The sequence below is a fragment of the Haliotis cracherodii genome, unplaced genomic scaffold (genome assembly GCF_022045235.1).
Source record: "Haliotis cracherodii isolate W230 unplaced genomic scaffold, xgHalCrac1.p SCAF_3, whole genome shotgun sequence".
Taxonomy (NCBI): Eukaryota; Metazoa; Mollusca; class Gastropoda; order Lepetellida; family Haliotidae; genus Haliotis; species Haliotis cracherodii.
The window spans coordinates 46,432,125-46,504,213 of record NW_027266286.1 but is presented as its reverse complement, the minus strand read 5'-3'; the positions used below and the strand labels follow the sequence as shown (position 1 = coordinate 46,504,213).

The following is a 72,089-nucleotide window of genomic DNA, read 5'->3' as shown; positions in this document are numbered from 1 at the left end:
TGCTAAACGTTGGCGCATGTAGTCTGACCTTGGAGTTGAATCGCATGACTTCACCTGGTACCATCACTAAATGATAGTGATTCATAAACATGTGCATAAAAATTATGATTTGGTCCTGGAATAAGTCAGCTGGACGCTGCTTTTAGCAGAGATTTCTTACGGTCACTAAATGTTGTGTCGCTTTTGTAAACATGCGTTTTATGTGTGGTGTAAACAGGTTAGTCTCTCCAATTTCAGCATCCACCCCGTTCAACAACACGTGTGAACAAGTGCAAACTAAAGGTAAGGTGTAATTCCAAGAAGTGAATATGTTGTTCTCTTTGCTGTATGATTCATTTTCAACTTGCATATGAAATTCTTCTTAAGCCTAATGCATCGTGAACAATTTCTGGCCACAAGCTGGTGTGGACAATTGTCTTACATATATATTTCAGAAACATAATTCCTTAATAAACGAATCTAAGATAAACATATTTTTTTAATGCAAACACGAGTGGATTAACAACGATAACAAGAAACAATATCAGTTCATCATGGATCACAGACGAAAGCACAACTACAGCAGCAGGTACATGTATATGAGGTGTTGTTAGCACTCCACAGAACAAACATTTGTAACGAAATAACTGGAAATAAATAGACGGTATATATTTATTTATGTATGTCAGTTAAATAAAATGTTTTGAAACATCATGCAATAAAACTATGAAATAGAATAAGTAGTTTCACTCTTTGACGGAAAATATGTATTACGTAAGAGAAATCAGAGTAGGTCGTAGTGAGGAATGTGTGTGTCGATTTAAAAATGAACCTGCCTTGCTGTTATCGGAATGTGGACTATACATGTTTGCATTACTAATGGTACACATGCGGTAGTTTCGGTTTTATAGAGAAATACCAGGGCCCACTTGCACAAAACGATCTTAGCGCTAAGACTATTGTAAGCCTATGCTAAAGTATGGGAGTTATGATCATCTTAGCGCTAAGATTGCTTTGTGCAAGTGGGCCCAGGGCTATAAAACAAAACCCCGATGTCAGGTCTCAAACATGTCCGGCGACATTGCTACACAATGGCAGTGTTACCTCGACTTGCCATTGTTATAACATTTTACAATAGGACTATTCACTGGTTCTAAATGGGGAGCTCTTTGTGTCCCCGTTCGGTTTTGTGCATAGGCTCCAACTGGTTGGGACTGAGCTTGTCGTAAGAGGCGACTCACGGGATCGGGTGGTCAGGCTCGCTGACTTGGTTGATGCATGAAATCGTATCCCAATTGCGTGGAGCGATGCTCATGATGTCAATCCCTGGATTGTCTGGTCACGTCGAAGCCCCGGGTTCTATTCCCCACATGGATACAAAGCCCATTTCTGGTGTTTTCCGTCGTGATATTGCTGGAATATTGCTAAAAGCGGAGTAAAACAATACTCTAGAATGAAACCCGGGTCTTTAATCACTAGACTAGTCAACAGCTACTTAGTTGAATGAACAATCAGTCGCCTCATCCAAACATCCAGGAAGCTTTTGGGGGGGCTTTTCTTCAACATTTTGCGTGTTTCGACAGGTTTTATGCAAGCATCTTCATGTACAGTGTACATTAAAGTTGATGTTTGACTTGACACATTCTTCCATTACAAATATGAGCTATTAACTACTTTATTTATACTTAAATCAAGTGATTTTAATATTCAGTTTATTCTTCACCTTGTCCCAGGACAAATTGAAACTACAACAAATACTGGTGCAATTATTGGTGGAGTTGTGGTCTCAGTCCTCGCAGCATCAGTGGCAACGTTTGTGTTGGTGAGGCTTATTCGGAAAAGGTAATTATCACATTTCTGCATTGCACATAAAAGTAAATGTGTTCATGTAATGTTTGTGATATGGTTCGGTCAAGTACACATATACATACTGATGTGGCACTTCATCCATACACTCAGTCCTAAGAATAGGAAACATCTTAAACGAAAAGTATAGAATAATAATTGATTATGATATAGGAAATGTCAAGCAAAGCACACTTCAAAATGAAACTCTCAAATTATATCGAGACATACATGATTCGCTTGACTCTTTTGTTTGTTTAACGCCACACAAAGCAGTATTCCAGGTACATGTATATTTAAATAATCTAAGCTGGACCAAGCAATCTAGTGATTGATATTGTGAGCAAACGCTCCACGCCTACGGTACGATCAACCGAATCTCCGAACCTGACTACATCGATACATGTGGTCGCCACATACAATCAGCATAGAATACTGGGGACCTATTCTAACTGGGAATACGCACGGGGACACTAAACATGTAGTGCACTTGATACTGGGGAGAAGACGGTCTGTAAAAGCTGCGTTCTCAAAAAAGAAACTTACATTACACAGAAACCCAGTGCACAATATGCAGGTGTGTACAGGATACGGAGAATTAGTTCGTGAAACGCTGACATGTTTATTTGATTTGAATGAGCTAATGCTAATGAAATCAACATTCTGCTTTAGTATTAATAATTACGTATGTATTTCAAACTCATTTACATCATTTTTCTAAAGCTGGTTGCCTTGAAATGTTGAAGAACACAAGTGTTCAGACAAGCTATGTGTATAATAAAAAATATGTTGATTCCTAGAATGTGCATATTTTTCGAAGTACATGTGTATTACATATAATTTATTTTAGAACCATACGCCTAAACATTTATTATGCCATCGTATTTTCAGGAGACAACGTATGCAAGATACTGAGAAGAAAACACACAATCCCCGTGTTGTAAAGACTGACAATACATATTGTTTGGCCAGTAATATCCCACAGAGTAATGACAATGACAGAGGAAATCTGAAGGCACAAAACACTCCAAGTGATTATGATTATGCTACTGTCGATGGTATGGCACCTCTACCAGACACTTATTCCACCAGTGAACCAGCTGGAAGAAACAATGCTAGCGACTCAGCAGCATTTGTTACTGATTGCGATTATGATCAAATTGGGGACAAACCAGCCCCACTGACCAGTACCTATGATACAACAGCCTCAGTTACTCAACCCACAAACACAGAAGGTCGTATTGGAGAAGATGAGTATGGTTACAATCTTTTTCAAAAGACGACAACCGAAACATTCCAGAATGACTACGACACTGCTGCTTCTGCTACAAAAGCAGTAACACAGCTGAGTAGAATCGTCCAAAACCCTGACGAAGACAACTATGATCACTTCTCTAGGGGAACCACGGGGTTGAACACGCTTGGTTCACCTTACGACACTGCAGGGAATATGTGAGATTGTTCTTGTGACTATACCTTTGCTAGACCAATACAATAGGTAAATCCATCAAAGTGAAATCCTTTATATTTGAACACTTGTGGTATAAGATCAAAGTTATGCTGTCAACAAGCGTAGATATACATGATTGACAATAAATCGTCATAAGTAGTAACTCAATGACAAAACTAGATAACGCAAATTATATTGATACTTAATGCTTCAGAAAGAGATACGAATTACAGTAATATGTTCCTACAGCCTACATATTTGTAACGAAACCTTGAATTTTATATATCATGAATTGCGAAGATTGGAAGAGAAATATGTTTAGCATTATGTAATTATCTTACTACTAGGCCAGAATAATGTACATGTGCATCACAAATCGTTTACTACCATGGTTTGTCGACAAGAAACCAATGTGGTGTGTGGAATAGGATTATGTTATATTTCATAAGGATGTATATATTAACATATTTCTCGGTGAATAAAACTTTTCAGACAGGGTTTCTCTTTGCGTTGTCAAATTCACATGATAAGTGACTTGCCTGATCTCATGCTCGACGTGAGAGCCGATTCTAGTGAGGATCGAATGTCCGTGTGAAAAGGTTGATTATTTATCGCTTGGGACGTTTATAATGTCATACTGGTTTGCTCGGTACAGATATTATTTACAGGCCGCCGAGATAGAGCTTAAATATTGCTGACTGTGGGAAAGTATGTTTAAAATAATAAAATACTATATTGTGTTTTGTCTTGAATATGTGTTGTGCCAATCTTAAGCGCATTTAAGCACTGAATAGTACAAATAGGAAATTGAAAAGAACTAAAGGTATCGATCCAGTATCGTCTTAACGAATGAAAACATTATCCAAAGTAAATCGAAACAAGTCTACTTGAGGAAACAAAGAATAGAACTTTACAAACAAATCAATGTTTCTACAAAATTACCATGAACATTCTTTTGCATGGGTAACGCAATTTTGGTCACTCATCAAAGTAAATGCATAACAAAAGGAAAGCTATTCTGCAAGCATAGAGTACATTGGTTTTAGTTCAGGCATTCTCAAAGGGACAATGACGTAAGTGTGGGAGCTTAATGTCGCCTTGATCATTACTTCAGTTTAATCATGGCGTATCACCTTTACGAAGTCATGGATGTCTTTAATGTGTACTCGGGTCATGGACATCATTGACAAATATTCTGTTCCTGTCCATACCGCTAGGACATCGTGCATAAAAAAGTTAACGCGACTTGGCACACACATGGCAACATTTTTGTAGTTCCTTGTCATCAAGTGTAGTTCCGAAGTACATCCTCTGTTACCAAGCTTCTATAGCTTTTAACGAAGGTATCTGTATTAAAAACACAATAAATATAGCTGGGCAGTCAATGCGGAGTAGTTGGAAAAAAGGTTTGTGTCCCAGTGCCAAGAGTAATATTACGATTCAGGTAGGTGCTTTATCAGCGAAGGAAGGTGTAGTTTCTCAAAATATTACGTTATACGGGGACTGGACAAAAGGTTCTAAGCCTGACTAATAAAACAAACATAATTTTGTGAAAGTGTTTTTAATTATATTTTTCAACATAATCTCCCTGCTTTTCAGTACACTTCTCATATCGATAGTGAAGAGGTTTTCTGAAGCCACCCAGAAAAACCCATTCGCGGCACCTTCGAGGTCATCCTTGTCGTCAACGCGCTTTCCACGAAGCAGTCAGCACTACTCGCCGCTTATCGTTGATAGAATCTCTCAGGCGATGAAGCATATCAACATAGTAGGTACCGGTAACCGTCTTTTGAATTTCTAAGTAATCAAAAAGGATCACACCCTTTGCATACCAGAATACAGTAGCCATGACTTTCTTCACTAATCTTGAAGACTTGAATTTCTTTGGTGCTGGAGTAGTGGAATGGTGCCATTCCATGGATTGACGTTTTGACTCGGGATGATAGTGGTAGAACCATGTTTCATCATCCGTTACTGATCTCTTCTTGAATTTGACGCAATCCTCCTCATTTAGCTCTAAATCTTCTCTGGCTATGTCAGTTCCTTTTTCCCTTAAGATCAGAATTTAGAAACTTTTGCACCCAACGAGCAGATATCTTATATACATGTATCTGTAAATGTTCAAGATAGTTTCAATGGATCCATGGCTAAGACCTGTGCACGTGTCTTCCTCAAGTTCAGCAATGGTAATACGTCTATCTGACAGTATACGTTTTTTCTGTCTCCTTCATTGAATATTAATTGATGGAGGCTTGTTCGCGGCTTGTTCTCCGAGCCCTAAACATAGCTGCTCAGCGTTTAACAGTGGAATAAATAGGGCACCTATCCCTATACACTTGCTGTCACGTTCAACTGGCTGTAACTAATATACAAACGGCCTCAACAGACCAAATACACGTGCAATGAACTACTTTAGCAATGTACAACATGTATGTTGACTAGTTCACATTGTTATTGTCCATACTTGAAAGTTAGTCAGGCTCAGAACTTTTTTACCCTCAAACTTTTATCAGGCACACACAACATTATTACGTTGAACCAGATACGGTTGTCAAAGGATATAAAAGAATTGGGACACTCTGTTATTCGGGCTGTTTGATACAAACATACTGAAAAATAATATATTCTATCTCAACCACAACGAGGTAAATGTATGACAATACAATTAGAAGGATCGTAGTATAGAGTGTGTAACGCTACTATTTCTAAACTGTGAAACTGAAAGTTTCCCAATATTGCCTTCATCCAAACATTGTTATTAATGCATCAATTGTGTGACTCGAGGTTGAGGTTGAGTATTCTTTACCACAAAGACACTCTCCGTGGCGTAGTGGATAGATCGTTTGTTCAGAGAGCGGAATGCTGGTGTGTCAATCCGCTACCAACAGACGTTAAAAACTGGGCATTAATGGGATATGCCATGGAATGGCCGACTCGGAGTCAGTATAATGTGTCTGAACGGGGTATTGTATGTCAGTGGACTATAAAGTTGAACCCCACTTCACCAAACCTCGCCACATTACCATCTTTTCTCAGCATATTCGAAACTCTGACATGATACTGTTTGAAATAACTTGAATTGCAAATGTTAAAGCTGTATGCACACCACATCAGCATAATCGTGTTTCTCTGTAACAAAACGAACAGTAAGTTTGTACTAATAAAAGATGTTAATTATCAGAAGTCTCATTACCAATTATCCACACAATCGAAAGTCGATTGTAATTGGGGGCGGTCGGGTAGCCTAGTGGTTAAACCGTTCGCTCGTCACGCCGAGGACCCGGGTTCGATTCCCAACATGGGTACAATGTGTGAAGCCCATTTCTGGTGTCCCCCGCCGTGATATTGCTTGAATATTGCTAAGTGCGGCGTAAAACCATACTCACCCGATTGTAATTGTTCCATTTCTATCGGGTTATGGACACCAGCTATGTATTATGTGGTGACATTAATTAATTGTTATATTAGAATGCTCAGCTGTATCAGCCGCAAGTTGCATTAGAGAGCGTGCTTGGTTAAACGCCGCTGTAAACATTATTTCAGATATATCACGCTAGCTGGATTAGGGAGTAAAGCTCGAAGGGATTCATGTATGAGACGTTTACCGCTTTGGTGATACCACGAGCACAGGTCTGGTGCTGTCAAAGAGAAACATAATCAGGGCGAATCATAGACTCGAACATACGATCACAGTTAACTATTGCGATACCCATAAGGCACGCAACTCTACACGAGGTCGACGCGGCAACAGCTCTAACTGATAGGTATACATATGACACCGAACTGCCTGTGATATCAGTTTCACTACTAAAGGAGTAATTATATATATACGAACACGCTCCTAAACGTTGTGTGTCTATCCGCAACAAAGAAGACTTAGTTGACATCTATAACTCTTTGTGTTTATTTATAGTGCCTGTGATCATACATGTATGTATAGCAGATGTATTTGAAGGGCATGTTTGTGATGTCCCTTGTAAGACCATCAGACCCGAACTATACATGTCAATTATGTCAGTGATACCTGTATCTTAGGGTTGAATTATGTATACGGGTGTTGTCTCGATATCTAAAGGTTTAAGCTGAATAACTGACGTAAGATTTCATATGTGACAGCCGTGTTACTCAAGTAGTAATAAGTACAGTAGTGACAATTACCAACACATAATGTGGTTGTGTACAGATGTAGTAAGAAAGCATCACACCTAGGTCGGTTATGTGCAGTTAAACGGACTGATCAGTCAGGTGAGTTACACAAGGAGTTCAAGCTGACCTAAACCTAACGTCCCAGTTTTACTTCCTTGTTGACAACCTTGTATAGCCGCCGTCACATGTGCTTTAGACTAGTAATTCAATACAGTTTGTACGTCTATGTGGTAGAATGTGATCCCATGTACAGAACACAGGTCAGAAATCAGGTCAAATAAAGCAACGATGGTCGCATTGATACATGTAGGTTGAAATGTGACAGTGTTCGGCAAACTTGACTGCTTATGGTTTCTAAAGCTTCGATGATATCCACACTGAGATATATGTAACGTGTGGTGTCTTCTTAGGCAAATTACTGTAACCATCCAGGTCTTATGGGCAGACGTCATTTAACAAGGAAGTAAGTTAGTTGTGATAATGCACCCCTCACACATTTTGTATATTTACAAATGAGCTGATCATAGAGAGTTGAGCTGTCAACATTATGGCAAAATTTGTGATCGTTTGGCAATGTGTCACCTTTATTTACTACATTATTCTGCCAGTTTCTACAGGTAAGATATACATCAAAATGAAGATGGTGAATATCAGGTGAGCACCTGACATAAAGTACAGTGATTCGATGTATACATAATGGTGGAAACCAAAGGATATGTTGACTTATGATAAGCTGTTTACGCATTTTTGTCTCAGACATGCTCTATACGTGTAAAGACACATGTCGCGGAAGGGTTTATTTCAAGTTTCAAATCAAAACGTTTACAGGTAACTTTGCATTGCCGATGTCAAGAGGAAGTTCTCTACCAATAGCGTACTAAATATCGGTTTCCATTGTCTGAAGCTATGCAGTATCCAGTTTCATAATAAGGAAAGGACAGTCAATACAACCAGATCAAAATGTAATGTCTGTTACATCAAAATCACAGTGCCCAGATGTCTATTCAAATACGTCCACTGTAGTCGGCCAGTTGCATACAGTGCCATTCGTGACCAACTCGTGTTATTCCGGGAGCCAAATAGCGACTTGTGCCCCGCTCATGGCCATTTTTGCGACCGGGTTCCGTCTTAGCGCAAACGGGCATACCTAAAACAATTTTCAAATCGTTGCGTTATGGTTCACATATATTTCCCCCATGTATTATATATATTTCAGATGCAATTTAAAGCACATCGGGACGTGCGGAATTATACAGTATAATTGAACACATTTTACTTTGTCTTGGGTATAGATGCAAGACATATGCAAAATCAAAAATAATTTTCAGAGGGATTCTTTGACGAAAAACTTGAAATCATACGCGCATTCTGATTAGTTTGTCGTATTTTCGCACACAGCATTCATCGATAGGGGGACGAGTCTTCTTGCAGGTCACGGAAAGAGGCGAGTGGTGACGAATGATACAGTGTATGTATTCTAGGGGACACAAGCACATGGAACAATAATTTCAGTTTCCAGTGGCGTTATCTGTAGCTATCATGTTGGATCGTGTTCATTTTGATTGATCATGATGATGCAGGTGATGTTCATTCTTCAAACCCGTGTTTGCTAAGGTACACACAGTAGATCTAATTTATAATTCAGATTAGAAGAAATTGTATTCATTATATTGATAGGTCTGTAATGGTAGTATAGTCAACTTCGGATATAACGAACCCGTATAAAGAATATAATCTGGTAATCATCTTAACACATTATTTCCTTTATCTATTCTAATCCTCTAGATGGACGTTGTTGTTCTAGTGAATATGAACCATCGAGTATGATGAACGTGATGACCTCTACCTTGTAGTTCATGAAGTCCAAAGTTAACTGTGTGTTCATTTTAGAACATGCAATACTCTTCAATATAGCATATATCCTGCTATACATTAACAGTAACGATCAAGAACTAACGTTTACAATTATCACTTATCATACAGAATCGAGTGCTTTGACTTACCAATATGTTTAGATTTGTATTCATTGCTGTTCGGCCAGTTGACAAGACATGACCTTGCTCTGTAGTGATACTCACTCCTCCTCCTCGTTTCCTGGAAATGTTGACTTGCTCCACCCCTTCCTTTTCCTCACATGGATGAGGGAAACGAGGTGTTGCCTTCTTTATTGTGTGACATCTTGCCCGACGATATGCTCATACTATCAATAACCAAGCTCGGTTACACAGTGTCAATCATGCATATGTACATTTATATGGTATCCACATACTATGCCCGACCCTTACATTTTCCCAAAATTTGCTTAAACAATTATGAAATGTCTGATTGTATATTATCGAAACCAATGCGTTATGGACAAAAGAGACAGTGTTATTATAATAATACATTATACATTCAAACTAATTTCATCGTACGTTAAATGTTCAAACATTTAGGTTGTGACGTGTTTATCATGTAAGCACAAGACATACAAGTAAGGCATGCTATGGTACACCGTTCCTGTCCTGTACTATGCATGCCATTAGCTGCAACAGCAGCCAGAAGATCGCCATCTATGACGCCTACTTCACTAACAATACAGAGTGTGGAGCAGCTATCTCTAGTTGCACAGTGAACCCGGACAGTGTGACAGAACATGGACATCACAGGTTCAACAACACGGAGCTGGTCTCCCTCTACAACCACTGCTCAACAGAGACTCGGTGTGTGTATCGTGCCACACGGCATAGTGCAGCTTTTACATTCTCTGTTGTCAGATATCAGTGTATTGAAAGTAAGTGTTTATTGTTAGTATTGGAGGAATAACTGGACTTGTTGTTACTGTTGTTATCGGGAAAAGATGTACTGTAATTATACGTAAACGTGATCGGAAGGTTGTGGTACCTAAATCCATCTTGTGAAATCATCTAGAAGCTATATTGTCCTCGACAATTTACAAACGACATATGGTATAATTGTTTCCTTTCTTTGCAACAACTTATATTTACTGCTCGTGCACTGAAAAATGGATGTTCCACTCCTTTCGGTAACCACGTGACAAAGCACAGACTAAATGACATATGGAAAGCTCTTCTTCGAGTATATCCCAGTGATATCTGGATAGGTTTGTGAAATCAACATCCCCTGATTACGAGCTTGTCACTGAGTGGAGCAGAGTGCAGATTGGTTGCGATGTCTCTATCTGAGAGTTACCGTCTTTGGCACAGAACGGAGGACATTTTGTAAAGATAGCGTGTCCGGTATCATGCGGTTATCATCAGTTTCAGAATCAAATGAGGATATTGTACATAATTACAACGAAAAGATCATCCACTTGTATGTTATTGATACGCAACTGATACCTAAACAGACATGACATTGGTCAAGTGAACGACAGACCCATTTTTCTCCAGGAATGGAGAGTTAGGAGCATATTCCCCTACTTACATTTTCAGCTGACATTTCGTCACACCATATAGCTGGAATATTGCTGAGTGCAACAGACAGTCACTTGGTATGATGTGGCTGGATGGTGGTTTCCCTGTGGCTTTAATTGTGTTCTGAATGGTATGACTTCTCTTGAAAACTAAGCTTGTGACTACAGTATCAAGAATGTGTAAAACAAGAAAGTGCCTGGCCATAGCTCATGCATGTGTGCAATGTCTCACACAATGTCTCTAAAGAATAGTAAAATAGAGCTTTGAGCACCGACATCCAAGGAACAGACAACTCGCCATATATAGGAGCCTACTGTCGTAACTGCTTTCGGACGTCCTTAGCGACCCTAATACGGTTACTAAATGTATTGCCGTTCCTGGTCCTCGTGGTCAATTAGGCCAAGACATTGCCACTCGCCTTGTCCGCCGCGACTCGGCTCCGTCAAGGCGGATTGGTCTAACAACCCTTACTCCAAGTTGTCTCTATCAGCATTCACACGCGCATAATAAAGAAACGCAACACCAGTTTTATACTTACATAGTTGTACTTACTCTCAGCCCATCTATCAATACAGGACAGGATCAGACCGGCCAGACTCGTCACTAACTGGGGAAACTTAGAACGATCGGGATTCGACTCGATCGATTGCAAACCGCGCTCTCCTCTCCTAATGTTGAAGGTATCATTTTATAGTGTTCGAGCCTGGCCTGTCCTTGTCACATGTCACAATACCTCATTTTGATTCGTTAAAAGTTAGATCTGACCATGAACTCATGTGTGTCGTAATAGGAAAAATACATAAGCCTACGTGCCAGATTGCTCATCTGTCTATTGATTTTGTGACACGTTTCCGGAAGTTCCAAATGAATTATACCTTAAAACTCTCTATTTGTTTCATTAACTAACCTTATAACACTACCAATTAGGTTTGTCTCTGGGCAAAGAAAAGCTGAATGCTGCGATCATTGTCAAGCTGGATTGACCTAAAATGTATTCAGCCTGGGTGTACTGAACGACGCTGTCCTTCATTATCATTAAATTTGTTAATGCCAGTTTTCTTTGTATTCGTTTTCCTTTCTACTGTAGGCGTCCTCATTTCTGCTTAACAATAGAGGGCATGTCTCACAGGTTTAACCATAATTGGTATTTGCTGGCTTCCCTCCAACTCGAATTTCAGCCAGAATGGTCCTTGTTATACTTCAGCTCACGTTAAACAATCAACAAGCTCTTTGTTTCTTGGAAGCCTTTCAAATCCTTTAAATAGTATTGTGTCCAAAGAATAGCATGATGTCAAAACGTAGTTAAGCTGAGGTACAAGTGTTCTTAAGTAAAGTGTTTTGTGGGCATAAGGCATAGGACATAGAGTCATACTAGTCGTATTAGAAAGGTTTTAAAATTTCATCTGACAGTCATGAATTGTTCTTAACTGTGTGAGTCCTCTCTGGGCATGATAACGAAGATGATAAGGATATGGTACCTTCAAGACACTCACGTTTATCTTAATTGTTTTAATGATTGAAACTATGTTGCAGAAGGTGATTTATTGAACATCAGTGGAGGTGTTGCAGAGGGATTGTCTCAAGTCTCACTCACCCACGGAGACCAAAGGATGTCTAATTCTTCAATACAAACTGACAATTATACCTGTAGCTTCAAGTCTAATGTCGCTGCTACAAGCATATCAGTGTATGCTTTTGACGCGCGATTGGAAAGAGGAACTAAAGGGGAATGCTTTTCACAGTTGTCTGTCCTACCTGGGGATGTCATCACAACAAATAATTGTTCATCTGTCTTCCAACCGTTTGAGAGACTCAACGTAACAGCGGAACTCCCGACATTTCTAAACTTCATTGATATTCCCAGATCATCAACCTTAATTTGGCTTCTGTTTAATGGTAAGAATGAGAAGTGCAGTGTTAGTATGTATGCTATTGTGCATAAATGCAGCTCATAGTATCTATATAATTTCAATAAGCGTCTTGTAGGAGGTTACACACAGAATCAGATATTGTATTTACAGAAATGTACATTTATAGCTCCAAAAGTAGAATATGAAATTCTCAGTCGTACTTCAACAGTTCCTATGCAATCACATCAAAAGTCAGTGTGTATTTCGATTGACCATACTTATTTGTCACTGTGACAGTGTTGTTTTACTGTCCAGCTATTATTTCACAATTTACATCTATTAAACAAATACACGACGCTTGTAAAAAAGCCTGACTAACTTTCAACTATGTGCCATAAGAAACTGAAGTAGGCAATTTAGGACATTTCTTTAGTAGTTCATTGCAAGTGTATTAATTTGGTCTGTTCAGGCCGTTTGTATATCAGTGACAGCCACCTGTACGTGATAGGAGTCTACCAGGCAGTCAGCAAGTTTTCTCCCCAAGAAATTCATGACCGCATGTCACAAGTGAATGGGGATACGTACCCTAGCTATTCCACTGTTAAACGTTGGGCAGCTATGTTTAAGGCTGGGGGAACAAGCCTGGATGGTGATCAATGAAGGTTTAATGAAAGAGATATAATAACGTATACTGTCAGACAGATAACAACCATTGCTGAACTTGAGGAAGACACAGGTCAAAGCCATGTCCACATAATTCTCAGGGTTTTTAGAAACTTCATTATATATTTTATTTGTTACACTTGTCACAAGCAAAAGCGAAGTAAACCTTTTTTAGTTGAGTTTGCTTTTCCTTTTACGTGAGCATTAAAACAACCAATCTTCATTCCCAAATACCACAGTTAGCATTTTGTGGATGGTCACGTGGTCGCTCTCTGTTCGGTGACCTCCCACTGTTTGAACTTAGATCGACACTGCAACTTATGCGATATATGGCGCACACAAACTTTCCCTCGTCATGATCACCAACTATACTGTATATATATGATACTGACCAACTCGAATTGTTTGGGATGATAGGACGCTACATTTTGCAAGCCATCAGTCTGACGACATATTGTTCGGCTTCGGTCCTGAAGTTAGAGTTGGCTTTTCTGAATGAACAATGATTATTTCTTCTCGGGTACTATTTGGAAAATAATCTTGAACATTATAAGAACACATTAATTAAACACTTACCGTTATATTCGAGGAAAACAGTACTCCAATGGCCGAGCTTGTGCCGCGACATCTGCGGGCGAAACACAGCGCCCTCTTGGGAATGCTTTCAATTAAGAGTTGTTTCCCTTGAATATAATTTCCGAAATGTTACCCAACGGTGTAACACCGTTAGGCCAACGTTAAAAAATCCGACCGTGTCAGTTGGGCCAACGCCTGAATGCTAACAGGGACGTGTGTGTCATATTGCAGCATCCAACTCTTTGGATGTGAAGTGTGAACAAGCAGCAAGCGCAGGTAGGCACATGTAAAATTCAGAATTTGATTGTACTTATTGTATGTGTACATAATGTGTAATGTGCTAATGTCAGGTTCAACATTTGTGTCTGAATATCCAAAGTGTGTTTGTGATCAAACAGGTACAAGTACAGGAACAAGAGACAATCATGTTTCCCAAACAAAAGACAGCGGTCGTGTGTCAACAAGTGATACATGTGTTTGGATGAGGCAATTAATGGTTTCATTTGGGTAGTTCATTGCAGTTCTTAAGATCATAAAATATAACTACAATAAACTTAAAGCAAATAGCAGCCTCGCATTGAAACCATAAGGCTACACACGCCTGTTTTAGTATGACTAAAATCGGATGCACCATACATCTTCAGCCCAGTCTCTTGAAATGATAAATTCCGCAATGGCTAATTGACAATTAGTATTCTATTATCAAGAACTTCCTCGAAAGGTAAACTTACACCTGTTACCTGTCGGCTTTGGTATTCCCTAGGGCTTGTAATTGATATTTATTTGTTTTTCAAAACCGATACATTCTATCTGAAAGAGCAGCATTTATGTGCAGATTGTGTTGCATTTCAAATACTCGCTCCTCCATGGTATGTCTCACCATGTAATGTAGAGCTTGTAGTATCATATTATGAATGCACCCTTCAGAAGTAATGGGTAAAACATGCAAAGCATAGCAAGGCTGAATTAAACATATTAGGTTCCTTTTCATTAATGGGTGACTCATATGTGTATATCCGTAGAGTTGAAAAGTCATGAAAAATCGTAAATATGTTTCTCCCAATCTATGGAAAACGTTTGAATTCAAACGAATGTTATAGGTTTCTTCTGAATTACATTTACCAAAATGCTTTTCGTTCTCTTGTCACGCAGTACATTTTGTGCGTAAAGGACAGGAAATATCTATAACCCCAAGTTGACAGCGTTTATTAAAGTTCTTGCTACTGTGAAGTTTTAAAATTATACAAAAACCTGACCCAGAGTCCATTTCGATCTCATCATATCGTCGAGGAAAGTTTGCTGGCGATTGTGTTCCAGACAGGTTCCTCGCCAGATTGGAAATGTTTACAATTTCACCATGTACATATTCTGAATCAGGGGATATTCCACTGGGACCATTGTTACCATTCCCACGCATAGCTTTAATCATTGTCAATGAGATATGACAACATGTGTTTGAGATTGTATGAATAGTGTATTATATACATTGCATAACATAGTTCCTAATTTAAGAGTCCATATCCAAGATAATATACTTCTTGGTTCGTTTTATCGTTCGCTTATACTCATTTTAGATCATGAATAACACATGCACGTTTATCCACTTTCTAACAGGGAGATTTACCACCGAGTCAACTAATAGCAGATCTCCCATGTCCACCTCCCGACAAGTCCCAGGTATGCATTATTCATTGTAGAATTTCTTATGTAATTGTTCAAAAGACAAATAAGTTCCTTCCTCCACAGGAATCTCGTCATAAACTCCGGTTTGAATGCTTCACTGTCGCTTACCATGTTGTTAAATCCGTATGGTACATCTAAGTTGTTATGGTGATACAATAGCATATACAGCATGAATCATTATCAATGCGATGTGACAAAATGAGTCTTAAATAGTATGAATTTGTGATTAACTATTTGCTATGAGTTTTCCAAATTTACGATAATATGTCGAAATCTATATATTTGTGTGTTGATTTTACTGTTTGAATAGAAGAAAACGTTTGTCAACTTTTTTGACAGGGGATTTCACCACTGCGCCAGATAAGGACAGATATCCGATATCCATCTCCTCACAATTCCCAGGTATGGATTATTCATTTCATTATTCACCATTTCATGTACAATTGTTCAAAATAGTACAAACGGTTACCTTCTGGTGTTAATGGGTGGCAATAATGGAGCTTACTAACACATATTAAGATATGCACATTCAGTATTTTTCACAACGTTTGGACAAGTTTTGTTGGTATTTGTACTTGTTAAGCAGAAATATGTAACTGCTGGTCGTTTGCTTGCATTCATTAATAATCAAGTATTGTCCATGGTTAATGGAAGTTTGTCAAATGTACTTTTTTGTTCTCAAATGTTAGTTTAATTGAATATCAATTAAGAATTTTTTAGTTCTTGTTTGAGTACACACTGGTTATTTCTGTTCCAGGTGGTGCGTTTGTGGGAGGCGTGGCTGTCGGAGTGGTTATCGTCATCCTGGTCTGTCTTGCAGTGTACGTCGTCGTTGTCAGGTATATTTAAAAGCACATTCACTATCTACCTTTTCGGGCTCATTTGGTGAAGGAGTATACTTTGAAAAGACAGTAATAACGTCCATCTCAGTTGTGATATGAGTGAGAGAGTGTGTGACTTTACTATTTAGAAATCCTTCCTGCCACAGTAGAGGACACCATGCATGGGATTTACCTATTTATTCATGTGGGGAATCGCAATGGGAAACTGACGTCCTTTTGTGATTGTCTGAAAGATTGATTCAAATGTCAGATCCCGTGTCCTTGCAGACGCCGGTATGATCTTACCCAGAAGAAACAAGGAGACACCCCAGCTTCTATTGAACACCCCAACTACTCCGGTATGTCAGCTGGGGGTGATGTCAACAACTATGATATTATTGAACAGACTTCCGGGTTTCAAGGGGAAACTGCACATGATGTGGCGGCTACTCCAGATTACCAGAACCTTTGATTTAAAACTTGTGTACCTATTTTATCAGAGGTAAATTTAACACAGACATGATCAAATTATATGATAACCATGTCATATCATAATTATCCGTGTTATTTTGAAAGTAGTATCTGTCCCAGGCGTGATACCGAGAGAAACGTAGTTCTGTGCGTCCTTTCTATTTCACACACACACACACACACACACACACACACACACACACACACACACACACACACACACACACACACACACACACACACAACCTGCAGGAGGTTTGTTTTTCTTTTAACTTTTACCTTTAACGCATTGACGCGCCTTTGACTACTAAGCCCACCCTTTTTGCAACTACTTGCTTAAAACATCCCTGCGGTCACAATTTATACGTGTACTCTATATATGGTGTAGGCTTTTCGCATTTCCTACAATTCGTCTTTTTTCCATTTATTTTTCTGAACAGTTTGTATCCTATTAATGCTTGAAATAGATACCGACATTACGCTTCAGCATTACACCTTTGTCAAGGACGATTATCTGTAACATGACCTACTCGTAACGTTCGTCATACACATGTTTGCAAATCACACGTCTCTCACATACGTTATCAGTGAAGCAGGAAGGGAAATGGTAATTGTGATTCACAGTTACAGCCATGTACACGTGACAATAACACTGACACAGTTAGTTACAACATATGAGGAAATTAGAAACATTGGCTTGTCAGATATGTTTGTAGTTGTACAGTGTACATAGTGTAAAACGAACTCCGATATCTCAGCCGGAAAAATGGTAATGCGGTAGTTCAACTGAATTGTACAAGCAACCAAGGAATAAATATGATTATAACACTAGTTTGTTATATATGTTGTGGTAGGATATTTAATAATAGTTCATCATCTACGGTCATACTATTGCCATGTTTTCTGTTGCATTTTTTGTTAGTTGATTTCAACCAATTTTATGATGTATGACAATCACAAAATGTGGTACATAGAAATATTTAATATATAATTATCTAAGTTTGCCAATGGGTCTCTAATAAATAACTTTAGGGCATTGTGTCACATTTAGTTGCATATGATGACATGCATCAACCATGACAGCGAGCCTGACCACCCGATCACGTTAGTCGTATCCAAGTGAAGCAGAGTAGCCTTTTACGTCAAGCATGGGTTGCTGCATGAAGATCAATTCTAACCCGGATCTTCACGGGTTATTTGATATCAGTTACGGGATTAATCGATTGGTATCGCTGTTAAATTGCAATTAAAACGATAGTTTCTTCACATACATAGTATATTAGTATTCTTTTTAATGTCAGTTACTAATATGCTGTGTGTTTGAAGATAATATCGTTTTAATTGCAACTTAACACCGATATCAATGGATTCACGGGTACAAGAGTAAAATGGATGTCTCACTGTGTAATTCTGACGTCACTGTAAAATTAACAATTAACCATAGGAAGTAGTTCTGTTAGCTATTTTGCAAAGTTATATCCTGCCGGAAGGCACGAGCTTTTTGTCATGCCTTATCATATAATAAATTAACATTTCTGTATCTAGTTGTTGGGTTATTATCATTTTCGCATTATACTAAAGTTTACCTAGGCTACTTTTTCTATAGCGTTATGAATCTACAGTAGACGCTATGATCCTAAAGATTTTCGTTCATAGAGGTTTTAATTCAACAATTTCTCAATATATACGTGTTTGATGGTGTTCAAATAAGGTGATAAACAGAATACACAGTTATGGCAATTAAGCAAGCACTATTATACTAGGGCGGTCGGGTTGCCTAGTTGTTAAAGCGTTCGCTCGTCAAGCCGAAGAACCGGGTTCGATTCCCGACATGAGTACAATGTGTGAAGCCCATTTCTGGTGTCCCCCACCGTGGAATATTGCTAAAAGCGGCGTAAAACCATTACTCTGTCACCTAAGTCATACTTATGTCGCCATCACGTTACCAACACTCATGGCAGATTTGTCACGATCTGTGCAAAGACCCCATACAACTGACATATCACAAAACAATTCCCATAACCTATCTTAATCATTTAATCCTTTCATAAATAAGACATATAATATTGTAAATCAAATATTTAGTTTATACCATTTGTGTTACCTCACAGACACAATAAATGAATAAATATTGCGAGTCAATAATTCAAAAGCATAAAGTAACTTGAAGAGCAAATTAACTTGATTAATTGAATTGATACTTGAGTGTTTTTGTGTTGCTACACATGAGCAACAAACGTCTGAAATAGAAATGAAGACAAGACTATCAGCTTAATACCAATGGAACTGACCTAGCATACTTTCAATCTGAGTAAAGATAGCTGGGCTTTTGTGCAGGTTTGCAGCGCGAAACCTTGTTTATACATGTGATCAATCCTTTGATAATTAATGGCCACCAAAACCAATGCATGTTAGCAGGTTCATGATGGATGTACTATCACATTATAACAACAAACACCGCGTTACTTCCCTTTAACTTTAACCTGAGGCAGGGCCGAGGTAGAATGGAAAGCTGACGCGTTCATCGTTCATTGTGTTGTGTTATTATTGCATTGCACGCACAACACAGCTCTGTGTATAACAGAGTATTGCCCCTCAGTGCGTGATAGAATAAGCTCCTGATTACTGTTTATTTATCCTGCATGTTGCAGGATGAGCAAACGCTGGTGGATCACTCGACAAACATTAATGTATTTATGGTATCAGCATTTACGACTACAGTGTTGATTTTTTCAGATAACCACTAGATGGATGTATTCATAAATATGCCAAATAAAGCTTCATAAGAACAACACGTGGAATGTCTTTCAGAGTGGGTCAAGTCAGTGCGTGATGTTGTCATCACGTGTGGTAGAATACACAAACTGATAAAGAGGAAATAGAAATGGAAAGAAACTAATTCTGTCCCGATCAGCTGTCATTCAAAGTCTGGCTGTCTTACATGAAAGGTGTGTAGCTATTCCCACTGACAAGGCCTAAAATAACATAACCATTATATATAAGCATCACAACATTAAATATTCGATCAAGAACTTTGTATGAGTAATATACATATAAAATGCCACATAAAAGGCCAGTACATGTATGTCAACTGAGAAAGAAAGCCACCCAAACCATTCCCTTGTGTACAGGATTTCAAAGCTATATAGAAATACAAAGTGGGATATATTCCTGGGTCCAGTAAATGTACCACCAAATCCATGTCTCAATTGTTAACCATGATCCTCAATGCAACAAAGGAAGGACTGTCTTTATATTCACAGAAAGTATTGAAAACAAGTGGAATTAATACCATGTGGATTCCCAAAACTCTCTTTACAATCTCAGAAAAGAACCAGGTTGAAATCTGTCAAAACATTTGATTTTTCAAGTTTTAACACCATTATCCCAAATGACAAACCAAAAGGAAAACTTTATTCCTAGATCCATGGGGCTTTTGTTACAATGACCTTGTATATAGTTACATATCTATCTTAAAGTCAATTTGCCAAAATGAAAACTTCCTTACTGATAAAAAACTATGTTAATTATTGTGGTAAGACATTAAGGTAAGAAGTAGGCATACCCCCATGGGCACCAATTTCGCTCCTCTCTTTGCTGATCTGTAAAATTGTGCATATGAATCTTAATTTCTGCTCCGATTGGCAACGTCAAAACAAGGTAATTTTGGTAAGAAGTTTAACTAAAGCTTCAGATATATCTATGTTCTGACATCGTTCAATAACCATCAAATAGCCAGTCCCCTTCCACTGGTTACCCACCTGGACTAGGAATAAAGGAGACCAGTGAGACCGCTTCATCTGTTTCATACATGTTATTAAACCTATGCATAGGGTTTCAGAGTGAAACAACACTCTTCACAAGACTGTATGACAAGGGGGATGACTTCAACTTTTCCATAGTCAACTTTTACTTCATGCAGAGTAACATTCCTTCAGCCTCAGCCCTTGGTGTCTACATTTCACAACTTTGAGGTAAAACGCTCTTTCTACCCATATTTCAAGGCGTGAGTGAGTGAGTTTGGTTTAACGTCGCTTTTAACAATTTATCAGTTATATCACGTCGTGTCAGCTTATTGTGGGAGGAAAGCCCGAATGATGCAGGTCTCAGACGTTTACCACTTCGGTGAAACCCACGAGCACGGGTATGGTGCTGATCATGACAAACCTAGAAAAATAATCGGGACGAACCGGGATTCGAACCCACAATCATAGGTTTCTGGAGTGCCCAAGGGACGCAACTCTGCACAGCGCATCGCGGCGCCTTAGACGACTGGGCCACCCCTGAGACCACCCCCACCCCAGATTTTAAAGAGCATCATACAACCCTTGCTCAAAAGTTATTTGATCAAGGTTACATTATTCAAGAGCTCAGTAAAGCTTCTACACTGACATCACAAATTACTTTTTGTTATACACCAAAGCTTATTGAATCAAGTACTCTTTGAAACATTATAAAAACACTACTTTATGTGTTACACTTGTCACACACAACATAGTGTTAATACGTTGAAAACAGGGATAGTATATATAGTCTATATATGAGAACTCAATTGCGATGAATTGAAGGACTAAATACCTTAACAATGGCTGTACATAAAGTATCATTGACTCATGATCATAGGAATAGACGCGGAGGCTATAATTGAGGAATGTATGTACAACCAATGTGTATCAACCTATCCCTCACTCTCTATTAAATTTGTATGTCTTTACAAGATGAAATGTGATTGTTGCACATGTAACATGTAATTTTATTGACGTCAGCATCACAACAACGCATACAATATTTTCGTATCAAGAAAACTATGTGAAGATTTTGCATTTCGAAGTATATTGTTGAAATATTGTTGAAACGGCTTAAATCCAAACTTATTCTGTCACGACAATTTGTGCAATGATATTTAGATGCCGCATTTAGCAGTATTCAGCTATTTATAAGTAATCGAGTCTTCACCAGACAATCTATTGACTGATATTGTGAGCAACCTTCCATGTCTTCGGCACTATGACATGCGGCCAAACATATCTCCGACCCTGACTACGTACTGAAGACTGACAATACATATTGTTTGACCAGTAATACCCCACAGTAATTACCATGACAGAGGCAATCTGAAGGCACAACACATTTCGAGTGATCATGATTATGGTACTGCCGATGGTAGATGCCTCTTCCAGACACCCATTCCAACGGTGAACCAACTGGGAGAAACAATACAAGCGACTCAGCAGCATCTGTTACTGAATGCGATTATGATCACATTGAGGACAAACCATCCCCACTGACCAGTGGCTGTGATACAACAGCCTCGGTTACTCAGCCCCGGCACACAGGAGAACGTGTTGGAGAAGACGATTATGGTTACAATGTTTTTCAAAAGACGACAAGGGAATCATTCCAGAATGACAACGGCACTGCTGCTTCTGCGACAAAGGCAGTACCACATCTGAGTAGAATCGACCAGAACACTGACGAAAACAAACTACGATCGCTTCTCCAGGGGAACCACAGGCTCTGACACTCTTGGTTCACCTTATACCACTGCAGGAAATATGAGAGGTTGTTCTGGTGACTATACCTTTGCTAGACCAATGAAATAGACATTGCCATCAAAGACAAATCTTTATGTTTGAAGCCTTGTGGTATCAGATCAAAGTTATGCTATCAACAAGCGTAGATATAAATGATTGACAATAAATCTTCAAAAGAAGTTTCTCAAATGACACAAATTATATTTATATGCTATGTTTCAGAAATGGGCATGAATTACAGTAATGTGCTACAACTGCCTACACAGCGGTAACGGGGCTCTTGAAATGTATATATCATGAATACATGTACGATGATTCCAATTGAACTACTGTGAGCGTATGTAACAATCTAAATACTAGGCCAGGACACTGCGCATGTGCATCACAACTCACTTACCACCATGTTTTGTCAGTAAGTAACCAATGTGTGTTTAGTAAACGATTATGTTATATTTATTTACGATTTATATAGTAATATATTGTTCAGTGAATACAACTTTTCAGACAGGGGTTAATCTTTACATTGTCAAATTCACATGATAAGTGACCTGCCCCATCGTATATTCCTTGGGAGAATATTTTGCGACTCCAGTGAGGATCGGGTGGCTCTGTGAAACGGATGATTATTTATCCCGACAGTTTGGGACGTTATTCATGCCATACTGGTTAGCTTGACCCAGACATTATCAACATACCGCCGAGATATGGCTTGAATATTGCTGACTGTTGGAATATATGTTTAAAAAAAGTTAAATAATATATTGTGTTTTGTCTTGGATATGTGTGATGTGTAATCATAACCACATATAAGCACTACATTCAAATGCGAAATTGAAAAGAACTAAAGGAATTGATCGATTATCCTCATAATTAAAGAAAATATTATCCAAAGTAAGTATAATACAAGTCTACATTAGGAATGAAAGAATCGAACTTTAAAAACAAATGAATGTGTCTGCAAAATTACCGTGAACATTCTTTTGCATAGGTAACATAACTTTGGTCACTCATAAAAGTAAAATGCATGACTAAAGAAAAGCTCTAAACACAGCGTTGACAATATTGCTTCAGTTTCGGAATTCTCAAAGGGACAGTGCCGTCAGTGAATGAGTGAGTGGGTTTAACGTTGCTATGAACAGTATTTCAGTTATATCACAGCGTTTCAGCGTCACGTGTCTGACGTGATGCACACCTTATATAGATATGTACTGGTGTCAAGTTCAACATTTAAGATCCTGTTCCTGTCTGTAATGGCTGGCTCATAGTGTATAAGGAAGTCACAAACACGGCTTGACACACACATGATAACCTCTATGTAGTCCTTTGTACATGTATTCAAGTGCAGCCAACAGCTGTTATTTTACTGAAGTACTCTGTTATCAAGCTTCTATAACTTTTGAGGAAGGTATCTGCATTATAAACACCATACATGTACACATGTAGTTTGGCAGTAAATGCGTAACAGTTAGAAAAGGGCAGAGACAGAGAGTGTGTCCCAGTACCAGGAATAATATTCTGAATCAAGTTGGCCCTTTGTCCGAGTTATCAGTGAAGGAAGGTATAGTATATTACAACACTACATGTACGTCATAACCTGCCAGGAAAACTTTTATCAGCCACACGCAACATTGTTACGTTCCAAACGTGGTTGTCAAAGGATATAAATGAACAAAGCACGGCGGTATCCAGGCTGTTTGATATGTTCATACAGTGAATTATGATATGATATATCTACTACAATACTATTGCAATACAATTAGAAACTGTGAAACTGGGCAAATAGTTCCTTCACCCAAGCATTGTTATTTATGCATTCATCCGGATGTTGAGGTTTGTGTGGATTGGGGTGACTATACATTACCACAGAGAAAAGCTCAATGGTGTAGTGGAGTGAGCGTCTTCTGGAGAGTGGAAGGTCAGTGCTTCGATCCACTACCGACAGTGGTAGGTGTCAGACCATTTTTCCTCACTCGCCACTTATACAATACGGATTTCCAGCCATCCTCCACATATCGGCATGTGTTACTGGTTACGTAAACGTGATTTACGATCCTTTTAGCTGAATACGTATACACTACATGAAAATAATCATGTTTGTCTGTAACCAAACGAACAGTTAGTCTGTACTTAGAAAAGATTAGATTTGTTAATTATCTGAAGTCTAATTTTTTATATCGACACAGTTGACGGTTTATTGTAATATGGACATCAGACATGCATTTCTATCGGGATACGAACACCAGTTGTGTATGATGAAGTGACACATACTTTTATTTCACATTTGAGTGCTAACCTGTCTCATCCACACTCTGCAGTCGCCTATTTGTTACTACGTTTGTTAACATAATACAGTTCAATATCGTTAAATATAATTCTGTAGACCTAATATGGTAGCCTACGTGGCAATATATGGAGATCGAAAACCGAACGAATAGGGTTGCTATCAATTCCAATTTATTTTTCATTGGTGCACATTGGCTACACCTATCTCACCTAAATAATCAACAAACAATGACCAACTCACTGACAATATATGGTGATATTTAACCTTTGACCATCGACTAGCTTATCATCACCAATATGACAATACCGCAAACACCCCGTTATAGCGCGCGACGAGAGACTCGTTTTACTTTTGCTCGTTTTCATTAGAAGGGAGTCGGACATAGATCTAGTTATCGGAAAATGATGAATTGATTCTTTTTTGGAATAAAATAAAAATGCACCATGATAAGAGCCTTGCTAAAATAAAATGTATAGACAGCACCAACAACCTGATGGTCCACATTTAGGCTACTTCAGTCAGTGCTAATTAGGCCTTTTCGGAAACAACAAGTGTGTGTTTCTATCTCTTCCCGAAAATACAATTTTTCATAACATCATTGAGCGCATTAAGACTAAGGCTATAACTAGTAGCCTACAGAGAGTCGATCTGAAAATACTTCCATTGTTTTGATTCCCTCTCTTCGCTGTATAAGAGAAATCTACTAAACCTTTCCCATGGCCTGAATGAGCCACATTGTTTCACAAAAATCAAAGACCGAAGATTATTATAAGTAAACTTTGAATAGTAATGATTTCCGAAATAACACGGAAGAAATGGCGATAATTGTCAGTGGTCAGTAGGCGTTGCATAAGTTAGGCCTATTTACAGACCTAAACGTTTACGATCGAAACCCGAACATAATATGACGCCATTGACGGCCACAAAACGCCGCCAGACTGAATTCTGGTCAAACATATATACTGCTTGCCCTTGGTAATTACCCTTGGTATCCATAAAATAATTATATGGAAAAAAGTCTTGGGCCTCCTTCACCTCTATACACATCCTGTTCTGTGTATTAAATATTAATATCAACACTGACGCTCAGTGATAGTTACCGGCAAACTGCATTCTAACCCCGCCACTTCTGAATAATACGATACATTTAAATCATTTGACGATCTGCATGTACAGAAACATATCAACAAGCGGAGGCTGCTTCTGACAAATTTACTTACCTCATCCGAATTCACAGATCATCTGTCCAGTTCCAGTTGCTGCACAATCTCTTGGTTGTAGACTTCGAATTCTAATATATGTCTAGAGTGAGCTTGAACTAAGATGGCTGGTGACAACAAATCTTCCGCGACAATTTGACGTCATTCTGACGTCACTTCACGAGGCAACAGGCTAAACTTTTCAGCAGTCGCTCTCACGCCGCTAAAAATGGGCGCAATCGTTTTTAACTGTAATATTGCTGGTGACAACATTTAGTAGACAGATAACTTCGTTATAGATATATATATATGTTTAATAAAAAATAAAACTAATTGATGGTAGATCTACAAGTGGTTTCCTAAACATCATTTACAAAAAAGTGTTGTAATGTCCAAAGCACAACGTTATCACAACGTTAATTTGCAACGTTGTTTTAATATTAAGAGATGAGAATTTAAATGCCGAATATATAGAAAGGTAATGCATTAATGCCTTGGTATTCTGACAAATTCATGTTGATTTTGATAAAGCAGTTCTATTCCTTTATGACTATCGAGAAGCAAACTCTATAACGTTTCACCGACGTTTCAGAAACGTAGCTACAAAACGTTGTGTGATGTACAATGCACAACGTTTTCACAACGTGATTGTGCAACGTTGTTATAACGTTGTGAAATAACGTTGCACGTTGACATTATAACAACGTTGTGACAACGTAATATCAAGACGTTACCAATCCACAACCTTTCCACAACGTTGTGACAACGTCGTGTGTTAGCTGGGTATACATTACCACAGAGAAAAGCTCAATGGTGTAGTGGAGTTAGTGTCTTTCGGAGAGTGGAAGGTCAGTGTTTCGATCCACTACCGACAGTGGTAGGTGTCAGACCATTTTTCCTCACTCGCCACTTATACAATACGGATTTCCAGCCATCCTCCACATATCGGCATGTGTTACTGGTTACGTATACGTGATTTACGATCCTTTTAGCTGAATACGTATACACCACATGAAAATAATCATGTTTGTCTGTAACCAAACGAACAGTTAGTCTGTACTTAGAAAAGATTAGATTTGTTAATTATCTGAAGTCTAATTTTTTATATCGACACAGTTGACGGTTTATTGTAATATGGACATCACACATGCATTTCTATCGGGATACGAACACCAGCTGTGTATGATGAAGTGACACATACTTTTATTTCACATTTGAGTGCTCACCTGTCTCATCCACACTCTGCAGTCGCGAGTGACTTTGGTTTAACGTTTGGTTTAACGCAGGTATACGAGGGCGTGTCAGCTTCGTGAGGGAGGGAGTGTAACACGAACTGATCAGGAAGGACTTTGACATTTACCCCTTTGATGAAACCAACGAGCCCGAGTATGGTGCTGTCAAACATAGAAACACTTTCAGGGCGAATCATCGACTCAAACCCAGGATCATTGTTAACTTATATGATACACCTAAAGGACACAACAGTGATCATCAACAGGGCCCCCGGGGCAACTTTCCTAACAGATATCCATGGCCATATATATATTAACAAAGTGTCTGTGCAGACAACAACGTCACCTGCAGTTCATGAATGATAAAGAATACAGAAAGCAAGTTTGACATTTATTATGTGTTTATGTATGGTGACTGTTATCATACATGTATGTGGTTTTGCAGGGTATGTTTGTAATGTCCCTGGTATGATCATCCAACACGACAAGTGATAGTCTAGTCTTAAAGGTGTCTTATGTAAACAGGTGTTATCTTGATACTGATATTGCATTACCTGCACAACTGACATCAAATTTCGAATCGCGTGACAGCCGTGTTATTAATGTAGTTAGTAAAGCAGTGACATTCCCAACAGTGTTGTCTTGTACCTATGAAATAATAAAGAATCAAGCCTCGGACTGCTGTGTAATGTCGTCGCACGGAATGATCAGTCAGGTGACAATGTCACACAAGGTATGACATTTAGACGAACGCCCGTTTGTATTTCCTTATTGACTTGCATGCACTTTAGACAGGTAAGAGCTCAATTGCTTGCGGCTAAGACTAATACTTCACAGTTTGTACGGTCATGTTGTGGAACGTGGCCCTACGTACATCACAGAGGTGACAAATCAGGCGAAATTTAAAAGAAACAACATGGGGTGCGGAGAGTAGGTGGATCGTTGACCGTCACATGTGCTGTGGCCTTAGGCAGATGACTTGTTTGAAATATACATGTACCAGTTCACCCAGCAGCGAACTGGTACCTGGTGGGATGTGTGAGTTGTATGACACGCTCCCCTGGCTGGTGAGAATGAAATTATTCATGGGCACACCGGAGTAAAAATGGTGCCCTTTGATCATGATATGCAAGTCCTGGTACTCTTAAATGGCAGACAACAAATTGGTAGTTACAAAACCTAAGGCACCAGGAACAATGGGGAGTCGGACAACTTGGTACTTGCGGTGCAAGCGTGACATTTCGAAAGCGAGGTCCGCATATTTGCCATGTTTTTCCTGAATTTTGTCAATCACATTAGCGTCAAAAGGGACAGAAAACTCAATGACATTTATGATTTCATTGGATTTATCAAAAAGGACAAGATCGGGTTTGTTGACCTAGATACGTCTGAAGCTGTAAACGGGCCTATTCCAAAGAATTATATATTTATCATTTTCCACGAAACCCTCTATATATGTTCTGGGTCGTACCATGGATGGGCCTCTGTGTCAAAACAACAAGCATGGCGAAACGGTAATACAATAATCGAGCCACACCATCATGTCGCTTAAGATACTGTGTTTGTACCAATGCTGGGTATCCAATGACAATGTGTTGGACAGCCTCATTAAATGCATTGCATAATCTACATTTCACATTTCATATTTTAATACAAAATCACACATTGGCGGTTCGATTTGGAAGGGACTGGTCCTGAGCAGAAAACAGAAAGCCGTCTGTTTCACTTTTCAGGCCAGCTGATTTCATCCAAGAAGAGGACCCTGTAGGGTTGCTGATCGCCTCAACACACTGCACACATAAACTCGATGAAGCGGTCGTCTTGGCCGGTTTGATGTGGCACTTCGCTTGGTTGACACTCAGTTTTGTACCGCCCATCAGCACAGAACCATCAACAGACTCAGCATTGACTTTGAGATTATGTCCCACATCCTTGGCCCGTTTACGAAAACTGTGGAATGACTTGTTTGTATTAGTATTATTATTCACAAGTCCGCGTATCTGTGATAATTGTTTGTTTCAATTTGCATAGAAAACAATATATCTCGTAAAGGATGAGGCTGACTGTGTGCAGTGTAGATTAAGGATTGCCAAATACACCGCCCGTCCGATCGTCAAATACAGCGCTTGGTGTATAATCAATATTACAATCATGACCATGTTGAACTGAGCGATACCAGTCAGTGGCCGACAGAAAACTTAATATATATTCATGCGCCTTGTGTTCGTTTAACTCCAAAATTCAGATTTCATTTTTATATATGAAACAATTTTAAACGTCCTTTAGTTGGTCGGAGTTCAACGCTCATCAACATATGTTTTGAAATAAACATGCCGTCTTGCTTCGAGGGGAAGAAGTAAATATAATGAATTTACAAAGAAACAAATGCGGGGGATTAAACATACATAACATTGCGTTTGGTAGCGTAAAATCGAAGCGCAATGTTCAGATGTAAGTCCATATAATTATATTCCACTAATAGCTGCAGGGTGGCCACCCCGAGACACTTTACAAGGCGGAACCTCTTCGTGAAGGTCATTTTTATTCATTTCAGTTACTGTCATATCGTGGTTACAAAAATAAAGTTTACCACAATGAGTTCCTTAACTTAGGGCTTTTCATAGTTTAGTGTGACTTAATCTCACGCCTTGATAACACGTCTCGTGGGGAAGGACTAATATCATCGACTTCCTCCCACCCCAGAATATCTCTCACCCCAGACTATCTCTCACCATAGACTATCTCTCACCCAGAATATCTCTCACCTCAGACCATCTCTCATCCCGGACTAACTCTTACTCAGACTATCTCTCACCCGAGACTGTCTCTCACCCAGACTATTTCTCACCCCAGACTCACCCCCTCATGATAATTTAACATGTTGGTTGCATTCATATTGTGTTGAGACCCACCTGTACGACATGACCGTCACAAATATGCAGGCGGGGTTTAACAAGGAAGTAAGTTATTTTTTCTAATACAAACTCTTCCCATTTTGTGTCTTTTAAGATGCGCTGATCATGACTCGGTGAACTGTCAACATTATGACGAAGTCTATGATCGTTTGGAAATGTTTCATCGTTTTTGGCTGCATTCTTCAACCCGTTTATACAGGTAAGACAGACATTTACAATAAAAATGCATATAGAGATCGGCAGCTGAAATAAGTACAGCTTTTCATATATACATACATAAAATATATGAGGTGTATGCATTTTTGTCACATGTAAACCATATATGAGTGTACTCACATACGGCGGCAATATTCATTGCAAACATCTATTTCAAAACGTTACCGGAAACCCGGTAATAGTTCTTAACTGATGGTGTTCTAAATGACGGGTTGTGGACTTTCCTGAACATTATATTCAACATAGTGATGTAATGTAAATGTACTCCGTTTGCATGGACGGTATTGTTCGAGTGAATAACAAACATCGGCTAGGCGAACTGGAACTGACGGCTACCTTGTTGTCAAAAGTAAACTGTGTTGTTTCTTGAAGTAAGAAAAACCAAACTAAACTACTGAGCCATGAATATAACCTGTAATAACAGATTCTAAAATGTGTAACTGAGACAAGAATGTGAGTGAGTGCGTATGGTTTTACGCCACTTTAAGCAATATTCAAGCAATATCACGGCGGGGGACACCAGAAATGGGCTTCACACATTGTACCCATGTCGGGAATCGAACCCGGGTCTTCGGCGTGACGAGCGAACGCTTTAACCACTAGGCTACCCGACCGCCCCGAGACAAGAATGTAAATATGTTTCACTATAGAAAATATTCTGCTAAAACATAACAGTAAGTCCAAGAATTTAAGTTTAAAATTACCTCTAATTATACAAAAAAGACTTGTAACTTTCCGATACTGTAGATTTATATTTTAGCGATTCTTAATGCTGTTTGGGCAGTCGAGGCGCCGTGACGTAACCAATCTCTGTAGTAATTACTCTTAGGTACTTGGTATTGTGTGCTCCATCCACTTCTTATCCGTTATGTGGATGAGGAGGGGGTCATCATTCGTGACCTAGGTTATTGTGAGACATCTTGACCCGACGGTATAAATCGCTGTAAATGATATCAGCCACTAGACTCGACGTACAGGCCGTTATGAAATAGTTTTAATATTGCGAAGCAAAACTACATTCACAATCGCAAACATTACATTACATTTTACATCAAGAGATCAATCGCCGAGTATGTGTCCGTATCGTAAAAGGAGTATGTAAGGATTGAACATTGTATTTGGCGAGCATAGTTTGCATTTATTTCCTAATATACACTCTTTAAAAAAAGAAATCCACAGGCTAACTTTTAGATCTTTTACTGTTTTCAATTAAATATGCACATTTCAATTATATGATTGAAACAAGGATGAAACTTAGCATGGTGATAGTCACGTGTTAAGTAGAAATAATTGGTAATATTGATTGTCCTGTCGCAAGACACTTACGTCCATGAGGGGGGCATTCAAATCAGTACCTGATGTGACTGACCACCGCGTGCCGTTATCTCTGCTCTACACATCCTTGGCACAGGCTGAATAAGTCTACGGATTCTGTCCTCTGGAATTCTCCTCCAATCTTCCCGCAACGCGTTGGCCAGTTGTGCAAGTGTCTGTGGTGTATGTTGTGGTGTACTTCATCCCACAGATACTCTATCGGGTTCAGGTCCCGAGATCTGGAAAGCTATGGCAAGACATTGACGTTTGAATTATGTTGAAAGTCAACAGTGACACGAGTCGTGTATGGTGTAAAATTGTCATGTTGAAACTATCCCCTCTGGTAGTTAACCGGATGAATGTGACGTTGAACAATTTGGTCGATGTACCGATTTACTGTCAGATTCCCGTGAACCAACAACTGGTCAGATCTCCGTATGTAGGATATGGCTCCCTCAACCAACACACTTCCGACACCGAATCGGTCAACCTGTCGACCGCTGTTTGGTGCAAAACTTCCATTTCGAAGTCAGTAGACACGCTGTCTTCCATCTCCGCGTTGAAGAAGAAATCGTGATTCATCACTGAACCAGACTCGCCGCCAGTTTCATGTCTTTACATTTATATTGCTCCGCCCCTTACGTTGTCGTCGATGCAAACGTTTCATGAATAAACAAAATTAACATTATCACTATCTACAAAGCGTTTGTTTTTTTAAGAGAGTATGATACCGAAGCACATGATGGTAATAATCTCTGTATAACATGATGCTATTTATAAAATAATTACTGGACGGTTAAGAAGTAATTTCATTCAATCAAGTAGTTTATGAAAGTACGTATGAATACAATTTGTGAGTGAAAAACCATATTATGCAAAACAACACGTGCCCATGTTTGTAACAATGGGAAACCCTTATCCACGCAAACCGAGAACGTTATATGAATCAATAGTTTAATGAGAAAGAAGGCATCACATTGATGTATGGGGCTCGAAAAGTAGATCCTGCCAGTCGACCTCTGATCGTGATATGAAGTTTATGGTATTTATTTAAGCATTTATATCATAAACGGTGCTATCAGGGATCTTACAATGTATATGTACATGTATCTCTATAACATCAATGTGTTATCCCTGACCCTTACATGTTCCCTGACTTTATTAACACATGTATATGAATGTCTGACCAATGAGTAAGTACATAGGCAAAAACATTGTGTTTTGGATACTATAGACAGCGATATCATAACCATAAATACTACTTTCAAACAAATTTCATCTCACAGTAAATGTTCATTCATGCATGTTGTGACGTGTACTCCATGTGGATGCTTTACTAACACATGTACATGTATATGAATGTCTGACCAATGAGTAACTATGTATGTGAAAACATTGTGCTTTGGACAATATTGACAGCGATATTATAACCATAAGTGCTACTTTCAAACTCATTTCATCTCACCGTATATGTTCATACATGCATGTTGTGACTTGTCCTCCATGTAGGTGCCACAAAGACAAGTGAAGCATGCTATGGTACTCCTGGCCTCCCCTGTACTCAGCATAACATCAGCTGCAACAACACCCAGAAGATCGCCATCTCTGACGCCTACTACACTAAAAATAATAAGTGTAATATTACAGGTATCTCTAGTTGCACAGTGAACCAGGACAGTTGTACAGAAAATGGATATCACAGGTTCAACAACACCGAGCTGGTCTCCCTCTACAACAACTGTTCAACAGAGACTCGGTGTGTGTATCGTGCTCCCCGGCGCATTGCAGCTCTTGCATTCTCCGTTGTGAAATATCAGTGTATTAAGAGTAAGTGTGTTTTGATGGACACTAATTGATTTAATTGTAACTAATGGGTTTCGATAAAAAACAAATCAGTCTCGCTGTTGGTATTTTGCTCAAAGTCAAGATGCATTTATTGTAGACTCTATTGTAAAACATCAGTGCATCGACCCCCTGCATCCACAGCCCAAAAGCACATGACCGACTAGAACTCGGTATAAGTATGTGATGATATATATGAAAGAGAGGGAGGGAGGGAGGGGGAGGGAGAGAGAGAGAGAGAGAGAGAGAGAGAGAGAGAGAGAGAGAGAGAGAGAGAGAGAGAGAGAGAGAGAGAGAAAGAGAGAGAAAGCTTTATGTGTTTAATTTTAGACATCCATGTACACGCAAGAAATATGCTTTTCAAGGGTGTTTAAACATTTCTGACCCCAGTTCTATTTTTAATTACTAGCAGGGCAGGAAGTCAAGGCAAGGCTTTTCGGTGAATACCTTTTGCAGAATACACTTAGATTGGTCCACCTGGTCTCTGTAACCTGTAGTTTCTACTATTACAATAATCCGGGGTAATAATCTAAGACGACGAGCCTCGCTGTGCAAAGTTACGTCCCTTGGGCACGCAAGAAAACTAATATTGGTTGCCCGAGTCCCGGTTTGCCCCGATTATGTTTCTAGGTTAGCAGAATGACACCAGTGTTGTGTTTTATCAAAGTGATAAACGTCTAAGACATTACACCTGGCTGTCTTCCAAGCTGTTGTGATATAAACTGAATACTCACTCACTCTGAAATAATCCACAGACGAATAAACATACCATGACGTTATCATATTCACTTATACCATTAATGTAAAACCTTCAAATGTTTTCATTGGCCACACTTGTGGCCGAAGACGGAGACCGAGACCCATTGTGTTTAAGAAACGGGGAGTTACAAGGATACTCCCCTACTCCAAATACATTTTCAACAAAACAATCTTAACTTGATATTATGTGACTTGACATGTTTCATATACTCCCGGAGCAAAATCTTGTGTCACTTCTTTTCAATTTGACGTAAAAAGTCACATTTTCAAAAACAAAAATCGGAAACAAGCAGCCAGTCATTAAGTGGCTCACATCAAGTCGGTATGATTCTGTTGTCTGTGCCTGCGTTACCTGTACAAAACATGGGGAAGCAAATGATGAGGTGACACGATTAACGCAAAAACGACAATGCTACTGTCATGAAGTTGCTGGTGGTTTGTGTGTAAGTTGCTGAATTTATGTTATTGGATCAATTTAAGATAAAAGCTGCCAGATTTTATTCGAAGATGATATTTTCACTTCCATGACTTAGACCACTGTCCCCAACCCCGATAGTGACAGTTTGGATAATTTCAATGGTTTTTCTCCCTTTGGAATTACAAATTCTGAGAAGCCGTACTTTGAATCTTTTTCCTACATCAGTGACACTGATGATGTATCAACGTTTGAAAAGGCAGAAATAGATATGAACAACGTACTGTGAAGTCAACTCCAGACATTTCCGACAAAACTGACAATAAGCTGATATCAATGTGCGAAGCTGAGGAGAAGACTTGACACAGTTTGATCACAGATGCGTCTTATAGGTTTGAAGAGGAAATGTCCTCTTTTAGGCAAGCATGGTATGTATTTTGTTGAGCAAGTACATTTTTAGCAGTCGTTGATTATTCCTTTAATTCGAAACATTAAAAAAGTCGCTAGTGTCAGCATTCATTCAGCATTGTTACATGTACAGAATCTGTAATGTTTCCAATCTTAAATAAATATAAATAAATATCATATACATTTTCTTGATTTGTCCAATGGCAAATAATCGAATAGTTTAGTAAGTAGTAACGTGTATAACAAATGTTAGAATGGAATTTTACTGTATGATATGTGTCACATATATATTAATTCACAAAGCCTCAAACATTATATATATCGGAAACGTTAGAAAAAAAAAGTATCGTGAATCGTTCATCAATCGTAGATTTGATTACACCTTTACAGGAAAACAATGTCGTGAAAAACTGTTTTAAAGTTTTAAAGACAAAGTGAAACTATGAATAGTAATTTAGCGGCGTTATCACTTATTTTAAGTGACGTTTGATCATTATATAAAAAAATAACCATAATGTGATCTAGTAGCAACGACTAATGCATCTATGCAGTCATCGACTCCAGTTGATAAACGATTAATGTCATTGATGAATCGTTCTCGTTTTATAAGTAAACATATACATACATGTAAATGTATGACGTGTTGAGGCTACAAAATTATTCCTCATTTCAGATTCCTTGACAGCACCATGAGTGAGTAAGTAAGTGAGTGAGTTTCGTTAACTCCTCTGACTGTCCCACGAGTAAAATGTGATGGTAGGTGAAGAGTTTTAAGGTGTATCAAAGTAACGCAGAGATTAGCAGAAGACTTTTAGGGACCCTGGAGGAAGAAGACGTTCTATGGTCGAAAGGCTGTTTGCGAAGCAACAACCTGGACACGATGAGCTGTATCACTGGTATTAACTTTGCATTACATGGGCAGGAACACAGGAATTTACGCACTGGGCCAGCTTCACTATTTCAGATCTATCAAGGTGAAGGGTGAGTGAGTATGGTTTTACGCCGCTTTTAGCAATGTTCCAGCAATATCACGGCGGGGGACACCAGAAACGGGCTTCACACATCGTACCCATGTCGGGAAGCGAACCCTTCGACGTGACGAGCGAACGCTTTAACAACTAGGCTACGCGACCATCCCTGTCAAGGTGAAGAAGGTATGTGTCTAATGTACAGTAAGGAAAGGTAAAAACCAACAGTGAAGGGCTCAAACATGGCAGACATTGTTGCTGACGAACATCCGGGCAATGCTTACAGATGTGTAAGAGTGTTGTGAAATTTTTATAAAAGTGGCGCCTGCTGTTCATCGCCAACTATACCAGATGCGTTTTATTTGCAACCACTGGAATAACCGTTTTCGGAGCGTACTACAGAATCTCAGATGAAAGTTGTAAGCACTGTCATTCAAGGAAATACCAGTTTTACCGCGGAGCCTTCCTATGAGATTCGTGTATCCAAACACAGAACATTGCGATCAACATAAATCTGCATGCAACTGAAATTGATGTAATTATTGTTTACTCTATGACGATGTACTTCTTCATCATTAAAATTTTCAATGTGATCGTATCCTTGTATTTCATCTGTTTTCGTGTCCGAGTATGTGCTGACTTTCCTCCAGCTTGATTTTCGACTCGTACAGCCAGTGGTCCTAGTACTACAGGTCACATTAAATATAATATTCGCTCTACTGTCTTCGATACTGGAAGCCCCTCCATTCAATAAAAATATGGTGTGCGAACAATAGAATGACGTCACAAGTGTTACGTAACTGAGATAAAAGTGTTCTAAAGTAAAATGTGATGTGGAAAAGGACTAAGTGTGCGCCTAAAATCATACAAGTCATATTAGAAAGGTGGAAAGTATCATCTGACAATCATGAATTGTTCTGAACGTGCCCTCCCCGGGCACGATAACGACGAAGATTAGATATGGTGCTTTCATTACACTCATGTTAATTATCTTAATGTTTCTAATGACTGAAACAATGAATGTTGCAGAAGGTGAGTTACTTAACACCAGTGGAGGAGTTGCAGAGGGATTATCTCAAGTCTTACTCATCCACAGAGAAAATAGGATGCCTAATTCTACAATGGAAATAATCAATTATATGTGCAGCTTGAAGTCTGATGTCAATGCTACAAGCATATCAGTGTATGCTCTTGACGCGCGGTTAGGACGAGGAACTCCAGGGCAATGCTTCTCAAAGTTATCTGTCCTACCTGAGAATGAGATCTCAATGACTAATTGTTCATCTGACTTCGAACTGTTTGAGAGACTCAACGTAACAGCGGAACTCCCAATATCTCTTAACTTCATGGATTTTCCCAGATCATCGTCAGCCTTAATTTGGCTTCTGATTAATGGTAGGAATGAGAAGTCGTACCTCAACCAGTCCTGATACAGTACAATCAAAGATCTAGGTGTATTTCTATTAACCCAAATGTTGTTTTTGACTGTAGAGTGAAACTGCACCACCAGCAGTAGTTTTATTTATTGTGTAGTTATTATTTCACGATATACATTTCCAGTGCTTGTGTAAATACACACACAAATATACACATGTGAAAAATGGGTTATACGTCTAATTCCAGATAAACAGTAAGATTAACTGACAGCATGATATTATGTGTGTTATATATTGCAGCTTCAGACCCTTTTAATGTGACGTGTGAACCAGTGACAGGCGAAGGTAGGCCAATGTTATATCCAGATTTTCACTGTATAGAGTTCATATACATGTTGTGTAATCACATCCGTAATGTGCTATTGCCACGTTTAATATTTTGTATCAAAATATTCAATATAGTTTCTGTTCAAACAGGTACAAATACAGGAACAACAATTTCCTCAACAGATTATAACAACCATGTTTCAACAGGTAATGTTAGTTTCGCAGCGTATAGACAATTAGTAGCGTCTATTGTGTAGTAAATTGTAGTTCTGAATATCAGAAACAAAAATTAATTTAAGCTTTACGCTGTGTAACAACGCATTGAAACCATACGGCTACACACACTTTTGCCACTATCGCTCAAGTCGGATGCACAGTATTTCTTCAGTCCAGTCTGTAATGACAAACTCCTCACTAAAACATATCTAACAGACAATGATCATTCTGATTTCAGAAACTTCATCGAAAGGTAAACATATTACTTGTTAGCTTTGTTAATCCTAAGAGCTTGTAATTAATAATAGTTTGCACGTCAAAGCCGATACATTGTATCCTTGTTAGATCCACATTTATATCCAAATAAAACAAAGATGCACATATACATTGATTTGGTAAGGAGTTGCGTTTCAAATGCCCACACTTCAGTATATCTCCCCATCATGATGTATGCATTTCGTAACGTGTTATGAATGACCTCCTAGCCAATATGTCATATATGAAAACTTGGTAAATACTGTAATCTACGTTTATAACGAACACGCTTATAATGAACAGACGGATATAACGAACTTTTTTTATCCCGGCCACTTGCTGTATATATCCTTAAGACGAACTACGGTTATAACGAACTAGAATAAGTGATCCCTTCGAGTTCGTTATAACTGTGGTTTAACTGTAGAAAGTATATTATCATCAACGTTCACATTCTCTTATTATGTAGGATCAAGTAGATCAACAATAGATATCACTCCAACAGCGACGATGCTGGACTACACTCAAACAACAACAGGTATAATGCATGTGTAAATACAAATTTGACACATACCAGACCTTCAACACAACAGCTTAGAACAGTTTGATTTAAATGCATTATTGTCTTTGCTTCATGATCAACGAACGATCGTTAAAGAGAATACGTTTTTTGCTATTCTTATTTGTCAATGTAAGAGTTAATGTATATTCTAAATAAATAAAGAATATGTCCAACGTGCAGAACTTTGATAAAGTTCATTAGAATAGGGTTTTGCGAATACAACTGATGTGTTTTAAGTACATTTTCGTCCATTGCAGAATCCAGTGGAATAACAACGACCAATCATACAGTGCTTACGGACAAAGACACGCATACATCAGGTAGGGTGTGTTTACCCACATGTAATTTGCCACATTTGTTTATGGATCCGATAAATGTAATCTATAGTTTAGGACAGATCGATGTGAATGCATTATTGTCTTTTCTTTATGATCAGCAAACGATCGTTAAAGAGGATACGAGTTATGTTTTTATTTTTATTTGTCAATGTAAGATTTGATGTATTTTCTAAATAAATAACAAATATGTCCACCGTGCAGAACGACTTCGATAAAGTTCATTTGAATAGGGTCTTGTGTACACCACTTATGGGATTAAAGTTTATTTTTGCCTATTGCAGAATCCAGTAGAATAGCAACGACCAATAATACAGTGCTAACGGAGAACGATACACACAAAACAAGTAGGGTGTGTTGGTACATGTACACATGAAATTTGTCACATTCTTTATGGATCCGATCATGTAATCCTGTATGGATCAGTACAAATCATTACCAACATTTCAATATATCCTGCTACAGCTCCTTCCTTCAACAGACAGCAAACGTAAGTTTGAACGCAGATTATGTAAGTAAGAAATATTTAAATTGTACCTATCATTATATTTGACCTACCTAGTTATACTCTGTATTGAAAAAGAAGTTAGTCCAAACTTGATTCTAACGGGCCCTTTTAATGACAGTAACTGATGCAAGAGATAAAAGAAAAGATGTTCAAATAAAGGATGAATTGAAATATGTATGTGTGTAATGGTAAATTCGCAATTAACGTTGATATATTTCACATTTCTTTGGTGGTCTGTAAATAATCGAATCTGGACCAAACAATCCAGTTATAATGAGATTTCAATCCGACACATCAATCAAGTTGGTGAGCATGACCACCTGATCTCGTTAGTCGCCTCTTATGGCAAGTGTGGATTGTCGAAGACCAGTTCTAACCTGCATCTTCACGAGGGTATTGTATGTGCCAATTGTAAATACCCATTAGCAGCAGGGAACGTTTGTGAAGGATGTTAATCGTCAGGCAGTAATGCAACCATTCACAATGTGAAATTTTGGTATAGCCACCATAATATACAATGATATATGATGTATTATTATAATAATTAAGCTAAATATATTTGTTCGATCTCAGATGACACTGGTGCAATTATTGGTGGAGTTGTGGCCACAGTCGTAGCAATATTGGTTGTAACATTGGTATCAGTGAGGCTTATACGAAATAGGTGAGTATTTTTTTATGTATTCAAATATTTCTGTTAAATACAGTAATTACTCTCAGTAAAGCTATCCTACTATAGCAATTATACAGTGTGTGACTGTCACGCTGTACACATATTTGTAAGGTTTTGAAACACAAGGATACGCACGTTTCTTCTTCAGAAAATAATCTCTAACCAAGAATCTTGCAATTATATATAATACGCGAAGCAAACGGTCTCATCAGTAATTACCTTTTGACTACATACTACACTTGTATACATGTGAAACGAAATAAATCGAGAGAGATCTACGTTTTTGTTCAAAGGGTTTTGTTCATCGTGTTTTAGAGACTATAGACCCCTTTAAACTTCAGCGAGACTCGCATTCACAAACCGTGAACGTCATTGAAAGATCCTGAGATTATAACCCAGACAAAATTGTATTGATTATTCAAATCAAGATTGTATTTAAATGTGTTCTTCATAATACTGCTGTTTGTACATGTATCACTGATTATGTCACCTTGTATCTCTGAACTGACTTCCAGGCGAGCGAAAGGTGAAGGAAAGGAGAATATTGCATCATCTCCTCTGGATGTACAGCCTGACATGGCATACAGTTTGGCCGGTAAAATCCCTCAGAACAACTACCATGAAATCCAGGACCTGAAGACACAGAGCGGTGATTATGATTACGCTACCGCGGATGGTATGCAAAATGCAAACACACATTTCATTCTTGAACAAGCTGAGAAGCAAAATGCAAAACAGTCTGCAAAAGTTTCTACCACTGAAAGTGATTATGATCACATCGGAGACAAAGCATCTCCACAGACCAGTGACTACGACACAACAGCCTCGGTTTTGCAATCTGCTCATGCAGGAGGAACAATTGGAGAAGACAACTATGGTTACAATCTTTTCCACAAGAAAACCAACCCTAAGACACAGCAGAATGACTACGACACCGCTGCCTCTGCAACTAAGGCAGTAGCACAACTGGATAGGACCGATAGGAACACTGATGATGACGACTATGACCATTTCCCTAGGGTGACCAATCATCCTGAAACTGAGAGTTCGCCGTATGATACTGCATCGGGAATGGCAGACAAGTCTGATTATTCGATTGCAGGACCAATGAAATGAGCATATCCCTAAAATGGAATATGTTTTTGTGTGCTTTGGTTCGAATATCTCCATGGTTACCTTGAACTTGTCAATGTCATCAGTTGTGGCACCAAACACTTTTCGTATTCACATAACGCTTTTTTGTATATCAAAAATTAATATTTTGAACACATATGTTTAAGGCTGAACAAGGGTAAACCAGTTATCTAAGGCGCAACAATTCGCAGAGCCACGATCTATGCATATGATCATGTGTTCAAGCCCTAGTTTCGCCCTGATCAATTAAAGATTATAGCATTGTCAGCACTATTCCCGTCCTTGAGGGGTTCGCCAAAATGCGAAACATTTAACATTTGCAGTTCTTCCATATAAATCTGAAACGTCAGCTGCAATAATGCTTATTCGCTTTCACTTTAATCCTTCCATGTACTTAAACAGTCTTTGCATTCCCACCGTTATCAGATGTGTCACTTTGATAATACTTATACAGTTTACAAACTGTTTGACTTATAAAGGGTCAACGTAAATACCAGTTGAGCACAACGATAATGTTCATAAAGTACAATGAATACAATACGTGTATATAAGTTTGATTCAACCGTGATTACCGTATTCGACGTAATCAGCGCCCCGCTCTAATAAGCGGATTTGCTAATATGTTGGACAGTGAACAGTTGATCAATGTACACAAGACTTATTTATTCGCGTATAATACGCACTCATATGTTATATGCACACTTAATTATGGGCCATTGAATTCTGGAAAAAGATATCTAATATTTCTAATTTTGAGTGCGCCCTGGGCGCTTATTACGTCGAATACGGTAATCGTTTTTTACCGAGCATTTACTGTGTATTTCTTTTTTATGTAAGTGTGATTACATCAATTCATTCTATTACTACCAAGTATTTTACCGTTTGTGTAACATTATTCTGGGCCATTATGGCTTGTTCATGTTGGATGATACATATTACAGTATCAATTCTTCACCGTTTCGGTATTTTTTGACATTGCTTTCCATTTACATCATTTCCTCGATGACGAAAAAGCATTAGCAGCTAACTCCATCAACGCAATCCATCATAGTTAGGCTCGGAACTTTTCAGTCACCGCTCATGCCTTGAACATTGTACAGTGTTTACACAGATCTTTAAACCAGATAGCACATAGTCCTCAATTATTCTAATGCAATTGTAATAGCATTCCGGTGGTACCCAAATACTGGAGTGGGGTCTTTCCATGGGAAAACTGATCCTTCAGTATAACAAGATGATTGTCGTGCTAAATGTCGTATTACAATAACTTATTAAATAGTTAATTTCTTTTTTTAATTGTCTCAGTGTGCCTTATAACAACAAACTCTTGGTTTTTTTCTTTTCTGCGTTTTCTTAATTTCCTATGAAAACTTTTCTGTAAATAAAACCTGTTTGATCAACGAATAAAGGTCCATTTGAATTGAACTTTTAAATTTTATCTTTATTATTTTACCATTATCTGGTGAAGAAATGCAATAATTGGTATATGTTTAGTTTAAAGGGTTTATTTTTATTTAGGCTATTAACAAAATATGTATAGATATTTGCAGGTCATGTTTGTAATGACCCAGTGATGACCATCAAACAGATATATCCATATCCATATTACTGCTAAAACCGTCTTACATTGTATATAAATATGTGTTAAGTTGATATTGCTACGATATTACCTACATAAATCTTATTTCTAGTCAATGTATCAGTCTGCTCAGAGCTTTGTGAATCATGTGACTGCCGTGTTACTAAACTAGAACATCACCAACATACAATGTGCTTGTGTGAGGAGGTAAGAAAGAGCCACCTGTACATGTAGTCATGTTGTGTGCAGTCGAACGGAATCACAAGTCAATTGAAAAATGTTATATGAGTAAGTACGCGTTCAAGCTGACCTAAACGAACGCGCCAGTTTTACTTCCTTGTTGACAACCGGAACGCAGTTGATTCAGGTAGGGCCTTCGATTCCAAGTGTTTGAGATCAATACAAGCTATACTAACAGTTTGTACGTCCGTGTGGTGGAACATGATCCTGTGTACAAGACAGAGGTCACGATTCGGGCGAAGTTAAACGAAGTTGGTTGCAAAGAGTAAGTGGATGTGTGACCAGCAAACTTGTGTGCTTGATAAGAACAGGTATGTGGCGTTTTAATATTATTTGTTTAGAGAATAATTTTTCGTGATGTGGGGTTTCTCGTGGGATACATGTACAAATCATTGTCGCAATGAAATAGCCTGATTGTGTTCAATATACAGGAGTAAGTATCGTTAAATGCATCTTGACACCACCCGTTACATTTAATGCTGCTTGGTGATATATAATGAATACTGCACCTTGAACTTTCAACTTCAAACATTTTCCCATCTAGTTCGACGGTTACGCTCACCAACATATTTTTTATATAATATACATGGAAGCTGGGTTCGAGGTGTGTAGGTAAATATAACGACATTGAAAAAGAAACAACGGCGGATGATTACATAATACATTCCACTGTGTCAGTTCACGTGAAGTCGCAGCACAATGTCATGATGTATCTACATATATATATTATCCCACTAACAGGTGCAGGTTGGTCACATACGTTGTCCAGATACGAACTCTCAGTTACATCTGGAAGTTTGTATTGTAGCTGGGAGAACATAGGCCCGAAACACTTTACACGGTGGCCCCTCTTCTTTACGTCACTGTGATACATATCAATTACTGGCATATCGTGGTTACAAACACAAACACTGTGACCTGTTTAACTCCACGTGCGGGTCAGGGCATTTCGTAGTTTTATGTGATCTGATCTCACAACATTACGAGGTCATGGGTGGCGTTGTCAGGTAGGACCATTCTCATTGAACAGAGTATCACCAGACTATCTCCCTCATGATGGCGTAGTGACTGCATTCACTTTGTGTTTTACCTGTATTGCATGACCTACATATACAGACGGTGTTAAACCAGGAAGTAAGTTATGTGTGATAATGCAACCCTCTCCCATTATGTTTATGTACAGATGATCTTATCATGGCGAGTTTAGCAGTGAACATTATGGCGACGTCTGTGATCGTTTGGCAATTCATCACCATTTTCTGCTACATTCTTCAGCCAGTTTGTATAGGTATGACATACATTTATATGGAGATGAGGACTAGTTGACTAGCAAATATAAAAATAGAGTACAGTTATTACAGGTGTATATAATGACAAGGACACTTAAGGAAATATAGATTTATGACCCTCTGTTTATGCGGTCATGTCGGCACAGGTATGCCATACTAATGTACAAGTACGAATATATGACGTGGTAAGGTTTACTTAAAGTATCCAATTCAAAACGTTTACATTTTACTGGTATTCAACCATGACATTGAAGAATGCTTGATTCTGATTTGTTAAAAAGAGAATCTTCTTGCCTATTGATACCTCTTTTAACTAAACTTTCTTTTCAAACGAAAACCGTGTGTATTAAAACTTAGATCTATCGACAGCCTACACATCGATGCACATAAAAACGGTTTGTGATAACCATTTGAATATTATATATATACGTTCTACATCAGAACAACGGCTGATCAAACATGATGGAATCTATGCCAGAACACTCAATTTAGTAAAACACACACTTATAATTACCACTTTGTTAGGGCCGCATAGTCACAAAAATGAATAATCTCCCGTGTCGTTGTCTGCAGCTTAAAACGGTGGTGTTAAAAACTACTGGAAAAGTTTGTGCACACATATCTTGGCAATAGAATGGAGAAACGCATACTATGTTTTGAAATATTATGTCGTCCCACTGAAGATTAGATACCGCTTATTTATAATACGCTCGGTTCCAAATTAGAATAAAAAGGTATCTAATCTACAGTGGATTGACATCAACTACATCGATTGACAACCTCGATTAGCTCCCTTGGGAAGTGGTGGCATATCGCATTGTCACTCGCAACAATTGAAAAATATTGAAATCGAAACCTAGGCCAACCTCATCAAACACATTTTTGGGTTACATGAACAAATCACTCTCGTAATGAAATAGGCTGAATGTGTTCAATATATAAAATTTATTATAAGGAATGTCAAACATATCTTGACACTGCCCGTCATATTTAATGCTACTTGGTGTCTGATGAATATAACACTCGTGATCATGATCATGTTGAATATTGTAGAATACTAAACTGTCTGCGACAGGAAAATAAATATATATTCGCACGCCTTGAACTTTCAACTTCTAACCTTTTCCCATCTAGTCCGACCGCAACGCTCATCAACATATTATTTTGTAATATACATGAACGCTTGGGTCGAGGTGTATAAGTAAATGCAACAATATTTAAAAAGACACAACGGCGGATGATTACATAAATTAAATATATTTCACTGTTTTAGTTAACGTGAAGTCGAAGCAGAATGTTATGATGTTTCTACATATATTATCCCACTAATAGGTGCTGGTTGGTCACATACGTTATCCTGATACGAATTACGATTAAATGGTTAATCGGGAAGCTTGTATTGTAATAAAGAGAACAGTGACGTTGCCTTGTCGCTGCAATGATACTGTTGATACTCATTTGTATTGCATTTGACTTACATATGCACGCGGTCTTAAAAAGAGGAAATATTAAATTTGTGACTAATGCAACACTCCCTAATTTTCTGTCTTTCAAGATGAGCTGATCATGGCGAGTTGAGCTGTACCGTTATGACGGAGTCTATGATCATTTGGATTTGTTTAATCTTTTTTTGCTGCATTCTGCAGCCATGTTATACAGGTAAGAAATACATTCATATGGAGATGGGAAATATTGAGTGAGCAACTAAAATAAAACAGAGCTTGTTGTGTATACACTGTGACAGGAAAGTAAAGAACATATTGATGTATAATAAGCAATTTATTCAGTATCAAATAGTTTTCAGTTGAAAGCGTACTAAATGACGGGCTGTGTAATTGCCTGAAGCTGTACAGTCGCTTAAGTTGTAGTCAGTGTCAGAATCAGGAAAGGCCTACATACAGTCAGTAAAACGAGGCGGGTAAGCCCAAAGTCACAATGTCATGATGTATGTTTAGATAAGTCCACTGTATACGTATTGCATGAATTTAGGAGACACAGGCCAATTAAACAATATATTTGGTTTCGAGCGGAGTTATATGTAGTGCATTTTTCTAACCTGCGTATGCTGTGTTTTTCACAGTAGATTTAATGTATGGTTCAGAATATGAAACATTGTATTCATCGCAAGTGATAGGCATGTAATGGAAGTCAACCCCGGTTGTATCGAACTCGGATAAACAAAATCGTCTGATAAAATGAATCCTATACTAATCCTCCAGTGAATAACCAACATCGGGTTGGATAGGTCCTACCGTACAGTTCAAATTTGAATGTGTGCAGATTTAAAAAAAAAAAAATAGCAGTATAGTTGAAGGCATCGTGTTTGAATGTAGTTTCTGTTAAGTGACCTAGGCATATGTACCGGATCATGATACCCAGTTTATCGGATTGGTTTATCTCATCGATAGAATAAGCCTTTATCATAAACATTGCTATCAGCTATCTACAAATGTACATGTACATGTATCTATATCATATTAAAATGCTATTCCCGACCCTTACATTTTCCCTAACTTTACTAACACGTGTATATGAATGTCTGACCAATGAAAAAGCATATGTGCGAAAACATTGTGTTTTGGACAATATTGACAGCGATATTATAATCATAAATACTATTTTCAAACAAATTTCATCTCACGGTATATGTTTACACATGCATGTTGTGACGTGTCCTCCATGTAGGTGCAACAAAGACCAGTAAAGCATGCTATGGTTCCGATGGAATCCCCTGTACTCGGCATGACATCAGCTGCAACAGCACCCAGAAGATCGCCATCTATGCCGCCTACTACACTAACAATAATGAATGTGGTACAGGTCTCGCTAATTGCGCCACAGTGAACCCGGACAATGTGACAGAACGTGGATATCACAGGTTCAACAACACCGAGCTGATCTCCCTCTACAACAACTGTTCAACTGAGAGGCAGTGCGTGTATCATGCTCCTCGGCGTAGTGAAGTTCTTGCATTCTCTGTTGTGGAATATCAGTGCATTAAGAGTAAGTGTGTTTTGATGGACATTAATTAATTTAATAATAACTAGTAACTAGTAACTTCGATAAAACATACCCTGTTGGTATTTTGCTTCACGTCAAGTTGCATTTATTGTAGACTCTGTTGTAAAACATCAGTGTACCGACGCTAATTCAGTAGCAAATGTTCCTACTGTAGCGATTTTTGAAGTTATATTTTCCACGACATTTTTTATTTATCTAGTTTTTCCACACATGACTGCAATTGATATTATTTTCGATCAATTCACTATTTAAACGTGCCCTGAATATTGAATTATCCGTCTCATTCAGTAACCACTTGACAAAGAACACGCCAGGCGACAAAATATCTACTGTCAAACTCATGGTCGACTTTATTATGGTGACATATCGAGAAATATGCGAAGTTAATATCCCCCTATTTCAATAACTAGCAACTGACAGTTAAGAGGTATGCAGACGGGCTTCGATGTCCCTAGCTAGGTCTTCCAGCGTCGGCTTTAGGATGGAGTATATTTTGTAAGGATAGGGTAATTACCAGTAGTTAGAATAGAAATATCGATGTGGTCATGCATAATTAAATAATATTAAAAAATACATGACACGAACAACAGATTTTAAACAACCAAAAAGCACATTACCTACTGTGGAATTTGGTATGAGTATGTGATGATTCGGGAGTGCGTGAGTGTGCGTGTCCGTGTTTATTGGCTGATTTCTTAAATCATGGGCGTTATTGGTTAAGTTACACATGCAAGTAGATACACATGATACACAAGCAAGTAACATACCTTTCAAGGGTGTTTAAACATTTCTGGTCCCATTTCTTTTTTATGACAATCAGAGCCAGAAATCAAGGCTAGGCTATTCGGTGAATACCTGCTCAGAATACAATTAAATGTGTCCCACCTGCTCTCTGTAACCTGTACTTTCTACTTCTGCAATAATCCGGGGGCACGAGTGCCCAGTCGTCTTTGACGACGAGCCTCGCTGTGCAGAGCTGCGTCCCTTCGTCCCCATAATTAATGGTTCGAATCCCGGATAGCCCCGATAATATTCCTAGGTTTGTCAGCAACATACCAGTGCTCGTGGTTTTCATCAAAGTGGTGAACGCCTAATACCTGTCCTCCACGCCGAGCTGACAAGCTGTGAAATAACTTGAATACTGTTTAGTGAGGCTACACTGACTTTAAAATAAGACACATACGTATAAACGTACCATGACTTTATCAGATTCACTTATGTTAATAAGATAAAATCATTCAATATTTTTGTTTGGGTCTCGTGGCCAAATGCAGGGACCGAGACCCATTCTGCTTAAGGAAAGTAGAGTTACACGATACTCCCAACATCAAATACGTTGTCAACAAAAAAATCTTCTCTCTCAACAATAGCGACTATCCAGACTATCTCAAAGACCTTTTATCTCTGTACACTCCAGAGCGTGATCTCCGATCCTCTGGTGGAACTCTACTGTATCAGCCTCTGTCTACTTCTGCTATGTCTGACCGTGCCTTCTCCTTTTGCAGTCCACAGTTATGGAACGCTTTGCCTTTGAATCTGAGAAACTCTGCTTCTAAGGAAACATTTAAGTCTCTCCTCAAAACCCACTTCTTCACCTCAGCTTTTCAATAGATCTCCTGATTGTTGGCATATGTACATAGATATTACTTTTTAACCTTGTCACAGCGCCAGTGAGCAACTGTCGATGGATATTAGGCGCTTTACAAATCAATTATTATTATTATTATATTTTGTGACTTGACAGGTGTTCATTCATTATCAAATTGTCGTAACATATCAAAAACTTTTCAGCAACTGAATTTATGTTACTCGATCAATATAAGATAAATAACTGCAAGATTTTTTTCGAAGATGATAAACAACCAGGTGTGTTCCTTAGCCTGCCTCTAGTAAAACTAGTAAAACTCGCCTCCACCCGTCCATATGAATATTAACTGCGTGTGACAAGGCAGAAAATAGTTGTGAACAACGTATTGTGAAGTCAAATCCAGAGTTTTCCTACATAATTAACAATGAGCTGATATTCATGTGTCGTGGTGATGAGAAGACTCGACACAGTTTGACCAACCGTGTATTGAAATCTGTAATGTTTCGACAGGGACATCTTAAATAGATGTGAATAAATATCATAGTTAAACATTTCCTTGATTTCTCCAATGGCTATTAGTCGATTTGTGTTGGAAGTACCAACGTATAACAAATGTCAGAATGGAATTTTATTACATAAGACATGTCAGATATGAATAATGCCACAAAGTGAGATATATCGGAAATGATTTGATTACACTCTGATAACACCTTTATAAAGGAGAAAATGTCATGTAACACTTTTAAAATACAAAGTGAAACTGTGAAGCATATTTTAGCGGCAATACCGTTCACATAAGTTTGAGCATTATGAAAAACCCCAAAATAGATGTGTTCTGCGTCGTCATGATCACTTTGGTAATACTAGATGTCAAATTAGTCATATTCTATTTGTACAAATGTATCCATATGTCATAGATCTAGGTTAATGAGTTATCCAATGAAACCGAACAAGGTGTCAGGCTGGTATTCCTGACATTATGTTTGATACCTTACAGTCTGGCACTTTGATGTGATCTTGTAGCACCGACTATTGCATCTATGCAGTCATCGACTCGTTAATACAAGATTGGGGTCATTGATAAACCGTTCTTGTTGTATAAGTAAACATATCCATGTATAGTTTATGCTTTTGAGGCTACGTTATTATTCTTCAGTTCAGATTCGTTGAGTGAGTGAGATGGGTTTAACTACCCTGACTGCACAACGCGATACATTAGATGGGCGATGATGAGTTTAAAGGAGTGTCAAAGTAACAGGCACAGATCAACAGAAGACAGCTACATAGATACTGGTTTGAGGGAATTCGAAGATTCTGACTCTGGATGAGCTAGCGGTTAAGATGATCCTGAACAGTTTCGTCGTGTGCAATCAGTTGTTCGGGGATTTAAAGAAACGGAATTCTTTTAATTCATAATTAGATAATGTCTTGAAATTGAAGACGAAATACTTTTAGTTACCCTGGAGGAAGAAGAAGTTCTGTGGTCGAAATGGCTATTTGGGAAGCAACAACCTTGCGAAGCTGCTGGACACGATGAACTATATCGCTGGTATTAACTTTGCATTACATGGTGGGCAGGAACACAGGAATTTGCGCAGCGGAACAAATTCACTATTTCAGATCTATCAAGGTGAAGAGTGAGTGAGTATGGTTTTACGCCGCTTTTAGCAATATTCCAGCAATAACACGCCGGGGGACGACACCAGAAACGGGCTTCACACATTGTACCCATGTCGGGAATCGAACCCTTCGACGTGACGAGCGAACGCTTTAACAACTAGCCTTCCTCACCATCCCTGTCAAGGTGAAGAAGGTAGGTGTCTAATGTACAGTAAGAAACCAACAGTGAAGGGCTCAAACATGGCAGACAGTGTTGCTGACGAACATCCGGGCAATGCTTACAGATGTGTAAGAGTGTTGTGAAATTGTTTTAAAAGTGGCGCCTGCTGTTCATCGCCAACTATACCAGATGCGATTTATTTGCAACCACTGGAATAACCGTCTTCGGAGCGTACTACAGAATCTCAGATGAAAGTTGTACTCACTGTCATTAAAGGAAATACCAGATTTATCGCAGAGCCTTCCTATGAGATTCGTGTATCCAAACACAGAACATCGCGATCAACATAAATCTGCATGCAACTGAAATTGATGTAATTATTGTTTACTAAATGACGATGTACTTCTTCATCATTAAAATTTTCAATGTGATCGTATCCTTGTATTTCATCTGTTTTCGTGTCCGAGTATGTGCTGACTTTCCTCCAGCTTGATTTTCGACTCGTACAGCCAGTGGTCCTAGTACTACAGGTCACATTAAATATTATATTCGCTTTACGGTCTTCGACACTGGAAGACCCTCCATTCAATAAAAATATGGTGTACGAACAATAGAATGACGTCACAAGTGTTACGTAACTGAGATAAAAGTGTTCTAAAGTAAAATGTGATGTGGAAAAGGACTAATTGTGCGCCTAAAATCATACAAGTCATATTAGAAAGGTGAAAAGTATCATCTGACAATCATGAATTGTTCTGAACGTGCCCTCCCCGGGCACGATAACGACGATGATTAGATATGATGCTTTCATGACACTCATGTTAATTATCTTAATGTTTCTAATGACTGAAACAATGAATGTTGCAGAAGGTGAATTACTGAACACCAGTGGAGGAGTTGCAGAGGGATTATCTCAAATCTTACTCATCCACAGGGAAAATAGGATGCCTAATTCTACAATAGAAACAATCAATTATATGTGCAGCTTGAAGTCTGATGTCACTGCTACAAGCATATCAGTGTATGCTCTTGACGCGCGGTTAGGACAAGGAACTCCAGGGCAATGCTTCTCAAAGTTATCTGTCCTACCTGAGAATGAGATCTCAATGACTAATTGTTCATCTGACTTCGAACTGTTTGAGAGACTCAACGTAACAGCGGAACTCCCAATATCTCTTGACTTCGTGGATTTTCCCAGATCATCGTCAGCCTTAATTTGGCTTCTGATTAATGGTAGGAATGAGAAGTCGTACCTCAACCAGTCCTGATACAATACAATCAAAGATCTAGGTGTATTTCTATTAACCAAAATGTTGTTTTTGACTGTAGAGTGAAACTGCACCACTAGCAGTAGTTTTATTTATTTTGTAGTTATTATTTCACGATATACATTTCCAGTGCTTGTGTAAATACACACACAAATATACACATGTGAAAAATGGGTTATACGTCTAATTCCAGATAAACAGTAAGATTAACTGACAGCATGATATTATGTGTGTTATATATTGCAGCTTCAGACCCTTTTAATGTGACGTGTGAACCAGTGACAGGCGAAGGTAGGCCAATGTTATATCCAGATTTTCACTGTATAGAGTTCATATACATGTTGTGTAATCACATCCGTAATGTGCTATTGCCACGTTTAATATTTTGTATCAAAATATTCAATATTGTTTCTGTTCAAACAGGTACAAATACAGGAACAGCAATTTCCTCAACAGATTATAACAACCGTGTTTCAACAGGTAATGTTAGTTTCGCAGCATATAGACAATTAGTAGCGTCTATTGTGTAGTAAATTGTAGTTCTGAATATCAGAAAAAAATATTAATTTAAGCTTTACGCTGTGTAACAACGCATTGAAACCATACGGCTACACACACTTTTGCCACTATCGCTCAAGTCGGATGCACAGTATTTCTTCTGTCCGGTCTGTAATGACAAATTCCTCACTAAAACATATCTAACAGACAATGATAATTCTAATTTCAGAAACTTCATCGAAAGGTAAACATATTACTTGTTGGCTTTGTTAATCCTAAGAGCTTGTAATTAATAATAGTTTGCACGTCAAAGCCGATACATTATATCCTTGTTACATCCACATTTATATCCAAATAAAACAAAGATGCACATATACATTGATTTGGTAAGGAGTTGCGTTTCAAATGTCCACACTTCAGTATATCTCCCCATCATGATGTATGCATTTCGTAACGTGTTATGAATGACCTTGCAAATATGTCATATGTGAAAACTTGGTAAATACTGTAATCTACGTTTATAACGAACACGCTTATAATGAACAGACGGATATAACGAACTTATTTTATCCCGGCCACTTTCTGTATATAGGCTTAAGACGAACTACGGTTAAAACGAACTAGAATAAGTGACCCCTTCGAGTTCGTTATAACTGTGGTTTAACTGTAGAAAGTATATTATCATCAACGTTCACATTCTCTTATTATGTAGGATCAAGTAGATCAACAATAGATATCACTCCAACAGCGACGATGATGGACTACACTCAAACAACAACAGGTATACTGCATGTGTAAATACAAATTTGACACATACCAGACCTTCAACACAACAGCTTAGAACAGTTTGTTTAAATGCATTACTGTCTTTGCTTCATGATCAACGAACGATCGTTAAAGAGAATACGTTTTTTGCTATTCTTATTTGTCAATGTAAGAGTTAATGTATATTCTAAATAAATAAAGAATATGTCCAACGTGCAGAACTTTGATAAAGTTCATTAAAATAGGGTTTTGCGAATACAACTGATGTGTTTAAAGTACATTTTCGTCCATTGCAGAATCCAGTGGAATAACAACGACCAATCATACAGTGCTTACGGACAAAGACACGCATACATCAGGTAGGGTGTGTTTACCCACATGTAATTTGCCACATTTGTTTATGGATCCGATAAATGTAATCTATAGTTTAGGACAGATCGATGTGAATGCATTATTGTCTTTTCTTTATGATCAGCAAACGATCGTTAAAGAGGATACGAGTTATGTTTTTATTTTTATTTGTCAATGTAAGATTTGATGTATTTTCTAAATAAATAACAAATATGTCCACCGTGCAGAACGACTTCGATAAAGTTCATTTGAATAGGGTCTTGTCTACACCACTTATGGGATTGAAGTTTATTTTTGCCTATTGCAGAATCCAGTAGAATAGCAACGACCAATAACACAGTGCTAACGGAGAACGATACACACAAAACAGGTAGGGTGTGTTGGTACACATGAAATTTGTCACATTCTTTATGGATCCGATAAGTACAGGATCAGTACAAATCATTACCAACATTTCAATATATCCTGCTACAGCTCCTTCCTTCAACAGACAGCAACCATAAGTTTGAATGCAGCTTATGTAAGTAAGAAATATTTAACTTGTACCTATTATTATATTTGACCTACTTAGTTATACTCTGTATTGAAAAAGAAGTTAGTCCAAACTAGATTCTAACGGGCCCTTTTAATGACAGTAACTAATGCAAGAGATAAAAGAAAAGATGTTCAAATAAAAGGATGAATTGAAATATGTATGTGTGTAATGGTAAATTCGCAATTAAAGTTGATATATTTCATATTTCTTTGGTGGTCTGTAAATAATCGAATCTGGACCAAACAATCCAGTTATAATGAGATTTCAATCCGACACATCAATCAAGTTGGTGAGCATGACCACCTCATCCCGTTAGTCGCCTCTTATGGCAAGTGTGGATTGCCGAAGACCAGTTCTAACCCACATCTTCACGAGGGTATTGTATGTGCCAATTGTAAATACCCATTAGCAGCAGGGAACGTTTGTGAAGGATGTTAATCGTCAGGCAGTAATGCAACCATTCACAATGTGAAATTTTGGTATAGCCAACATAATATATATACAATGATATATGATGTATTATTATAATAATTAAGCTAAATATATTTGTTCGATCTCAGATGACATTGGTGCAATTATTGGTGGAGTTGTGGCCACAGTCGTAGCAATATTGGTTGTAACATTGGTATCAGTGAGGCTTATACGAAATAGGTGAGTATTTTTTTATGTATTCAAATATATCTGTTAAATACACTAATTATTCACAGTAAAGCTATCCTACTATAGCAATTATACAGTGTGTGACTGTCACGCTGTACATATATTTGTAAGGTTTTGAAACACAAGGATACGCACGTTTCTTCTTCAGAAAATAATCTCTAACCAAGAATCTTGCAATTATATATAATACGCGAAGCAAACGGTCTCATCAGTAATTACCTTTTGACTACATACTACACTTGTATACATGTGAAACGAAATAAATCGAGAGAGATCTACGTTTTTGTTCAAAGGGTTAAACATCGTGTTTTTTGAGACAATAGACCCCTTTAAACTTCAGCGAGACTCGCATTCACAAACCGTGAACGTCACTGAAAGATCCTGAGATTATAACCCAGACAAAATTGTATTGATTATTCAAATCAAGATTGTATTTAAATGTGTTCTTCATAATACTGCTGTTTGTACATGTATCACTGATTATGTCACCTTGTATCTCTGAACTGACTTCCAGGCGAGCGAAAGGTGAAGGAAAGGAGAATATTGCATCATTTCCTCTGGATGTACAGCCTGATATGACACACAGTTTGGCCGGTAAAATCCCTCAGAACAACTACCATGAAATCCAGGACCTGAAGACACAGAGCGGTGATTATGATTACGCTACCGCGGATGGTATGCAAAATGCAAACACACATTTCATTCTTGAACAAGCTGAGAAGCAAAATGCAAAACAGTCTGCAAAAGCTTCTACCACTGAAAGTGATTATGATCACATCGGAGACAAAGCATCCCCACAGACCAGTGACTACGACACAACAGCCTCGGTTTTGCAATCTGCACATACAGGAGGAACAATTGGAGAAGACAATTATGGTTACAATCTTTTCCACAAGAAAACCAACCCGCAGATACAGCAGAATGACTACGACACCGCTGCCTCTGCAACTAAGGCAGTAGCACAACTGGATAGGACCGATAGGAACATTGATGATGACGACTATGACCATTTCCCTAGTGTGACCAATCATCTTGAAACTGAGTTCGCCGTATGATACTGCATCGGGAATGGCAGACAAGTCTGATTATTCGATTGCAGAACCAATGAAATGAGCATATCCCTAAAATGGAATATGTTTTTGTGTGCTGTGGTTCGAACACTTTTCGTATTCACATAACGCTTTTTTGTATATCAGAAATTAATATTTTGCACGCATATGTTTAAGGCTGAACAAGGGTAAACCAGTTATCTAAGGCGCAACAATTCACAGAGCCACGATCTATGCATATGATCATGTGTTCGAGCCCTAGTTTCGCCCTGATCAATTATAGATTATAGCATTGTCAGCACTATTCCCGTCCTTGAGGGGTTCGTCAAAATGAGAAACATTTAACATTTGCAGTTCTTCCATATAAATCTGAAACGTCAGCTGCAATAATGCTGATTCGCTTTCACTTTAATCCTTCCATGTACCTAAACAGTCTTTGCATTCCCACCGTTATCAGATGTGTCACTTTGATAATACTTATACAGTTTACAAACTGTTTGACTTATAAAAGGTCAACGTAAATACCAGTTGAGCACAACGATAATGTTCATAAAGTACAATGAATACAATACGTGTATATAAGTTTGATTCAACCGTGATTACCGTATTCGACGTAATCAGCGCCCCGCTCTAATAAGCGCCCACGGCGATATTTGCTAATATGTTGGACAGTGAACAATCCCAATTAGCACCCCGTCCGATTGATCAATGTACACAAGACTTATTTATTCGCGTATAATACGCACTCATGTGTTATATGCACACTTAATTATGGGCCATTAAATTCTGGAAAAAGATATCTAATATTTCTAAATTTGAGTGCGCCCTGGGCGCTTATTACGTCGAATACGGTAATCGTTTTTTACCGAGCATTTACAGTGTATTTCTCTTTTATGTAAGTGTGATTACTTCAATTCATTCTATTACTACCAAGTATTTTACCGTTTGTGTAACATTATTCTGGGCCATTATGGCTATTTTTGTTCATGTTGGATGATACATATTACAGTATCAATTCTTCACCGTTTCGGTATTTTTGGACATTGCTTTTCATGTACATCATTTCCTCGATGACGAAAAAGCATTAGCAGCTAATTCCATCAACGCAGTCCATCATATAGTTAGGCTCGGAACTTTTCAGTCACCGCTCATGCCTTGAACATTGTACAGTGTTTGCACAGATCTTTAAACCAGATAGCACATAGTCCTCAATTATTCTAATGCAATTGTAATAGCATTCCGGTGGTACCCAAATACTGGAGTGGGGTCTTTCCATGGACAAACTGATCCTTCAGTATAACAAGACGATTGTCGTGCTAAATGTCATATTACAATAACTTATTAACTCTGACAATATGGTGAAATAGTTAAATTCTTTTTGTAATTGTCTCTGTGTGCCTTATAACAACAAACTCTTTGGTTTTTTCTTTTCTTAATTTCCTATGAAAACTTTTCTGTAAATAAAACCTGTTTGATCAACGAATAAAGGTCCATTTGAATTGAACTTTTAAATTTTATCTTGATTATTTAACCATTATCTGCTGAAGGAATGCAATCATTGGTATATGTTTAGTTTAAAGGGTTTATTTTTATTTAGGCTATTAACAAAATATGTATAGATATTTGCAGGTCACGTTTGTAATGACCCAGTGATGACCATCAAACAGGTATATCCATATCCATATTACTGTTAAAACCGTCTTACATTGTATGTGAATATGTGTTAAGTTGATATTTTTTGCTACGATATTACCTACATAAATGACATCTTATTTCTAGTCAATGTATCAGTCTTTTCATAGCTTTATGAATCATGTGACTGCCGTGTTACTAAACTAGAACATCACCAACATACAATGTGCTTATGTGAGGAGGTAGGAAAGAACCACCTGTACATGTCGTCATGTTGTGTGCAGTCGAACGGAGTCACAAGTCAATTGAAAAATGCTACATGAGTAAGTACGCGTTCAAGCTGACCTAAACGAACGCACCAGTTTTACTTCCTTGTTGACAACCGGAACGCAGTTGATTCAGGTAGGGCCTTCGATTCCAAGTGTTTGAGATCAATACAAGCTAACAGTGTGTACGTCCGTGTGGTGGAACATGTTCCTGTGTACAACACAGAGGTCACAATTCGGGCGAAGTTAAACGAAATTGGTTGCAAAGAGTGAGTGGATGTGTGACCAGCAAACTTGTGTGCTTGATAAGAACAGGTATGTGACGTTTTAATAACATTTGTTTGAGAGAATAATGCATCCTGATGTGGGGTACCTCGTGGGATACATGTACAAATCACTGTCGTAATGAAATAGCCTGATTGTGTTCAATATACAGGAGTAAGTATCGTTAAATGCATCTTGACACCACCCGTTACCTTTAATGCTGCTTGGTGATATATAATGAATACTACACCTTGAACTTTCAACTTCAAACATTTTCCCATCTAGTCCGACAGTTACGCTCACCAACATATTTTTTATATAATAAACATGGAAGCTGGGTTCGAGGTGTATAAGTAAATATAACGACATTGAAAAAGAAACAACGGCGGATGATTACATGATACATTCCACTGTGTCAGTTTACGTGAAGTCATAGCACAATGTTATGATGTATCTACCTATATTATCCCACTAACAGGTGCAGGTTGGTCACTTACATGTACGTTGTCCAGATACGAACTCTCAATAACATCAGGAAGTTTGTATTGTAGCTGGGAGAACATAGGCCCGAAACACTTTACACGGTGGCCCCTCTTCTTTACGTCACTGTGATACATATCATTTACCGTCATATCGTGTGTTACAAAATTAAACACAGTGGCCTGTTTAACTTCACGTGCGGTCAGGGCATTTCGTAGTTTTATGTGATCTAATCTCACAACTTTACAAGTCATGGGTGGCGTTGTCATGTAGGACCATTCTCATTGAACAGAGTATCATCAGACTATCTCCCTCATGATGGCGTAGTGACTGCATTCACTTTGTGTTTTACCTGTATTGCATGACCTACATATACAGACGGTGTTAAACCAGGAAGTAAGTTATGTGTGATAATGCAACCCTCTCCCATTATGTTTATGTACAGATGATCTCATCATGGCGAGTTAAGCAGTGAACATTATGGCGACGTCTGTGATCGTTTGGCAATTCATCACCATTTTCTGCTACATTCTTCAGCCAGTTTGTATAGGTATGACATAATTTTTATATGGTGATGAGGAATAGTTGGCTAGCAAATATAAAAATAGAGTACAGTTATTACAGGTGTATATAATGACAAGGACACTTAAGGATATATAGATTTATGACCCTCTGTGTATGCGGTCATGTCAGCACAGGTATGCCATACTAATGTACAAGTACGAATATATGACGTGGTAAGGTTTACTTAAAGTATCCAATTCAAAACGTTTACATTTTACTGGTATTCAACCATGACATTGAAGAATGCTTGATTCTGATTGGTTAAAAAGAGGATCCTCATGCCTACTGATGCCTCTTTTAAATAAAGTCTTTTCACACGAAAACCGTGTGTATTAAAACTTAGATCTATCGACAGCCTACACATCGATGCATATAATAACGGCTTGTGATAAGTATTTGACTGTTATATACGTTCAATATCAGAACAACGGCTGATCAAACATGATGGAATCTATCTCAGAACACACTATTTAGTAAAACACACACTTATAATTACCACTTTGTCAGGGCCGCATAGTCACAAAAATGAGTAATCTCCCGTGTCGTGGTCTGTAGCTTAAAACGGCGGTGTTCAAACAACTACTGGAAATGTTTGTGCCAGTAGACTGCTTGCTCGTCAGTAAATCATCGGGTGAATGTTGAACATAACAGACTGCCCTCTGGGTTCATGCAATTCCTATATAGCTCTGTCATCGTGAACACATATTTTGGCAATAAAATGGAGAAAAGCATCCTATGTTTTCAAATATTATGTCGTCCCACTGAAGATTAGATACCGCTTATTTACAATATGCTCGGTTCCAAATTAGAATAAATGGTATCTAACCTACAGTGGGACTACATCGGTTGACAACCTCGATTAGCTCACTTGGGGAGTGGTGGCATATCGCTTTGTCTCTCGCAACAATTGAAAAATAATGAAATCGAAAACTAGGGTAACCTCATCAAACACATTTTGGGTTACATGTACAAATCACTCTCGTAATGAAATAGGCTGAATGTGTTCTATACAGAATTTATGATAAGGAATGTCAAACATATCTTGTCACTGCCCGTCATATTTAATGCTACTTGGTGTCTGATGAATATAACACTCGTGATCATGATCATGTTGAATATTGTAGAATACTAGTACTAAACTGTCTGCGACAGGAAAATAAATATATATTCGCACGCCTTGAACTTTCAACTTCAAACCTTTTCCCATCTAGTCCGACCGCAACGCTCATCAACTTATTATTTTCTAATAAACATGAACGCTTGGTTCGAGGTGTATAAGTAAATGCAATGATACTTAAAAAGAAACAACGGCGGATGATTAAATAAATTAAATACATTTCACTGTTTTAGTTAACGTGAAGTTTAATGTTATGATGTATCTGCATATATTATCCCACTAATAGGTGTTGGTTGGTCACATATGTTATCCAGATACGAATTACGAGTAAATGGTTAATCGGGAAGATTTTATTGTAACAAAGAGAACATTGACGTTGCCTTGTCGCTGCAATGATACTGTTGATACTCATTTGTATTGTATTTGACTTACATATGCACGCGATCTTAAAAAGAGGAAATATTATATTTGTGACTAATGCAACCCTCCCTAATTTTCTGTCTTTCAAAGTGAGCTGATCATGGCGAGTAGAGCTGTAAACGTTATGACGGAGTCTATGATCATTTGGATTTGTTTAATCTTTTTTTGCTGCATTCTGCAGCCATGTTATACAGGTAAGACATACATTCATATGGAGATGGGAAATATTGAGTGAGCAACTGAAATAAAACAGAGCTTGTTGTGTATACACTGTGACAGGAAAGTAAAGAACATATTGATGTATAATAAGCAATTTATTCAGTTTAAGCCATATACGAGTATAAATCCATGCCGCAGCAATGTTTATTTAAAGTATCAAATAGTTTTCAGTTGAAAGCGTACTAAATGATCATGACGGGCTGTGTAATTGCCTGAAGCTGTACAGTCACTTAAGTTGTAGTCAGTGTCAGAATAAGGAAAGGACTACATACAATCAGTAAAACGAGGCGGGTAAGCCCAATGTCACAATGTCATGATGTATGTTTAGATAAGTCCACTGTGTACGTAGTCAGTGAAGTGCACATATTGCATGTATTCCAGGAGACACTGGCCAATTAAACAATATATTCGGTTTTGAGTGGAGTTATATGTAGTGCATTCTTCTAACCTGCGTATGCTGAGTGTGTTTTTCACAGTAGATCTAATGTATGGTTCAGATTATGAAACATTGTATTCATCGCAAGTGATAGGTACATGTATGTAATGGAAGTTAACTCCGGGTGTATCGAACTCGGAAATTCAAAATCGTCTGATAAGATGAATCCTATACTAATCCTCCAGTGAATAACCAACATCGGGTTGGATAGATCCTACCGTACAGTTCAAATTTGAATGTGTGCATATTTTTTTAAAATTAATAGCAGTATAGTCGAAGGCATCGAGATTGAACGTAGTTTCTGTTAAGTGACCTAGACATATGTACCGGATCATGATACCAAGTTTATCGGATTGGTTTATCTCATCGATAAAACAAGCCTTTCTATCATAAACATTGCTATCAGCTATCTACAAATGTACATGTACATGTATCTATATCATATTAAAATGCTATTCCCGGCCCTTACATTTTCCCTAACTTTACTAACACGTGTTTATGAATGTCTGACCAATGAAAAAGCATATGTGCGAAAACATTGTGTTTTGGACAATATTGACAGCGATATTATAATCATAAATACTATTTTCAAACAAATTTCATCTCACAGTATATGTTCACACATGCTTGTTTTGACGTGCCCTCCGTGTAGGTACAACAAAGACCAGTAAAGCATGCTTTGGTTCTCCTGGCCTCTCCTGTACTCAGCATGACATCAGCTGCAACAGCAACCAGCAGATCGCCATCTATGATGCCTACTACACTGACAATACAGAGTGTGATGCTGCTCTCTCTAGTTGCACAGTGAACCCGGACAATGTGACAGAACATGGACATCACAGGTTCAACAACGCCGAGCTGGTCTCCCTCTACAACGACTGTTCAACAGAGACTCGGTGTGTGTTTCCTGCTCCCCGGCGTGGTGCAGTATTCTCTGTTGTGAAATATCAATGCATTAAGAGTAAGTGTGTTTTGGTGGACATTAATTGATTCAAAAATAGCTAATGGGTTTCGATAAAACATACCATGTTGGTATTTTGCTTCACATCAAGTTGCATTTATTGTAGACTATGTTGTAAAACATCAGTGCATCGACACTATGCGACCACTCGTGTAGAGGAAGACTAATTCAGTAGCAAATGTTCCTCATGTAGCGATTTTTGAAGTTATGTTTTCCACGACAGTTTTTATTTCTTTATTTTTTCCACACATGACTGCAATTGATATTATTTTCGACCTATTCACTATTCAAACGTGCCCTGAATATTGAATTATCCGTCCCATTCAGTAACCACTTGACAAAGAACACGCTAGGCGACAAAATATCTACTGTCAAACTCATGGTAGACTTTATTATGGTGACGTATCGAGAAATATGTTAACATCCCCCGATTACAATAACCAGCAACTGACAGTTTTAAAGAGGTATGCAGGTGGGCTGCGGTGTCCCTAGCTGGGTCGTCTAACGTCTGCTTTAGAATGGAGTATATTTTGTACGCATAGGGTAATTACCAGTAGTTAGAATGGCAATATCGGTGAAGTCATGGATAATTAATTAATATCGAAACATACATGACACGGACGACAGACTTTTAAAAACAACCGAAAAGCACATTACCTATTATAGAATTCGGTATGTGTATGTGATGATTAGGGAGTGTGCGAGTGTCCGTGTCTGAGTTTATTGACTGATTACTTAAACCATGAGCGTTATGTGTTTGAGTTTTAGATATACATACAAGTAACATACCTTTCAAGGGTATTTAAACATTTCTGGTCCGAGTTTTTTTTTATGAGAGTGCAAGAAATCAAGTTTAGGCTATTCGGTGATTACTTTCGCAGAATACATTTAGATTGATCCACTTGCTCTCTGTAACCTCTACTTTCTACTCTACAGTTATTCGGGGGCACGAGTGTCCAGTTGTCTTAGACGACGAGCCTCATTGTGCAGAGCTGCCTCCCTTGGGCACGCCAGAAACCAGTAATTGATGGTTCGAATCGCGGTTAGCCCCGACTATGTTTCTTGGCTTGTCAGCATCATACCAGCACTCGTGGGTTTCATCAAAGGGGTAAACACCATTCCTAATACCTCTCCTCCCACGCCCCTCTGGGGGCACGAGTGCCCAGTCGTCTTAGACGAAGAGCCTCGCTATGCAGAGTTGCGTCCCTTGGGCACGCCAGAAAACAAATCCCGGATTATGTTTCTACGTTTGTCAGTATGACACCAGTGCTCGTGGGTTTCATCAAAGTGGTAAACGTCTAAGCCCTGCATTACTCCCGGCTGTCTTCAAAGCCGTGATATAAATTGAATACTCACACACTCTGAAATAAAACAAAGACCTATAAACGTTCCATAACTTTATCTGATTCACTTATGTTATTAATATAAAATCTTCCAATATTTTTATTTGGGTCTCGTGGCCAAATACAGGGACCTAGATCCATTGTGTTTAAGGAACAGAGAGTTACATGGATACTCCCAAACATCAAATACATGTTCAACAAAACAATTTTCACTTGTAACACGTAACATTTTTAAAAACGGAAATCAGGCACAAGCAGGCAATCATTGAGTGGCGTACATAACGTCGGTTTGAATATGTTGTCTGTGCCTGCATTACCTGTATAAAACAAGCAGCACATTGACGGAAACAAACTGCCCCTAGATTCTTGGGGAAAATAATTTTGATAATGTGATAGGATTAACGTAAAAACGACAATGGTACTGCCATGAAGTTGCTAATGTTTTTTCGTTTCAGTAACTGAATTTATGTTATTTGATCAATATCCGATAAATACCTGCAAGATTAAATTCGAAGATGATCAGCAACCAAGTGAGTTCCTTATCCTTCCTGTGGTAAAACTAGTATCGTCTCTACGCATCCATACACATATTGACTGCGCGCCATGAGAAGACTGGACACACTTTGACCACCGCTGCGTCTTCTAGGTTTGGTATACCTAAAACGGAAGAAGACATGTCCTCCTTTCGAGCAAGTATGGTATGTCTTCCGTTGAGCAAGTATATTCTTACCAGTCGATGAATATTGGGTGACGCCATTAATTCCGTATTCAAAACATTAAACAAGTCGCGAGTGTCGGCATTGTGTATTGAAATCTGTAATGTTCCGAATAAGACATCTTGCATAAATATGAATTGATATCTAGTTACACATTTGCTTTTTTTTCCCAATGGCTAACAGTGGATTAAATTTGGAAGTAGCAACGTATAACACATGTCAGAATGGAATTTTATTGCACAAGGCATGTCGTATATAAAATATAGCTACAATAGAGCCAAAAAATGAGATATATCGGCAATGATTTGATTACATATTCTATTTGTTCAAATATATGCACATGTCATTGTTAATGAGTTATCCAATGAAACCGAACAAGGTGTCTGGCTAGTATACCTGATGTCATCTTTTGATAGAACATTCTGACTTTATGTTTGATACCTTACAGTTTGGCAGTTTGATGTGATCTTGTAGCACCGACTATTGCATCTGTTCAATCGTTGACTCCAGTTAATAAAATATAAAGGTCATTGATAAACCGTTCTCGTTTTATAAGTAAACATATACATATATTATTTATGACTTATTGATGCTACGTAATTATTCTTCATTTCAGATGCGTTAACAGCACATGAGTGATAAGTGGGTGAATGAGATGGGTTTACCTACCCTGACTGCACTACATGTAAAATTTGGCACAAAGTAACAGGCACAGATCAACAAAAGACAGCTACATAGATCCTGGTTTGACGGAATTCGAAGACTACGGAATACTTTAGATAATGTCTAAATACTTTTAGTTACCCTGGAGGAAGAATAAGTTCAACGAAGAGGAAAGCAACAACCTTGCGCAGCTGCTTGACACGAAGAGGTATATCGCTGGTATTAACTATGCATTACATGGTGGACGGGAACACAGGAATTTGCGCAGGGGACCAGCTTCACTATTTCAGATATGTCAAGGTGAGGAAAGAATATGACTCATGTACAATGAGCAAATGTCTAACACCATCAGTGGAGGGTTGAAGCATGGTAGACATTGTTGCCGACGAACATCCCGGCAATGCTGATAAGTGATCGCCAACTATACCAGATGCGTATTATTTGCAATCATTGGATGAACCGTCTAGGGAGGTTTCGTGGTTTGCTAAAAGCCTTTGGCTCGACAGAAGCTTGTGACTACATTATGAAGAAGGTGCAATAAAATCAGGCTAGACGGGATACCGCACGAATACAGCTAATATGTAAGATATGGTCTTAGATCCATGTGCACAACTGCAAGCGTACTAAGATGAAAGAAGTAAGCACTCTTATTCAAGCAAATATCAGTTTGACCAAGGAGCCAACCTATGAGGTTCGTGGCGGGGTGTCTCTAAACACAGAAAGACTTAACATTGCGATCAACATAAATCTGCATTGAAGTGAAATGTTTGCAACGTCTGTTTAGTAAATTACGCTGTACTTCAACATCATTAAACATTTTCAATGTCATCGTATCCTTGTATTTCATTTGTTTTCTTGTGCGGGTAAAGGCAGGCTTTCCTTCAGTTTGCATTTCCGACTCGTACTGCGAGTGGTGTAGTACTATTATAGCTCACGTTAAGTATAGTATTCGATTTTTGCTCTTCGATACTGGAAGCCCCTTTATTCAATAATAATGTAGTGTGCGAACAATAGAATGACGTCACAAGTGTTACGTAACTGAGATAAAAGTGTTCTTAAATAGAATGTTATGTGTTATGACAATCACGAATTGTCCTAAATGAACCCTCTCCTGGCACGATAACGAAGATGATAAGGATATGGTTCCTTCAAGACACCCATGTTTATCTTAATGTTTCTAATGACTGAAATTACATATATAAATGTTGCAGAAGGTGAATTCCTAAACACCGGTGGATCAGTTGCAGAGGGATTATCTCAAGTCTCACTCATCCACAGAGCAAATAGGATGCCTACTTCTACAACTCAAACCATCAATTATATGTGCAGCTTCAAGTCTGATGTCACTGCTACAAGCATATCAGTGTATGCTCTTGACGCGAGGTCAGGACGAGGAACTCCAGGGCAATGCTTCTCAAAGTTATCTGTCCTACCTGAGAATGAGATCATAATTAACAATTGTTCACCTGGGTTCCGACCATTTAAGAGACTCAACGTCACAGCGGAACTCCCAATATATCTAAACTTGGATTTCCCGGGATCATCGTCAACCTTAATTTGGCTTCTGATTAATGGTAAGAATAAGAAGTGAAAATATCTTTGTGCTTTTTTCAAAAATAAAAACATGTATCGATATATGTTTAGTATGTTTAGTGGGGGTTGCACACAAACCGTTTTTTTTTTGTATTTACACAAATTTATAGAAGTTAGTTCAATAGTAGAATAAAAATTCCATAGTCGTACGTTAACCAGTCCTGATACAACTACATCAAAGATCAAGGTGTATCTCTATTGACCAAAATGTTGTTTTTGACTGTAGAGTGACACTGCACCATCAGTAGTAGTTTTAATTATTGGGGCGGTCGGGTAGCCTAGCGGTTAAAGCGTTCGCTCGTCACGCCGAATACCCAGGTTCTATTCCCGACATGGGTACAATGTGTGAAGCCCATTTCTGGTGTCCCCTGCCGTGATATTGCTGGAATATTGCTAAAAGCGTCGTAAGACCAAACTAACTCACTCAATTTAATTATTGTGTAGTAATAATTTCACGATGTATATTTACATTGCTTGTATAAATACACACACATATATACACATATGACAAATAGGTTATACTTACAATTCCAGATAAACAGTAAGATTAGCTGACATTATGATGTTATGTGTGTCTTATATTGCAGCATCAAACCCTTTTAGCTTGACGTGTCGACCAGTGACAGGTGCAGGTAGGCCAATGTTATATCCAGATTTCCCCTGAATAATGTTTAAAACATGTTGTATAATCGCATCCGAAATGTGCTCTAGCCACGTTTAATATTTGTATCAACATATCCAATGTGTTTTCTGATCAAACAGGTACAACAATCAGTCATATTTCCCAAACAGATGGTAACAACCATATTTCAACAGGTAATGCAAGTTCTTTAGCATTGAGACAATTAGTAGCGTCCATTGTGTAGTTAATTGTAGTTCTGAATATCAGAAAAATGGATTTCTTCAAGCCTTACGCATTGAAATCATATTGCTACACACACTTTTGCCAGTGTCGCTAAAGTCGGATACACAGTATTTTTTCAATCCGACCTTTAAGGACAAACGCCTCACTAAAACACTCATGTCTTTTTGTCAGAAACTTTATCGAAATGTAAACATAATACTTGTTAGCTTCGTTGATCCTAAGAGCTTGTTTTTAATACTAGCTTGCGCATGAAAGCCGATACATCGTGTACGTGTAAGATCCGCATTTATATCCAAATAGAATAAAGATAGTCATATAAATAGATAATGTAAGAGTTGCGTTTCAAATGCCCACACATCAGTATATCTCCCCATCATGATGTATATGTAAACTTGTTAATATGGAAAGTGTATTATCATCAACGATTATATTTTCTGATTATGGAGGATCAAGTAGATCATCACTGACTATAGATATCACTTCAAAAGCAACGACGAGGAACTACACTCAAACAACAACAGGTATAATGCATGTATAAATACAAATGTTTATATTACACAAACCAGACCTTTAGGACAATAGTTCAGGACAGTTCGCTGTGAATGCATTATTGACTTTTCTTCATGATCAAACGACCGTTAAAAGGTAGAGTTAGTGATATGGGCTTTTGTTGTATTCTTATTTGTCAATGTAAGAGTTTCCGTATTTTCTAAATAAATAAAGAATATGTCTGGATCCACCGTGCAGAATGACTTCGATAACGTTCATTAGAATAGGGTTTTGTGTATACTACTTATGCGATTTATATTTTTCCTATTGCACAATCCAGTAGAATAGCAACGACTAATAATACAGTGCTTGCGGACAACGATACACGTACAGCAGGATGTATTGACCCACATGTAATTTGTCACATTTTTTATGGATCAGATGAATACAATCTTGTATGGATCAGTACAAAACATTAACTACATTTCACTATATCCTGCTATAGCCCATTCCTTCAACAGACAGCAACAGTAAGTTTAAATGCAGCTGATGCAAGTAAGAAAAATATAATTAAAAACTATTACTATGTTTGACCTACTCAGTTATACTCTGTATTGGAAAGGAAGTTAGTACAAACTTGATTCTAATGATAACAGATCATTTTAATGACAGTAACTGATGCAAGAGATAAAATAAAAATAAAACATGTTCAAGTCATCATGATGATCGAAATATGTATATCTGTTACGGTAAATTCACAATTGACGATGTATTTCATGTCTGTTTAGCTGTGTTGGTGGTCTGTTAATAATCGAATCTCGACCAAACAATCCAGTTATAAATGGGGTTACAATAAGAAATATCAAACAAGTTATCAAGCATGACCACCTATCTGGTTAGTCACCTGTTATGAAAAGCGAGGATCTTTACAAGGGTATTTTATGTGCCAGTGGTAAATACACATCAGTAACAGATAAGTTGTGTGAAGGACGTTAATCGTCCAGCAATAATGTAACCATTCACAAAGTGAATGTTAGGTATGGCCAACATATATAATGATAAATGATATATGATAATAATAATTAATCGACATATATTTGTTCGGTCGCAGGTGGTACTGGTGCAATTATTGGTGGAGTTGTGGCCACAGTCTTAGCAATATTGGTTGTAACATTGGTATCAGTGAGGCTTATACGAAATAGGTAAGTAATCGTTTATGTATTCAGTTTCATATATCTGTCACATACACTGATCATTAACAGTAAAGCTATCCTGCTATAGAAGTTATGTGGTGTGTGACTCTGTAAACATATTTGTTAGGTTTTGGAAAAACAAAGATACACACATTTCTTCTTCAGAAAATAATCTCGAACCAAGAATCTTGCAATTATATACAATACGCAAAGCGAACGGTCTCATCAGCTATTACTTTTGACTACTCACTATATCGTGGAAACGTTTGAACCCATTAAAGTGAGGCAGATGTACCTTTAGAAAGGTAAAACATTGTATTTTTGAGACAATAGAATCCCGTAAACTTTAGCGAGACTAGAATTCACAAACTGGGAACGTCGCTGAAAGATCCTGAGAGTATAACCCAAACAGATTTGTTTTAATGATTGAAATTAAGATTGTATTGAAATATGTTCTTCATAATACTACTGTTTGTACTTGTATTACTGGTTATGTCACCTTGTATATCTAAACTCTGTGACTTCCAGGCGAGCAAAAAGCGAAGGAAAGGAGAATATCGCATCATTTCCCCTGGATGCACAGCCTGACATGACACACAGTTTGGCCGGTAAAATCCCACCGAACAACTGCCATGACATTCAGGACCTGAAGACACAGAGCAGTGATTATGATTACGCTACCGCGGATGGCTTGGCTGTTCCTCCAAATGCAGACACATATTTCATGATAGAACCAGCTGGGAAGCACAATTCAAAGCAGTTTGCAAAAGCTTCTACCACTGAAAGTGACTATGACCACATCGGAGACAAACCATCCCCACAGACCAGTGACTACGACACAACAGCCTCGGTGGATCAACATGCACATACAGGAGGAACTAATGGAGAAGACGATTATGGTTACAATCTTTTCAACACAAAAACCAACCCGCAGAAACACCAGAATGACTACGACACTGCTGTCTCTGCAACTAAGGAAGTGGCACAACTGAGTATGACCAATAGGAACACTGATGAAGACGACTATGACCATTTCCCTAGTGTGATCAATCATCCTAAAACTGTTAGTTCACAGTATGACACTGCATCAGGAAGGGCAGACAATTCTGATTATTCTGTTGCAGGACCAATGAAAGGAGCATATTCCTAAACTGGAATATGTTTTTGTGTGCTGTGTTACGAATAGCTTCGTGATTACCTTGAACTTGACAATATCCTCAGTTGCGGTACCAAACACTTTTTGTATTCACATCACGGTTTTTTGTATCTCAGAAATACTAGTAAATGTTTTGGACTCGTGGAGCCTAGTCGTCCAAGGCGCCACAACTGGCAGTGCCACGATTTATGATAATGTGTTCGAGCCCCAGTTTCGCCCTGATCAATTAAAAACAATTACTTTGTCAGCAGTATTTCCGGGCCCTGGAGGGTTTGCCAAAATTAGAAACATTTAAAATGTGTTGTTCTTCCATATTAATCTGAAACTTCAGCTGTAATTATCCTTCCATGTATTTAAACGGTCTTTGGATACCCACCGTTATCAGATGTATCACTTTGATAATACTTATACAGTTTATAAACTGTTTGACTTATAAAAGGTCAACGTAAATACCAATTGAGCACAACGATAATGTTCATAGTATAATGAATACGTGTATATAAGTTTGATTCAAATGTGGATAATCGTTTTTACCGAGCGTTACAGTGTATTTCTTCTTTATGTAAATGTGATCACTTCAATTCACACTTTTACTACCAAGTATTATACCGTTTCTGTAACATTATTCTGCGCCACTATGGCTATTTTTGTTCATGTTGGATGATAAAGTCTAATACATTTTACAGTATCAATTCTTACCCGTTTCTGTAACTATTGATATTGCCTTTCATGTACATCATGTCCTTGGAGACAAAAAAGCATTAGCAGCTAACTCCATCATTACAGTAGATCATAGTTAGGCTCGGAACTTTTCAGTCACCTCTCATGCATTGAATAATTTACAATAGTTACATAGGTATTTAAACCAGATAGCACATAGTCCTCAATAATTCTAATGCAATTATAATAGCATTTTGGTGGCATCCAAATACTGGAGTGGGGTCTTCCCATGGGCAAGCTGATCACTTCAGTGTAGCAAGACGATTGTCATGATAATTTCCCATAACAAGAACTTATTGTTGAAATAGTTAATTTCTTATCATGTCCCAGTGTGCCTACTAAACTACATATAATAACAAACTCCTTGCTTTCCTTTAGTGCGTTTTCTCAATTTCATATCAAATGTCTTCTGTAAATATAACCTGTTTGATCAACGAATAAAAGTCCATTTGATTTTAACTTTGAAATTTTATCTTAATTATTTAACTATTATCTGGTGAAGGAATTTAATTATTGGTATGATATGTTTGGTGTAAAAGGTTTATTTTTATTTAGGCCATTACCAAAAAGAACTATAGATATTTGCAGGGCACGTTTGTGATGACCCAGTGATGACCATCAAACACGGTCTATCCATGTCAACACTGTTAATGATATATTACTGTTAAAACCGCCTTACACTGTATGTAAATGTGTGTTAATTTGATATTACCACGGTATTACCTCTATAATTGCATCATATTTCGAGTCAATGTATCAGTCATATCCTAGCTCTGTGAAACATGTGACCGCTGTGTTACAAAATTAGATCATCACCAACATACAATGTGGTTGTATGCAGTCGAACGGAATGGAAAGTCAGGTGACAATGTTACACAAAATATGCTTTGAAGCGTTCAACCAACGCGCCAGTTTTTACTTCCTTGTTGACAACCGGAACGCAGTTTAATTTAGGTAAGGTCTTCGATTGCATGACATTGTGTTTTAGATTGATACA

The 72,089-nt window shown here is 38.1% G+C and overlaps 5 protein-coding genes across 5 annotated transcripts in view; all 5 read left to right on the top strand.

Moving 5' to 3' along the window:
- The window catches only part of LOC139475171 (uncharacterized), a 4,198-nt gene extending 508 nt beyond the window's left edge, over window positions 1-3,690 (top strand). Inside the window, exons 2-4 of the mRNA XM_071258427.1 lie at window positions 238-282; window positions 1,713-1,821; window positions 2,716-3,690. Coding sequence (XP_071114528.1) covers window positions 2,726-3,280 — 555 coding nt within the window. The 5' untranslated portion in view covers window positions 238-282; window positions 1,713-1,821; window positions 2,716-2,725 and the 3' untranslated portion in view covers window positions 3,281-3,690. The remainder of the gene's footprint in view (window positions 1-237; window positions 283-1,712; window positions 1,822-2,715) is intronic.
- Window positions 3,691-8,054: 4,364 nt separating this feature from the next.
- On the top strand, window positions 8,055-16,901 carry LOC139475477 (uncharacterized). Its single transcript, XM_071258679.1, has 5 exons — window positions 8,055-8,074; window positions 9,880-10,193; window positions 15,948-16,010; window positions 16,366-16,447; window positions 16,718-16,901. Exons 1-5 carry the CDS (start codon window positions 8,055-8,057, stop codon window positions 16,899-16,901), a joined length of 663 nt encoding a protein of 220 aa, XP_071114780.1.
- Window positions 16,902-26,701: 9,800 nt separating this feature from the next.
- LOC139475763 (uncharacterized) lies at window positions 26,702-41,471 on the top strand. The gene is made up of 8 exons (XM_071258964.1): window positions 26,702-26,765; window positions 30,159-30,263; window positions 33,104-33,421; window positions 37,663-37,707; window positions 37,840-37,896; window positions 38,144-38,158; window positions 40,139-40,229; window positions 40,754-41,471. The coding sequence occupies exons 2-8, from the start codon at window positions 30,194-30,196 to the stop codon at window positions 41,352-41,354; spliced, it is 1,197 nt and encodes a 398-aa protein (XP_071115065.1). The 5' UTR covers window positions 26,702-26,765; window positions 30,159-30,193; the 3' UTR covers window positions 41,355-41,471.
- Window positions 41,472-46,069: 4,598 nt separating this feature from the next.
- Window positions 46,070-56,001, top strand: LOC139475115 (uncharacterized). Its single transcript, XM_071258366.1, has 7 exons — window positions 46,070-46,139; window positions 47,166-47,483; window positions 52,384-52,428; window positions 52,561-52,617; window positions 52,865-52,879; window positions 54,847-54,937; window positions 55,461-56,001. The coding sequence occupies exons 1-7, from the start codon at window positions 46,070-46,072 to the stop codon at window positions 55,999-56,001; spliced, it is 1,137 nt and encodes a 378-aa protein (XP_071114467.1).
- Window positions 56,002-60,862: 4,861 nt separating this feature from the next.
- Window positions 60,863-70,366, top strand: LOC139475476 (uncharacterized). The gene is made up of 7 exons (XM_071258678.1): window positions 60,863-60,932; window positions 62,046-62,354; window positions 67,257-67,301; window positions 67,432-67,485; window positions 67,706-67,720; window positions 69,135-69,225; window positions 69,745-70,366. Exons 1-7 carry the CDS (start codon window positions 60,863-60,865, stop codon window positions 70,364-70,366), a joined length of 1,206 nt encoding a protein of 401 aa, XP_071114779.1.
- The last annotated feature ends 1,723 nt before the right edge of the window (window positions 70,367-72,089 follow it).

Excerpts from the sequence above, each read along its gene's own strand:
- LOC139475477 (XM_071258679.1), top strand. The coding sequence starts at position 8,055 with ATGAAGATGGTGAATATCAG. Across the intron at positions 8,075-9,879 it reads ATGAAGATGGTGAATATCAG|CACAAGACATACAAGTAAGG; the intron begins GTGAGCACCTGA and ends TTATCATGTAAG. Across the intron at positions 16,448-16,717 it reads GTGTACGTCGTCGTTGTCAG|ACGCCGGTATGATCTTACCC; the intron begins GTATATTTAAAA and ends GTGTCCTTGCAG.
- LOC139475763 (XM_071258964.1), top strand. The coding sequence starts at position 30,194 with ATGACGAAGTCTATGATCGTTTGGAAATGTTTCATCGTTTTTGGCTGC. Across the intron at positions 30,264-33,103 it reads TCTTCAACCCGTTTATACAG|GTGCCACAAAGACAAGTGAA; the intron begins GTAAGACAGACA and ends TCCTCCATGTAG. Across the intron at positions 37,708-37,839 it reads TGAACCAGTGACAGGCGAAG|GTACAAATACAGGAACAACA; the intron begins GTAGGCCAATGT and ends CTGTTCAAACAG.
- LOC139475115 (XM_071258366.1), top strand. The coding sequence starts at position 46,070 with ATGACGGAGTCTATGATCATTTGGATTTGTTTAATCTTTTTTTGCTGC. Across the intron at positions 46,140-47,165 it reads TCTGCAGCCATGTTATACAG|GTGCAACAAAGACCAGTAAA; the intron begins GTAAGAAATACA and ends TCCTCCATGTAG. Across the intron at positions 54,938-55,460 it reads GTGAGGCTTATACGAAATAG|GCGAGCGAAAGGTGAAGGAA; the intron begins GTGAGTATTTTT and ends ACTGACTTCCAG.
- LOC139475476 (XM_071258678.1), top strand. The coding sequence starts at position 60,863 with ATGACGGAGTCTATGATCATTTGGATTTGTTTAATCTTTTTTTGCTGC. Across the intron at positions 60,933-62,045 it reads TCTGCAGCCATGTTATACAG|GTACAACAAAGACCAGTAAA; the intron begins GTAAGACATACA and ends CCCTCCGTGTAG. Across the intron at positions 62,355-67,256 it reads GAAATATCAATGCATTAAGA|CATCAAACCCTTTTAGCTTG; the intron begins GTAAGTGTGTTT and ends CTTATATTGCAG.